The 58369-nt window shown below is 33.1% G+C and overlaps 2 protein-coding genes across 2 annotated transcripts; one reads left to right on the top strand and one right to left on the bottom strand.

Annotated features, from left to right (window-relative positions):
• Positions 1–10012: 10012 nt before the first annotated feature.
• LOC129232490 (tigger transposable element-derived protein 6-like) lies at positions 10013–10631 on the bottom strand (the record flags this gene model as incomplete). Its single annotated transcript, XM_054866638.1, has 1 exon — positions 10013–10631. A coding segment is annotated over exon 1 (619 nt), but the record flags the coding sequence as incomplete, so codon positions are not given.
• A 4901-nt stretch (positions 10632–15532) lies between these two features.
• Positions 15533–56749, top strand: LOC129232491 (keratin, type I cytoskeletal 9-like; the record flags this gene model as incomplete). Its single annotated transcript, XM_054866639.1, has 8 exons — positions 15533–15674; positions 18076–18106; positions 18201–18279; positions 41838–41979; positions 47014–47421; positions 48271–48322; positions 50987–51021; positions 56696–56749. Coding segments are annotated over exons 1-8 (814 nt in total), but the record flags the coding sequence as incomplete, so codon positions are not given.
• Between the last annotated feature and the right edge of the window lie 1620 nt (positions 56750–58369).

The raw sequence follows: 58369 nt of genomic DNA, 5'->3' as shown, positions 1-58369 counted from the left end.
AGCAAACATTGAAATAAAAATATGTGCAATAATGTTTCTTGTAGTCTAACATTGTTGTAAATATCTGCTTTAAATAAATTGATGTCACGTGTAGTAAAGAATTATACAGTTAGCAACATTTTCACTGTAGTCGCTGTACAGGATTTCAGGTCCAACTTTGACCCCAAGTCGGCACGGGTTCCCTTTATTTTATTGCAATAAAACTTTTTTCTCATGTTTCTGAGGTGAAAAGGAAAAAATTTGGAGGGTATGCGTATTCGATTTCACAAATTTTTTTTTCGCCATTATATCTTGGGACACCCTAATGTACATGTTTGAATGTTAATAAATAATATTTTAAGATTGTTAAGATTGCATTTTCTTCCGAAATTTTACAGCTAAAAAAAAACAAAAAACATTCATTTGCCCCCCCCCCCCTCCCCTTCTTTTTCTTTTCTTTTTTGAAACTTTTCGCAAAAATTTTTTCATCCCAGCAACTTACTTAGAACTCTTATTTTTCGATATTTAACGGAAGATATATATAGATTTATATAAATGGGGAAAGATTAAAATAATGCTATGAAAATATTAGTTAAAATAATCATACCTTTTCAGCTGCATTTCAATAAGCTTTTTTTTTTTCTCTCCCAAATTCAAGTAAAATGCTTTTTCAGATTTTTCCTTACTTGCCACAATGAGAATTATTGTTCATTTACATGCGAATGAAGTTCAAAACTTTAACTAGTCTTTTTTTTTTCTTTTGAAATTCATAATGAATAAAATAACTATGCAGGATAGTCACTCAAATCTTCTGCCAAACTCGGGAGCCGGACAAACTCAACGCACTTGTATCTCTTCAATGCTCCAACGCCAATTAACTTTCTTTTTCCTTCTTCAAGCAGAAAGTTCACACAGCAGGGGCCGGACTATTGAGCTGTATAGTAACCCTGGAGAGCGGATGGGGTCGAATCAGTGAGCTCTATAAAATGGAGAAAACCTACAATAGTGGAAACTTAAATGAAGTATTGTTGTGTTTTGTACCGTATCCTGTTGTAAAACCATATAAAGGGTGGACTTGACACTTATATTTTACGTGACATTATTATTACAGTAGTTAGTAGTACAAGAACTTATATTAAATTAAAAAATTAAAATAATCACGACCTCGATTGCCTTAGCTCATTTTCAGATGAATCTCGCGGGAAAAAGCGCGCATTAAATTCAAATTTTTTTTATAAGAAATGAAAAAACAAGCAAAAACGAAAGATAATCACAACTACTGAGTTTTGCTAGTCGTAAAAGCAGAATCATGAGAGAAAATTGAAAATCCCTTACTAAAACCAATTACAAGTGTTTTGTTTGTTAACTCAAAAGAATTGACAGTAGATAAGAATTTTAAATGATTAAGCTTTCTACTATTGTGTGCCAATAATGAAATCGTTACCAATTGCGTAAATAAAGGTTTAGAATTGTTCTTGAAACTTACTTGAGAAAGGTTATTTATAACTTCAGTTCAATATGAATCTAAAGTCCCAAACGAATGCTTTCATAAGCAGGAAAAATGTGTTCTTTAGATTGCTATCAACGGGTCAGTCCAAACACATAAAATAAAATACTTTTTTTTTTTTTTTTTTGAGCAATCACGAATTGCGTACTATTTTCACTTTCCCAAGTTTGATGTTGCTTTGATTTTTCAGATTTCCATGACAATGGTTGTTTTTAGTACTTATTTAGGAGGGAAATTTTCGCCTTCATAGTTACAAACCATGTGCGGTTTGATTTTATTTATATTTTTTTCAGGGCTGTTTTTTTTCAGCAATAACGAATTATATACTATCCTCGCTTCACCAAAAAGGATGTTACTCTCCTTTAACAGACTACCATGACGATGGTTGTTTTTAGTATTTATTTAGAGAGCAAAATTTTCGTCATCATAGTTACAAATCGTCGGCGGATTGGTTTTATTATTATAATTATTATTATTTTTTTTTCAGGGCCTAACTCAAGCAGACTTAACATTTAAAAAAGAAGGTTTTTTTGGGTAAAAATTGCGTTTTTTCAGGCGAAAACACCTGTATGGATGAATTTAAACAATAAAACTATCTAAATTCAAAATTTCCCGATTACTCATTCCCATCAGTTAACACTGATAAGAAATAAAAATACATAACGTAATACGCTATAAATAATCTTTATGATAAATGTACTGGTGAATATCGGCCATAAAATCACAATCTTAATTACTGCATCCATATCACTATTTAATTTTTCATGGATATGCCTCGTATTATCTATTCTGGAAAATCATGAGTCATAATAGGATGGGTGCAGATTTCTTTACCATTTCCATTCCATCTGTAGAAATATGAACTTCAACGAGTAGGGTCCTATCGCAATTCGTGTTTGCGGAAACGTCAAGATATCAAAATTTAAATGATTTTTTTTCTCTCTAAGTAACAGAGGACAGCACGGAAAAGAAAACGTAACTAAACTTTCACGTGTTGCTACCCCCAAAAGTAGGATCAAGGGAAAATTTTAAATCTTTTTCAAAGCTTTTCTTGCTGAAATAAGAAGTATTTTGTTTATTTAACAGAAACTGGCAACCGATAATTTTTTTTAAATCAGTGATCTTTCCCTCGTCACTAATCGCGTGCATGAATAAAAGCTTAGGATTAAAATGGATGATAATGCTTATGGATGAAAAGATACCCGACAAAAGCTTTTGTCGGATGTCTTTTCATCCACAAGCTCATTTCTTTTGCATTGATGAAGGCTTTCTTTGTAACGCTGAAACACATGCCTGCAATAATCTGCAATTTGTGCTTTCTGACGTTGTTACTTCTTACTTTACCTTTCAGCACAAAGACATTCATTTATCTTATGTCATGGTTTTGAAAAACTGTTAGATTTATCAATGTGGTATATTTTCGTGCTATAATAAGTCACCTTTTACTATGTTTTAAAAAAATGGTTTCAAAGGCACTTTTAGATAATGTGTTGACTCACATAAATGATATTGGCATGTTTTCTTTCTAAAAAAGAATGTGTAAGAAAATTTTGAAACAACGATTATCAGGCCCGTCATTTCAAATTTTTCCAGTTGGAGGGGACAAACGATTGATTGCGTATGAAATGTTCAATTTTGCACTCCAAAGATGTAACAGGAATTTTATTAAAGTGCACATTTGAAAAGAAAGAAAAAAAAATTGTACACCCCTGTTTTGGAGCTACAAGACTCGCGGTGATCAATGCATAAAGATGTGAGGTTATGTAGCAATTTAATACAAGATAGATGTATACACATACATACATGGGCGTATCTATAGAGTAGGCAAGGGAGAGCAGCTGCACCCTTAAAAATAGAAAATATTTAAAATTTAAAAAATTAAAGGCTGAAACTTAAAAAAAAATGGAATTAACTTATCAATGATTTCGGCTCTAGTAACAGTGTCATTGATTTTGAAAATGTATATTTTTTCTTTGGAACAGTAAACTACTCCAATAAACATTGCAAAACATTATTGGTGACAGTATAAATAATTATAAAATCAGGAATACAAAATAAATATAAAACCATGAATTCCAGCAAGCTGTAAATAACTATTGAAAAAAATAGTTAATTTAATCCACTAGTGTCAACAATACATATATTCAGCGGTCAAAAAATACTAGTTGCCAGATCGTTTTAAATTTTAGAATTGGTTTAATCTAAACAGTAAAGTTATTTAAAATGTAATGTAATAAAATAACCTTGACAATGAGCGCATAAACATCCTATTTTTGGGTCATTCTCACAGAAATGCCCTCGTTATGTTTACGAATGTTTTATGATTTACACATATTTTTAGAAGTTTAAATGCTTTTCGGGCTACAGTTTAACAAGATAATAAAAGTAAAAATAATTTCACACAAATATATTTTGCTTACTATAATAAGCTTGCGTATCCAGCGAGCTGCTTCAATCCATCACAATAGTAAATTAGCCCTCAGAATAGCATTAAAATAATAAAATGTTGAGGTGGTGAATTCAAGCGGTAACGGAAGAACGGTTTTTGGGAAAAAAATCGATGTATTTTTGTCTGTGAGCTTATCAAACTACATATTTTTTTCAAAAACTGATGCGTAGACATTTATATACATCATACTAAGTTGCTTAAAAAGCCAAAGCCAAGAATTTTTCGTTTGTTGCTTTTTTTTTTTAATCAAATTTAAAAAACGGCAACAGGAGGACATTTTTGCGACATGATTTTCACTCTATCATGTTCTCCCCAAAAGTTCAGCTAAATTATAAAATGGAAAATTCTATAAAAATTAGAGAACATACGGGAGTGTTCAATCATTCAATTTCTCAAAGCTAGTTTTAAAAAATAATTATTTTAAGAATATAAACTATGCGTTTGTTAAGGGAAACGGAAGAACAGTAACGGAAGAACAAGGAGTCCAAAGCAATTAAACTTGGTCAATTTCAGCTTAAAAACATTTATTCAGCTGATACAGCAGTCTGAAACAATGATATCTAATGCCTAAGCCTGAGCCATCTGTCACAATTCTGAATTCTTTAAATACTCAATAATTTTATCAGAATCCATAGAACATTTATATTCTTTCTCAGGAAACACAAAGATCATTCCCATACTATTATGCATTCTCAAACAAGCTATTTGTATTACTTTATCTTCTATATGAAGTACCTGTCCAAAATATTGCTCTTTGTTAATTTCTTTCCTTTCCATCCAGCTAACAAAACTTGTCCAAACGTTAATGAATCATTTGGCATATTCTTTTATGATTTGGTGTTTTTGATTCAGCTGTATCTTCATCAGAGCCCGATCATTCTAATATTGGACATGGGGAACATTTCTGTTTCAGCCCCCCCCCCTTCCCCCGCGGAGGGGCCCAAAATATTTGAAGACACTGGCACACAAAATAATCCTGTGCCCCCCCCAATATATTCCCCCTTATGCTATTAAAGAAGCAATAAAATATTTCGATACTTGCGTATTAACACAGTTGTGCTAAATTTGGAGGTACCTCATATCACAATATAGTATAAAGGTACATTTAAAAAGTAGAAGAGATAATACGTTATAATTATATAAGATGTGGTTAAAATTTGCCCTTAACCGTAAACCGTAAACATAAAAATTATCTATGATATAACTTTTAATAGTAAATACAGAATAAACTGGGAGTGGGTTTTAGGATTTGCAAAAGATATCAAATTTTTAAGAGGATATTTTATTAACAAATAAGAGGTTTTTTTTCCTTGTCTTGGCATTTGCAAAAATATCAATGATATCATTGTGCTCTAGATTCTGAGTGAAATTATCATTTATTTTTAATTACTTTGATAAATTAGGAGGATTTTGGGCCCCCTGAAAACAAAGAGGGGGGTGTCTGTGCCGCACGTGCCCCTGCGGTAATCAGGATCTGATCTTCATTTTTAACATCATTTAAACTATCCTCAATCTGTTGACTTTGAAGTGAAATCTCCTTCGATTTCTTGAAGTACTTACTATATTCAATAACATAACTTGTTACAGGTTTCAAATAGTGCGTATTTTGTGATGAGAATGGATATTTCTCCATCTTTTTGAAAGTTGATCTTTGAATTTACTGATCCCTTCATAGTACGTTTAACAGTTAAATCAATGCTGTCAACAGTCCTTTCTTGTGACTTGTGGCAACAAATCTGAAAGCAATTTCAATATTGTATCGTTAAAATATAAATTTCAAGTTTGCAAGCAAATGTTTCTGCTGGAATTGGCTCGTCATATTACAAACATGTCATACCAAAATGATTTTCACATGCTTAGGATTTTTTAACTGTAGTTTTCATGATTTTCATTTCATGCAATAGAAGAAATAAAATCACGAAACATTAAAAAATTTTAATAAAAGTTTATTCCTTAAATAAAAGCACTTAAAATTTTTGCACAAATATCACTTATATAGGTTTTACTTTAAAAAATAGTTTGTTTTCTACTAACATTCTTAAACATTACCCTGCATCAGCTTATAGATAAATGCCCTTCCGTTACCGTATTTTTTTGTCCTTCCGTTACCATTAAAAACCATATAAATTGAATATTTATTAAAATTTTAACTATGCCTCAAGGGTCAAAATTCTGCTTTGACAAGGGTCAAAATTCTGCTTTGCATAAAAAAACATTAGCTTCTATATCCCATAGGCTCTTCGTGAACTAACTGAGATGTAGTATTTCGGTAAAGGAAGGACATCAAATTGTCACTTAAGTTATGGACCTATATCATGGTTGAAATAAAGAAATTTGAATAAACTTACCAAAAAGTTTAACTAGACTTCAAAGGATAAAAGTTACCCTAAATATTATATGCTGATAATAAGTTTATTTAAATTACAGTATGTAACAAAGCAGAGATTTTTTGCTGCGTAAAAACCTAAACAGAAAACTTGATTTTGTACTTGATTTTCTGAAAGTCATCAAACTATTTGGGAAAAACAGGTTAAGATTCAAGAATTTCAATTATTTCTGAAGAGAATGGTATATGGCAAGTGGCAGATTATTAATTTTTAAAACTCAAGTGTCATGTTTCCTTTTTCTTGGATTTCACCTTTAGTATAGTTAACAGCTGAAAAAAGTAGAGATCCGAGTTCACCAAATCAGGTAACGTTTTTTTAACATTTGTCATTCCCCCACGCTGTTTTCATAAGAAAAGTATAATAAAACAATGCATGAAAAGTGAATAATCATCGTTACTTCCTTGTTTAAGATTATTTGTGTGCTTAAAGTCAGAAATTTATTACGCCTGGGTCCTGGCTATTGAAATCAAATTGCAGCAAGTCCCTCATTGTCATCCCTTCACTAATGTATACAATGGGGGAATGATTCTGAAACATTAATTCTGAAACATCACTCTGAATTTCAAATACATTTCTTTTATCACGTATTTTCTAATTCTAAGCGAATTCTTTTTATGTTTTGTTTCGTTTTCATAATTATTTTACGATTGCCACAACTTGCTGATTTGCAGTAACTATTTTTTTGTGGAAAAATGAGCCCCTGAATCTAAATATGACCACTGTCCCCCTCCCCTCACTTAAAACTTTTTCGAAGTCGCATCCCCCATAATTAGTTTCCAGTATTTAGACAGTTAAATATTCATTATTTTATTTGGAGGGGAAGAGAACATTCATCTGAGGTGCAGGAGAGGTAAAACGTTCAAAAGCATGAACATTTGTGGCAAGGACCCCTCTTTATCCCTCCCCCCATGGGGGAGTACCCCCCTTCCCCCATTCCGTACTCACTCATGGGGAATACTACAGCAAAATTTGATAAACTATGAGGGCGATGCATTACCCCAGAAATATAACAATACATTAATTATAATACAGGAAGGTTCCTTACTGAGGATCTCGCTACTGATATTTATTTTTTACTTCTTAGTTCATACAGCTACAAAAGTGCATTTTTTATTTCATTTTGTATTTTTCATTTTACGTTTGCGCACACATTTTCATTAACTTATTCCTTCAACTTTATATAATAAAATAAAGGATTGGGATATAGGCTCAAAAATGTGCCTTTAATTTTAACCATTTTCGTACTTTTCCCACGGAAATGGGCGGAAAACAATTCGTCAACGCAAGGAGGAAGAGGACAGTTTTGTTACGGTTTTAGGGGAAAAGAGAACCTTTTAAGTGTTGTCTTCTTTGTACTACTATCTTCAAGCGGGGGAGGGGGGTTTCATTCGAAGAACACACACCCTCAGCAAAGTGATGCTTTCGATAAAAAGCAGAAGAAAAACAAGCATTGGTCATCGCAGAAAAACACTTTCTCACGATTGATTCAAAGCGTTCACTTTCTCACAACATATCCATATCCAGTCTATTCCTACGATCCATTCTCTTCTGACGTTAAACTCATGCTTAGTTTCATTCAGAATCAGTCTCCTTCAGCTCGTTTTATTGCTGTTATTTTTTGTATGTCGCTAGTAATTTTTTCTTAAGATTTCAGTAAGGAAAAAAAAAGTATGTATGCATAACTTGTACTTTAATGTCCGTATAATACACACACCGACTTTGCATCAGGTTTGAAAGCAACCTTTTATTTAAATATTGTTCACAGACAGTAGCGTAACTAGGGGTTGGCAGGAGTGGCTCTCGCCAGGGGCGCAGCAGACAGAGGGGCGGCATGTCGGCTGATTAAACAAAAAAAAATTTTAAGGGTTTTTTTTTTAATCATATAAATTGAAAAATGCTTTAAAAAATTGCAAAAAAATTCTCAACAAAAAGAGCTAGAGGGGGTTCATATATATTTACACACATACATAACATCTACTGAGTTGGAACATTGAGCATCGTTGAAAACAATTCTAAAAAAGAAAATAAGAAAAAAAAAAACTTTTTTTTTTTTGAGGACACAATGAGTTGCAATGTGGACGACTGGGGTTTGGGGGGGGGGCGTAATTTCTTTAGTTCGCCAGAGGAGCTAGACCCCATAGTTACGCTACTGTTCACAGAATGTCGAATTGATTTTTCAAAACTTTTACCAGGCTGGAATTAGCCTAAACATAAAAGAAATTTTTGCTGTCTCACTCTTCTTCCTGTCTCACTTTGCCTAATTCTCTTTCATACTTTCTACGCCTCATGTTCTTTTTTTCCCCCCTTTTTGCGGGGCAAATATATAGCTGCTTTTTTTTTTTTCCTTCCCTTCACTCCTAAATTTAGCATTTCTCACTCCAAAATAATTTTTTGTTACTCCAATGCGGAAATTTTACTACTCAAACATTATTTTCTGCCCTACAAAATACATTTCTTCGCTTTAAAATCATATCTTCTTTGATTCATTTTCCGCAGTTTTTAAAAATTCAAAAATTTATCTTTCTACATATTTTGCTCATGCAATCAAAGTCAACAAGAAGTGTATATTTGACTTACTATAGAAAACTTGTATCATTTCATTATTATCATTTGTATTGTTTTGTATATACAAGAAATGGTTTCATGAATTTTATATTTCGATTTTTGAATTCGTTGATTTATTACACTTGTTTTATTTATAGTACGAACAGGAACTGAAACACATAATTTTTTTACTAATGTATTGAGTTGAAATTTTATTCTTTCTTTCATCTTCATTTTTAGGAACAATTGGAAGTAATTGTACTTTTATACACAGCATACAAGAACATGGACTTGATTGAAATAATGAGTTTCAATTCAGTCACAAACCTATTTTAGAAATATAAAAAAATATTTCACAAACAAAAATCCCCCATACATGCAAGGGCGGACACAGAAATAATTTTTGGGAGGGGCACCGAAAGGTAACCTCCCCCCCCCCGATACAATTAAAAAATAAAATAAACATTATCATGGGTTTTTTAATAATGTTTTCAAAAAGCCCTTAAGCCAATAAATCTTCTTTAAAGAGCAGAAATATTGTACAGTAAATTATTTCTAACCTGGACACTTATGGAATGGAACAAAAATATTCTGATTGGGGGGGGGGGGTGCACCATAAAGGGGGATTGGATAAAACATTGTCGCCGCAAAAGCAACAGCAGGATATCTTACTACAGTAGAACCTCCCAATAAGGGACACGAAGGGGACCAGAAATTTTGTCCCTTAAATAGAGGTGTCCCTTATTCGGAGGTACAAAAATCAAGATTTCCAAACATTAAATAGAGCATTAACGTTATACAATAATAATTAATAAGAATTCAATAATAATTTTTAAAATACCCTTTTAATTTTCTAGTACATTCTAAGTCGTCCGGGTAACGCTAGTATTAAATAAAGTTTGAAAATATTTTGAATTTAAAGTTATTTATTTAGAAAAAATTAATTTTAGCAAAAATTTAGTGATGAAAAGTACTTACAGATATTTATTTAAAGTAATCTGTTACAAGGGTTTTTTTTTGCAGCACGTAATTTAGACGCATTTTTCTGTACATGTATACTAAAGTCGCTAATGAGTCCGAGTCCTTCACTGTCACCATTTATCAACATAAACTTTTGCAACTGTGTGATATGTCTTAAAGCATCACTATAATTTTTGATTTTGCAATCTTCTTCTGGCTCTTCTTCTTCCTCACTACTTTCAAGATCCTCTGGAAGACTTCCTCCTGCATCTTCAATTTTCTCAGAGATGAAAGCAGTGATATCCTCATTGGTGTCATCAGTGCATAAATTTTCATCTATCGCCATATAATCGTTAATCGGAATATCACAGCCAGTGACTCGAGCAAGTTCGGACAGTTCATTTTCTTCGTTGTTACTTTCATTGACTATTACACCTTGGATCTTAAAGCCTGTTTTTGTAAAACAGTTCTGAACGCAACTTTTGGATATTGAGGAAACCGCTTTAGTGATCCACTGGATTGCATTCAATACATTCACGGACTTTGGAAGCTGAGCACTGTTTTCACTGGAAGCTTGCGAAATAACATGCCTTAAAAACAATTTCCTATATCCAACTTTAAAGTTTTGAATAATGCCTTGGTCTAAAGGCTGCAACACAGATGTAGCATTTGGTGGAAAAAATACCAATTTCACAGCCTTCAATTTTAAATTTTGTGGATGTGCTCTACAATTGTCAAGAAATAACAAAATCTTCCTATTTGTTTTGCACATTTTGTCATCAAGAGCAGTTAGCCATTCTATCATTATATTTTGAGTCATCCATGCCTTTCTGTTGAAATACCACTGAACTGATAAGGTTTTTGGGTTAATGTTTTTGAAACATCTAGGTTTTTTTGCCTTACCAATTACAAGTGGTACTTCAAATTCTCCTTCCGAGTTACAGCAGAGTAACACAGTTAACCGTTCCTTAGAACTTTTTCCGCCAGAACACTTTTCTCCTTTAAAACATAAGGTTTTATTTGGCAAAACTCTGAAAAACAGCCCAGTTTCATCAGCATTGTATATGTCCTTAGCTTCATAACCTTCACAAATTTCTGTCAATATTTCCAGCCATTCTGTAACACACTGCAAATCTACAGATTTTTCTTCCCCACAAACAGTTTTAAAAGTAACATTATGACGTAGTTTAAACTTCTCCAGCCATCCATTAGAGGCCTTAAAGTTCTGCAATCCTAAACTTTCGGCAACTTCTTTCGCCTTTTCTTGCAACAGTACTCCACTAACTGGAATGTTCTTTCCTCTAATAGCCGAAAACCATTTAAAAACTATTTGATCAATATCTTCTTCTTCAGTTTTCCTAAACTTAACAGTTTTAGAATTTTCATTTGAATTTGTAATCCACAATCTTTTTATTTCTTCTTTTTCCTTTAGCACATTACTTACTTGGTTTTTACTTATTTTAAATTTCTCACCTAAATCCCTTAAGCTTAGTTTTTCATTTTCTGCCACATTTATTACTTCAATCTTTTCTTTCAAAGTTAATCTTTTTCTTTTAGAAGCCATGGCTAGAATTAAAGCTTGAAAACTAAACAAATTCCTCTCAGCAACAGAGCTCTATATGACCTACCTGACTGGTGACAGGACATTAAAAGCAAAAAATCTCCTTTTTCCTACCGAATCGAAATTTAGCCTTTTAGAATAGTGACTGGGCCAATCAGTCAAGATAATCCCTGCCTTCTCCATTCTTGATTGTTAGTAAGCAACATTCTATGCATACAGCCTTTTCCTTCTCATAAGAAACCTTATCAAACTCTTCTGAACAACATCCCTCCCCCCTGACTTGCTAGTGAAATCTGCTTAGAGTTGAATACACCAGTGTACATTCTGAGACACCTGTGGAGCTTTTTCAAAGGCATTCTCAAAACTTGAGATAAGAATTTAAAAGATGAGTATGAGTGAGGGTGAGAACAAAAGCAAAATCAACCAGAAGTAATCCAGATCCACACTTTGTAAGAAGCACCTTGCAGATAATTTCACCCCTTGCCCCTTCTAGAGCAATAGTATGCACTTTCCTGTTATGAATAGAAAATGTCAAGGGCGGTGCTCAAGTTGTCAGTGCTGAACCCATATGAATGGGGAAAGCATTTGGGAGTAGTTTTCAGCTAACATTTTAGTGTGATAATAGTACTTTTTCTTTGTTCATGTTTTGAAACCTATACCATTATTCCCCAGTTAGTTTGTTCAGAAAAAGTGGAACGAATTCTAGAAAATTCAATATTTTTTATCCATTTATGCATTAATTTTTGTTTTTTCGTTTCTTTGAGTGTCCCTTAATGAGAGGTAAATACATTGGAGTCTCTATTCAAAGGGACTGGGACCAGCAAAAGTGTCCCTTAAATAGAGGTGTCCCTTATTCGGAGGTGTCCCTTACAGGAGGTACTACTGTATATGGATTCACCATCAAAATGTGTTCAGAATATCGGGGGTGTTCACATTACGGAGTGTTCAAAGAGAAAGTCAATATTAATTTCTTCCAATGTGGTCGCAAAATCGTTTATTTTTTTTTTTTGAAATTTTATACCTATAAACTATTTAACCTTACATAATTTCACCATAATTGTATAAAAATACACGGTATTACTTAGAAACATTTTCATAATGATTAAACCAAGAGGATATTGATACATAATTTGTACTTTTTTCTATCAACGAAGAATGAATGAATAAACGATTTAAAATAATTAATAATAAAGTTGGGAATTTAGACATATTTTTTTTTCCAACTATTTCTTTACATTGCAAAAGAAATAGTTCTCAAAAAGATGAAAATATAATGCGATACGTCACAAATCTGTAAAAAAAACTGGGAATTGTGTAAAAGGAGAATTGATAAGTTCTTTTCTTCAATAAATTATTTTCTAACGATCAAAAAAAAATAAAAAAATCTGTGATTTAAAAATTAGTATGTACCTCATAATTATAGCTAAAAGCCAAATTAAGAGTTTTTTTTAAATGTTTTTGAAAAAAAATTTTTTTTAAATAAATATTATGAAGACAACACAATACTTACAAAATATCTGCTGAATATTTGAGAAAGAAAACCTAAAACTTCCCTGCAGAAAAGAGATAAACATACAAAAACAATATTGTGAATGTGAAAACCCTTGTTTTCGTTTTACTTTAATTTTCGCTAGCTCATCATTATCATGAAAATTTAAGCCACGCGAAATATTTAAACTTTCTGTTCTATTCACATACAATTCACTAATTTTTTTATCTCGCAAAGTCACCGATACGTTCATTTTCGCAAAAATTACGACGCGTGTAACTGTTTTTACAGAAGGTAAATGGTTAATAAATTGAAGTAAATCTGCTTTGTTTAAAAAGTACTGTGTTAAATAATCCTACATTCTCGATGAAAAATACTAAAATTTTTAATTATACAATTAAAATTTGAATTAACAAATTATCTGTTAATTCTTACTCTTATTAAGCGAAACAAACAAAAAACCAAGGAAAAGAAAAACATATCTCTAATAAGTACCCTCCCTCTCATTCTACGTCATCTCACGTCACCTCGAGTCTTGGCAATAATGGTTGCCAAATTTTTATTCTTTTACTAAATAAAAGTAAGGAATTGTTACACTCTACCCCAATCCGATTCGACCCTGGTCAATATGCCATACATACACACCTCTCTCTCTCTCACACACACACACATACCCACACACTCATGCCTGTAGTACACAGACACAAACGTACACACTCGTGATTGTGAAAAACATAACTTGGATTCCAAATGTCAAAATTCAAACTAATTTTTTTTTTCGTTTATCCTGTCATATCGTTCATGGACCTATTCTGATTTGGTTCGAATTCATTTGTAAGGTTCTCAAAATTATTATTCACCAAATATCCTAAATAAACAAACAAACCACTGACGTAGACCGGAAGTAGCGAGTCTTATTTCCGGTTAAGCGCCAATCTCCATTGCTAGAGATAGGCGTTCATAGCGAAAGCGATTTTGTTGTGCTTCTTTAAAAAGCAGAATAATGTCTTCTGCGTATTTCAATGCATTAAATAAGAAAGACAAACTTAGTTATTGTTAAAAATTATTTTTCAATGGCTGTGACCTTACCGATCCTTTAGTAGATGGATGGCGAATCTATTGCTAACGATTGATGTTTACAGTGTTCAGGCAATTTTGTTTTCTTTCAGTTCTAGGTAGAATCATGTCTTTTGGGTATTTTAATGCATGAAATGAGTATAATAGGCTTTGCTATTCTCAAAAAATGTCGATCAACGGATCTGATTTTCCTGATCCTTTAAATACAGAAAAAAAAAAAAAAAGAGTCTTCGTTTGTCGATCATTACCGCGATTTCAATGATATAAGCATTTATGAATACCTCCTAAACAGAAATAAAGTTGATACAATGTCTGCTTTCAAGAATCACAAATCTACTGGATTGCAAGTACGTTGTGAATTGTAATTCCTATTCTTAAGTTGAAGCTATTTTTTCAAAGATGGAAGCTTTTCTGCACTGTGTTCACACAGAATGGCTATGACAGGGAGTTTTGGTGTCATATTCAATCAATTCTCCTGTTGTAGCTTTTCAGTTCACACACACTTATTACAGTTGCTACCTAATTTTCAGGTTTGATATTTAATATATTTTATTACATATTTGTTCAACACTTTTTTTTGTTTTTGTTTAATCAACTTGCTTCTGTAGCAAGATTGATAAGCATAAAAAAAATTGAAAGATAACAAAATTTAAATTTAATCTCCGAGTGCTTTCTCCTGCGTTAAAATTGCTTTGAATGTAATACCAATAGCTGTACTATGATACTATACTATAACTTTAATTAATGTGTTTGTTTACCGATTGTCGAATATCTAAATTTGTTTACAATTAGAGCGCCTAATAACTCGTCAATAACTCGAAGTCCCAAGAGACGGGCTAAATGGTTCGAGTTATTGATAGTTCGAGCTATGGGAAGTTTTTTTCTCATGATGTAATGAATAGTGGTTCTTTATTTTAATCACACAAATCAAACTGTTTGAAACCCGTCAAAACACTGGAAACTTTCAGCTTTGCAGGAAGCAAATAAAAAATTGTTCAGGTTGAGTTTTTCTAATAATCAATTTAATATAGATCAATATAGATCTTCACACATTACAGTAAAAATACAAAGCTGATGAAATTAAGGTGAATGTTTCCAGCTCATAAATACCTCGCACAAAGTGTGTTTACTACATAATATTCATTAAGATTCAATCCTTTCGCTTTAAAGCAATGGCTTTGATTCGACGATCAGGACCTTTAGAAATTTGAACATCTTTATTTCTGACATCTTATTTGCTCCTGTCCTCATGCTGTACCCGAAAGCAGAACAACATCCCCTCTTTTTACGAAAATTTTGCGCCTTTGAAATTCATGATTAATTTAAAAAATTCAATCAAATTACAGATACGTAAACAGAGCAATTCGTCGTAAGAAGCAATACAAATAAGACTTCCGCCGGAAGTTTTGACTGACCCCGTGCAGCCCTGCCACCTAGTGTTCAAAAGAGTAAGCGTGGCTTGGAATTTGGTGAATTCCTCTTTAATTATACTAATCATGCATAGTGGAGAGTAGGGACTCTGTGTCAACACCGCAACACATCACCGCGCATAAACGCCAGAAGAAGAAGAAGAAAAAGACTGTAACTTTAACGATTGCTGCCATTTGCACTTTCTCGATTCCGGCCGGCTGAAAGATTTTGAGAATCGTGTCATTCCTGTGTAGTTGCCGGTAATTATTTGTCGATTAATATATTGAATCAGTTCTTCATGGCTGATCAACGTAAGTTTATATTTACATTCTTCTCTTATATTTTTATTTTCATACCATATCTTGTTTCAACCTGAAACTGCTTTCACTGTACGCCATTTTGCTACGTGTTCTTAGTAGCCATTTTACTTCGTATTGAAATTAATAATAAAAGTTTTAACCCTTTTTTTTAGATTACATTATTAAAAGCTTTTTATTCAGGACTGAAAGAAAAAAAAAATTAATGAACACATGTTTTTTTGTTTGGAAAGTTATAAATGATTCATGTTATTTGTGTTTATAACTACCTGATGATTTCGTGTTCGTATAAGTTATACATCTGTATATAAGTTGTGTAAAATTAATCTTGCTGTACAGTTTTATGAAACGAAAGGTATTGTTTATAAAATAACCCCTGCAAATTATCAGTTATGTTTGCCGACAGTTTCAGTTGGGGTTAGCGTTAGCTAGCATTAGAGCTTATTAAAATGTTGAGCTTAATCAATACATTGAAAACCAAACTAGTGGTATAGTCCTGGAAGAAGTAGACACTATGATGTGTGATAATTTAGTTCAATAATAAAAAGAATAAAATCTGAGGGTAAGTTACAAATGAAAGTGGCTTTCATTACTATTTGCAATATCAGCCATTAAATCATGTTTTGTGTTACCTGAAATAAACACTCATTTCAAACAATGCAAATTTTAACCATGCCTACTTAATTTTTCGAAGGGGGGGGGATTGTTGGTGCGCAGGTTGACCTCCTCTAAACGATGGCCTTAGGTGTATATTGTATGGGTAAATATCAAAAGTTACACCCGTATTTCTCGAAGTACATTGGTTTTACAAAGATGGGACATTGATGAATTATGTTTCATTAAATGCAATTTGGATTCCCCACTAACAATAGTGAAACAGTGGAATTTGACTTTTTTTGATTCGGCAAAAACCGAAAAAGCAAGCTTGTACAATAAAGCTTGTACTACAGATGTTAAAAAAGAAAAAAAAAATGCAGATGCTGCTCTTTATCTTCTCACGGCAATAAAATGCTTATCGTACTTTTTGAAAGAATACAGTACAACCTTGATATCTCAAATCTCTTGGGACGGGAAAAATTTTTGAGATATCAGAGTTTTCGAATTAACAAGGTTTTTAAAAAATTACACTACTAACTCTCACATTTACACACACGTATGCTATATGCATTTATATATGTACTACTGGACCACATCGAATTACGATCAACAAAGTAGTCTTCAATATTTCACTAGATTTGAAATTTTCTAATTGTCAAAAGTGCACAGGATGAGATTCTGAAATGTACAAAAATTTCAACTTGGTTTTTTTCACCTAAAAGTTTAAAAATTCTAATTTTATCTTCAACCAGTAATGTCACATTCAAAAAGTTCTCAGCAGCCATTTTATAGGAGTTAAAAAAGCTGAATGAAGAAAAGGAGGAACGCATTTTCCGTTTTTGCTTGAGAACTGACAGACGAAGAATCGAACCCCTTTCCTCAAAATGGACAACATGTTCGAGAGAAATGCACTGAGATTCTAAATTCTGGGGAAAATACTGCATCCCCTTCATACCAACACTCCCCTATTATCTTGTCCCAATCCCCTATTCACAAAATTTCCAAGAAAAGGGTTGAAAAACATTAAGTAATTGTCCTTGGAACTGGTTTTACTACAAAAATTGCTGAAGCAAAACGACAATTGAAACTTGCTTCTGTGCAAAAAATTTCGACATATCAAGGGTTTTGAAAAATAAATTTCGAGATAACTATGGAAAATACATAGGGGTTTTTATAGAAAATGCTGGGGAAAATTTTTGTTTCGAGATATCAAGGTTTGACTGTATCTTGAGATTTTTCTCAATGGCTTGTAGCATTATAGATAAAGAGCTTATTGATCAAACTGACGGTGACCTGCCTTTCTGCTGTCCAAAAAACTCTTGCTGTGTATAATATTTCTCCTTTGTTGAGAGGGCTAGTAAAGTGTATAAATTTTTTTGATAAACTGTATCATCATGCGTTAGAGCCTGGTCATCAGCGAAACTGTAAAGTAATTGATATTTACAGTGAATTCAAATTTTCCTTTCTCATTTTCATCAAAAGGAAAGAGCAAACTTTCATTTGTATAATATGGGCCACGAAAGCATTCCTAAAGTTCTTGAGAAATTCAGACTCTATCATTTAATTTTAAAAATTATCGTGATTTTATGAACAACAGGCATATGAGTGACACATCAAATTAAACTGCATACAATTATCCTAAAAATAGTTATTGTACAGCTCTAGCTCCTATAGTTATCTTTAGCATTTTAAAGAACTGTTGCAAGTTAATGCTTTTTGACTAATTTCAAAACTTGAATTTATCAATTGTGAATGACTTGGTCAAAAGTTAATGTTGAATTGTTATCCCTTTTTGCAGAATATTCTCAGTATCCAGCTGGTCAGACTGGGTAAGTTACAGTCTTTGATGTGAATACTAAATAACACTTGCTTTCTGTTCTGTATCAGACCACTAACTTTCCTATTTTAATATCAATCTTGCAGGTATTCTTATGGTAGTTATGGAGGTGATTCTTCATACTCCCAAAGTGGATACGGAGGAGCAAGTGCTGGAGCATATACGGTAAGATTTTATAAGAAAAAATAGCTTATGTTTGAACATGCCAGACATCAGTTCTGGTTAACTTTGGATTTGCATACAACACAATTTTAATGCATAATTTTTGTTAAACTGAAAAAAGTCTGCTTAGATTATTTATTTCTGATTTAATTTTAAATAGCTAGTATTAACAGGGTTCGTATGCTCCGGGAAAATCTGGAATCGTCGGGGAAAATAAAAGGTGGAAAACTCTGGGAATTTTCTAAATTTGCTCCCTCCCCCTCCAAATTTTTTTTTCCAGGGAATTTTTGTCTCATGAGATCTAATTGTCATTTTATTGATGTTTCCTAAAAAAAATTGTAAAAATTTTGAAGCAAAATGACGCTAGCAATATAAAAAGTGGCTACCCAAAAGAGCTTCTGCAGCCGTCATTTTTGACCCTCAATAGTTCCCTCGAAAACAATTCCTCGGGTGAACAGGAATTATGCACTAGCTCAATAGGGAACAAGACAATTTATTGCTTCGGAAGTACAAGACTGAAGATCATAGCGTCTATCGTGGAAAATAGTTTTTTTATAATCAGAAAGTCTACGTGTGAAACGTAGTCGTCATCTTTGGTCACTCACAAGATGGAAGTAGACAATCCTTAAATGCCCAAGTTTCCAAAATCAAAAAATAATTGGATGTTTTCTTTAATTGCTAACTAATGAAAATAACAAAATGTGCTGATTTTTTTTTCTTTTTAAATTTTATTATTAACTGACTTCAAAAAAGGAGGTTATGATTTCGTCTTGCGGCTTTTTGTGTGTTTTCGGATTATTCCAAGACTACTGGAACGATTTAAAAAAATCCTTTTTTTGTTTGGAAGGATATACTTCCCAGCTGGTCCCATGGTAATTTGATCTAGATCTGATAAGGGATCCCGAAGAAATCCAAACTTTAATTTTACACATTGTGGCTACGTAATCCAGCTTACGCCACAGGCGACTATGTCGCAGGTTCTGTGGTTTTGATGTGACTGGTGTATTTTTCACAGGTAAGGTTTTGCCTTCCTCTTGAACGATATTTAATTCGCGCGGTATGTGGATGCTAAATTATTGCGACTCCGACTGCTAATTTTTAATCATACGTGTTGCTACGTAGCAAAGAAATAAATATATTTTGCTAATAGTTGAATCTATTACGTATTTTTTTACTAATATATGTGAGCAACTTTTTGGTTAGTTACAATGAGATTAACTCAAAATTTACTTTAAAAATTGATTTTACCATAAAATAAAAAGCAAGTGCCTCGGATTTATCAAGCAAAAAGCACTCCCTTAACTTTTGTTTTCCTTGAAATTTTTCTTTGTGGAAAAAGCAAACAGCCTCCTTTCCCCCATTCTGCCGTCATAATCATAGTTGCCGTAACTCCACTTTAGGTAAATGTTCAGGAAGGGCGATTTAGTTTCTTTCGCTTGGGCCACCAATTTAAATTGCGACAACTCTTTTGGTGATTATGTTACTAGGAGGTATTTTGGATGCTCTTTGACATAAGATCGTTAAATTGGACGATTTTCCAAAATTTGGGGCTAAAATGGCGGTTACGGCTTTTATGCATAGTATAAGACTTCATTCTGGAGCAGCAGAAATGCTGCAACTCCCTTCTATAGCGTGATTTCGGCTACAAAGTTACGATTTGAAACACAGGGTTCGTACGCTCCGGGAATTCCGGGAAAACCGGGAATTGTCAGGGAAAATGACACTGTCAAAAATGTCAGGGAAAAGTCAGGGAGTTTTAAAATTTTGTCCTCCAAAAATTTTTTTTCCATTTCTTTTACCAAGGAATTAACTACCATGAGATCTAGTCTTCGTTTTTATTGTGATTTCACGAAAAAAATTGTAAATTTTTATCTAAACCGACGCTGGCACTTAAAAACTGCGATCGAGAAATGAACGTTTTTTTTTTTTCACAACGAAAAATGCGCCAAAAGATCGAAGATTTTCTTACATGGAGTCAGTGAGGGGAACGCATTTCTTTCTACTGCCTAAAGTTTTAGATGGGTTGCCACAACATTCTATTCGGTTCAGGGTTCGTACGCTCCGGGAAAACTTGGAATTATCATGGAAAATTACATAGTCAAAAATGTCAGGGAATTTTCCAAATGTGTCCCCAAAATTTTTCTTTTCCCAATTTTTTCCCAGGGAATTTGGTTTTATGAGATCTAATCTTCATTTTTATCGATGTATTTAAAAAGAATTGTAACAATTTTAAAGCAATGAAAAAAGTGGCGACCCAAAAAATCTTCAGCAGCCGCCATTTTTGGCTCTGAGTAGTTCCCAAGGGAAAAAAAATCAGGTGAACAGCAATTATGTACAAACTCAAAAGGAGAGAAGACAATTTACTGCTTCGGAAGCACAACCTGTAGATGGGAAGATCGATCGGGGAAAATAGTTTTTTTTTTTTTTTTTGATCGGAAAATCATTTCAGCTACGTGTGAAACGCAGTCGCCATCTTTGGTCATTCACAAGATGGATGTAGATACGATCCTAAAATGCCTAAGTTTCTAAAAACAAAGCAGAATTGGATGTTTTCTTTAGTTGAAAACTGATGAAAATAACAAAAAATGGTCTACAAATTGTTTTTCTATTGTTATTTAAAATAATTTTCTTGAGAAATAAAAAATTTTGTTCTTAAAACTTAATCTTATCCTCACTGCCTCGGACGCAAATGTGATAAAAACTTTTCAATGAATTGTAGTTTCATGAAGATTAATTATTTTTTAATTGTCTTCATGCGACAAATTAAAAAAGTTATTTCTTATTTTTGGGCATAGCCGCCATATTTGGTCATTCCCAAGATGGAAGTACACAAGACTTTTTAAGTGCCTAAGTTCCCGAAAACGGCGTTGGATGTTAATTGCAATGCAAACTATTGAAAGCAACACAAATTGTGCCTTTTTTTCCCGGATAATTTGTAATTATTTTCTGGAAAAATGCAAAATTTAATCTTTATAACATTTTTTTTGTTTTAATTGATTTAGACTCTTATGTGCTAAATACTGACTATTTTGCTTTTATTGTATCCTTTTAAGGATTATTAATTATTTATTACTACTTTTATACTGCAAATCCAAAAATCTACATATTATTTTAAATTTTTCACTTTGTCGCCATATTTGATCGTTTGCACAATGGAAATAGACTTAAACTTCCAGAAACAGAATTGGATGTTTATATCAATGAGTAACATTGAAAATAACATTAAAATGTGCAAAAAGTTGTGAATTTTTGAAAATTAACTAATACTTTCTGGAAAAGAAAATTTGAAATTTTAATGTAAGCGTCCTTTAATATGTGAAGAAAAAAAAAGATTATTGGCATTGGCCTATGATCGGCGGATGTTGATTTTTGTTACTATGCATTACATGGTATGCCAATTGATGCAACAAGTTAATCATATTTATACTAAAATTTAGCTTTGCATTTTGCTCAATATGTTTTGTGTAACCTACTTAAAAGAAAATAAAAAGTATTGTAAACCAAAAGCGGATGCTAAAAGGTTGCTTCAAGACTACAGCAAAACGCTATAATATTACGCGTGACATCAAAAAAAACCTAAAATAAGTTGAAAGTACTCTGTTTTCAACAAATAGTAAACAAATTAAAACAATTTTGAACAAAATGTTTAAAAAAAACTTAAAATTTTGACAGAGAAAACAAAGGAAAAAAATCTAAGTTTTTTTTTTTTTTAAATCTAAGGGGAGAAGTTTCAGTTCTTCTGCATTGCTACTTTAAACAATTTTAATTATTTTGAAAATATTACTATTTAAACTTAAATTTTTAATGAAGCGAGTAACCTGGAATTTTCTAAAAAACAACCTGGAAAACCTGGAAAAGTCAGGGAACTTTTTTTAACCAAAAGTGTATGAACCCTGAAACACCATTCAGTGAAATTGTACTTTATATTTGTTATTTAACTTTTGCTTTGTAAATAAAAAGGATGAATTAAATTAAAAATGAACCTTTAACACCAGCCAAATAAGTTTTATTACATCAAAAACAAAACAAAAAGTCTTACTTGTTATTCACAAGTTGATACCAGGTCAGTAACGTGTCTGGTTGTAAAAATTTGCATGTTAAATACCATTTTTCAAATGACATATTTATCCAAAAATTTACAAAAGTATAGTGCTTTCAGTATTACAATTTAAATACCATTCAAAGGAGATATTTATACAAAAATTGACAAAACTATAGAGCTGTCAGGATTACAACTTAAATAACATTGATTAAATGACATTTTTCTAGCCATCGTCGACATTGCTGCGGAGATCTGCAGCCTTGTTATTCACTGGAAGATTTTCCCAAAATAGCCGTCTGTTTTCTGGCATGAGGGGGAGCAAGGTTTTTAAAATTCCTTCTTTTCTTTCAGCTGAAATGCCCTGTGCTTCGGAAATCGATTGCGGCATGCCCTTGTATTTTTGTGCCTTTACTGAAAGGAAATTGAGTGGAATGTACTCCTTTTCTGAAAAGTCAGTTTTATATTTACCGTTTTGCTAACCCCTCTCCGCAACAATTTCGACGATATCTTTTAAGTAGGGCCTTGGCTTGGCCCGACTTATTTTGTATTGTGATGACTCATCTTTCCATTCCAAAAAATCGCTTTGACCCATCTCTTTCACCTTAACTTTACCAGAATTGGCTTCACCGACAGCTTTAACGAAATCCGAAAAGTCGTAGGTTTTTTTTTGACGTTTCAGTGATAGTTCGACCTGGTGGTGAAAACTATCAGCCGCCATGAAAGTATGGCCAGGCTCAAAATAACGTAAGGTAATAGAGTTTGCAGCTATTTCGTTGGAGTTAACTATTTTTATGATGTACGAAATGAGTCCAATTTTTATTTTGACCGGCGCAATTATCCAGCCAGATAACTAAATAAAGTATGTCCCTGTGACAAACAAAAAACGAATGGAAAGCACTTACAAGATCTTCTTTTTTGCGCCCAGAAGTGCATTCATGCCATAGGCAGGCAAAAGGGGGTACTGTTGGGCAATTCGAACTGATAGCTCAATCAAAACCCGAAGTTCAAAGAACTAAAAGCAGGTTTTAAGCTAACAAACCCAACTAAAAATTTGTGGAATGATCTGCTCGGGAAGAAAGGACATACAGACACATATTTAACAATTAAATAAACATTTTATTAAACAATAAATATGTCAACAGGGTTCGTACGCCCTTGAAAAACCTTGAAAAGTGCTTGAAAAAAAAAAGTTCATTTTCAAGTGCTTGAAAACCTTGAAAAAGTTTCTTAGTGCTTAAATTCTCTCAAAAATCAACGAATTGTGCTTAGAAGTTTTAAAAAAGTATTTCACCAATGCAATTTTCTGAACATGTGTTCAGTATGCAACATCGCGAAAAATTGCTTCCGTTGTTTGGGATTTCAATCCTTTTGCATCTTGTAAACATTTTGATGATTTTTACAACCGAAAGATATTTTGACATATGGTACCTTAGATTAGTTTATTTTTTGTTTGATTTCATTAATTAACAAAGAAATTAATTTGGAAACCATGACAAAATTGAACTTACTCGGGTTTCGCGGAAAATTGCTCTTGTTGTTTGAAATTTCAATCTTTTTGCATCCTGCAAATATTTAAATATTTTGGCTAATCAAATGTTAGTTTCGCATATGCTACCTTAAATTAGTATATTTTTTGTTTAATTTTAATAAAAAACAAATAAATTTATTTCATGGGAAACATGCCACGTCGAACGAACTCAGACTTTGCGAAAAATTGCTTCTCGTGTTTGAAATTTCAATCTTTTTGCATCTTGCAAATATTTAAATATATTCAATAATCGGATGTTATTTTCATATTTGCTACCGTAGATTAGTATATTTTATGTTTAATTTCAGTAAAATATAAGTTTATTTTATGGGAAACATGACAACATTAAACTTAATTCGCGAAAATTTGCTTCCCTTGTTTGAGATTTCAATCCGTTTGCATTTTGTAAATATTTTTATATTTTTGGCAATTAGTAGTTATTTTGACACTGCTACATCAGATTAGCTTATTTTATTTTTTATTTTAATAACTAAAGAGTTAAAGAATTTATTACCTTGGCCTTGTTTAATTATTTGCTTATTTATTTTTGCAATTTTGAATGATTATCTTTACCTAATTTTTGGTCATAACAGATTTTTTTTAAAAAAATTTAAATTTCAGCAGTTGAGTACCTAACAAATTAACCTAAAGTTTGTATTTTAAACATAAAGTTGATTTATATAATTTTGTTTATAAGTACATCATTTTTTTATGTCTGCTAAAATAAATAAGGTGTATAACAGGGGTGGTTGTGTTATGATTATTCACTTGAAATCCAGTAGTATTCGTTTTTATGCTTTTACCTCCCTATATCTCCAATTTTCCCCTTTTCCTCAAATGTTCAAAATTACTACTTTATTAAGGTTGTGGGTACTTGGCGCTTACTGAAAGAGGCTTTTATCAGCAAAGGGGTAGATAGCTTAAGGAGGGTCATTCATCTTCATTTGGATCTAATAAATTGACCAGTACCAGCCTAGCTAGGCCCAGTGCCTGTTGCTGGTTATCAACAGGCACTGGGCATGGTATTTCTATGCAGAATATTTTGACTTAATAAACTATTTTATGAATTGTACGCATAGCAAAAGCTATTGCTGTACATATGTATATTCAAGTAATAGGGGTCTTAGTTTTAAAAATTATTCCCCCCCCCCCTTTGCCCCATTTTGCTCTTTGAAACTTTCAGGTAATTTTTTATGAACTCACAAATCACAATTACACCTGAATATTATTGCCTTTCTAAATTTAAATTCTAATTTCAACAATAACCCATTTTTTCCCAAAATAAAACTACTTTTGTCGTAATATATGTCAACTTCTTGTGAATCTTTTCAATTTCGAAATATGGCTCTATAAATCTGAACTTGCACATTTATTGTCTATTGCAAGTTAATCAATGAAAGCTGAATAGGCTCAAGTTTGCATTCAGAGTATTTATCACTGCTTAAGCTGCTTTTGTATATTTTGAGGTGTAGAGACTGTACTGTGGGCTTTTATAAACTTTTCTTACTTCCTATTTTTTAAATTTACTCGAGGACAGTTGAAATGCCTTATTGGCTGAACAACTAATAATACGTACGAATAATTGATTTGCATACTTATAAATGATTTGCAAACCTAATATTTTTAGAACTTAATAGTGCAAACTGAAATAACTTTCTGGGTAGTGTTTTTGTCCTAACCGCCCTTATATTGTAATAAACCACTGTATAGATATTGGAAATAAATGTTGAAACCGTGGGGGGGAGGGTTGAGGGGGGGGGGGAGTGACTTCAAAAACTCCTCTCTGGCAATGCCATTGAACTTGGGTATTTTAGTTTCTTCCCATAAAAATTAAAAGCACTTATGAAAGGTTTTTTTTTTTAAAGTATTAATTTGTTGATTCTAGAAAATATACAAACCTCTGACTGCTGCAACCTTTGAAAAACCTCAAAATAAAACCTCTTGGTATCTGCTTCTCTTTATGACCAAACTTTTCAAACATTTTCAGAAAAACTTTCAACGCAGTAGATTTTTCACCAAAGTGTCTCTCGTTGTAGAAAAAGCAATTTTGTTTTCCTATACTTTTTTGTATTATTGCCTTATTTCTATGTGTTTGTAGTAAATGAAATCTGCATACAATATTTTTAGTACAAATTTATGATATTGCCTTGAAAACAAAATTTTTTACCTTGAAAAGTACTTGAAAAGTGCTTGAATTTTTTTCTGCCTAAAGGGTATGAACCCTGGTCAAAACATGGAAATAATAACAAGTGTAAATAAAATTCGCATTCCCCAACAATTGAATAAAAAATCCCCCCAAAAATATCAGTAGGAAACATTTCTTAAAAATAGTATCGTTTAAAGTTCCAGTAAAATTTATATGACTTGATTAATATAAGTACAACCTTGAGTCCAATGCCATAAACAGAATAGTTCATACGAACGAGTTAAAAGTTCATACCAAACAAGCTATTCCTTCCTTAAAAGTTGGCACAACACGTGAGGGCGCGATCCACCAATTTGGATCCCCTATCAAAATTGTCCGTGACCATTCCATGCCACCATGCTGAATTCAGAAAATAAACCTGTCCTCCTGGACAACAGGAACCATCCATCCATCTAACGGACATCCAATCCAGCTCTCGAGCGTGGACCTTCAATGGTCCTGTTTGTTAGGCCTTTTCACAGCAAAAAAAACAACTTGATTTAAACTCTCAATTTTAGAGAGAAAATCCCTCACTTAAAAACTCATCTCAAGGCAACAACTGGAACATGCCCGCATTTCTAGCTGGGCTCAACGACAAAACATCCTACATCTCTTAAAAAGAATCCACTATACTACGTGGAACTCCGGAGCACACAGCTCCCAGGTACAATCTCAGCACCTCAGAAAAACATTGAACTGCAGTCACAACATATTAAAACAAGAGGTGAAACAATAAGAGAATGATTGATTGAGAGTTCACACTTAAATAGTATTCCCTATCTCCCTACGCGATGGCGTGACGTATATCAAAAGCATGCATAAATTACATTGAGGAAACAACTCAACACAGTTTACAGTTTAAAACTAAATTCTTTAAAATTGTTTCCCACATGCATACAGCAAGAATCTACTCAACATCTTTCCTATGACGTCACATCATCGTGGCGGGTCAACAAACGCATGCTACGCATGCAGGGAATGTTGGCTCTGGGGAACAATTCGAGCGCCGGTAAAATAACGGGATGACTTTCAAAGTTCGAAAAAAGAAGGAAGTAAGTTCTGGAAACTTTTCTAATCCTTCTAAAAACTTTAGGAATTTCTCCAAGAAAAAAATAATGGCTCTAGGCCAACAGGTACCTGCGGCTTATCGCCTAACGGAGCGAAAGTCTCATTAAATACAACGATTCTTGGACAAAATAATACCTTTTTAAACATGTCAATTCGCAGTAACATAATTACTTTTTCTAGATCAGCAGAAACGTACAAGGTCTCGGCGGAAGTAGTTTGGCTGTCGGCGCGATATTTTTCTCGCGCTGCTGTTGCTTTCTCAATATGTTTTTTCCATTCAATACAAGAAGTACAGTCACTTGACAAAGAATCCTCTGTATGCAGAGGGTCATGTAGCTTAAAAATTTCGCAATGATCGCACTCTTCATGACCAAGTTTGGTAAACGAAATATTCAAAGCTTTGACACATTTTCGGTACAAATCATACGAACACGTAATATTTGGATACTTTTCAACAAAATCCGCATGCATATCAGTGACCGTTACGTCGTTTGGCAAATATCTTTTGTTCGGAGCGTGCTCCCTACGGTAATGAGACACGCTAGGCGAAAAAGATTCTATGTGTTTATTTATAAGATCTCTGGTTGTTTTGTCTCTTTCATACCGACCTCTTTTATCAGCAGTCACATAGTTACCAAAAACTTTATCGCCGTTCAGGACCTTAACAATGATTCTATCGTTTTTAGCACTATAACCAAGAGTTGTAAGGAAGAATGTTTTACACACATGGCAAGCTTTTCCGTTTTCATCTTTTAACTCGTACGTAACAGATCTCTTGCGTTTATCAGCATTCTCGCCGCGCCTTCTTTTAACTACCGATTGTGTTACACACGACGAAACAAAAAGCTGCTGTTCATTCGGTTTCATAGCCCAATATTCAGAATTTAAGACGTATCTTCGATCATTGGAAATTTTTGAACCGCAAGCTTTAAAGGTGCAAGCGCAACTAGCTTTGAGTTGATGTTGTTTAACTTTCTTTGACCGTTGATCCTCTTTCCTGTCATTTACAGATTGGCTGTACATTTTTCTCTTTCTAGTGGCACCCCTCTTCGTCAAACTTTCGGCTACATCAGATTCCTTAACGCTCGGAGTACCGGTATTTGAAGTGGACTGTCCCAGTTCAGTGCTGCTGCTGCCGTTTGCCCTATTTTTCTTTGCTTCCGTTAATCGTATATAGTAATCAAACGGATCACAATCACTGGAATCCGAAGAATCAGTGCAAACAAAATTTGGATTTAGCATGGAGTGGTTTGAACTCGTATTAATGTGGGACGGGCCCGCTTTTGGTGAAGATGCACTGTTGTTGTCATCTTGATCCAATTTAACTGCCTCCCGCTCCTCTGGATCGGTTTCCATTGTGGCGGTCAATTTGTTATACCCTAACAGCCAAACAGACAGAAAACTCATTAAAAAGGTGACTCTTGTTAAAAGCCGTTGTCCCACCTAATTAGTCTACGTAATTAAAACTAGTAACTGCAATATTGCACTAATAAATACACAAACTTTAGTGTAAGTTTTTAGTGAATTACAGAATAAAAATAAACTCACCTGACTTTTGAAGTCTCCAAGAGCACTTTTTTTTAGGTATGCACTATTGCTGCTGAACAATAATTCACTCGGGCACACTAGATAGGTCAAGATCACACGTCCACGTACTAAAATAAAATGAAGGTGTGCCACAGTCTACCTTGCAAAATAAACATCACCAGCTGAAACTTCCGCGCTGGCCCTTTCGCGCATCGTGTCTCTGGTCCGTTCCTAAGCGTAAACACAGTAACTCCACCACGCGTGCGGAGTTGCGGCATTTATGCCTATGATTGGATTTGCGGCATTTATGCCGAGTACCGACTGCATTTTGGAGGAGTTGCGGCAAAACTGGCTATCGATTTAGGTGGGAAGGACGTTTCAACCGAATATATCCTTTCGTACACACGCGTAATGGCCTATAGTACCCAAAAATCGCAATAACTCAAAATCGACAAAAAGTGGAGTTACGGCAACTATGCGTATGACGGCAGCATTATCATTGGCAATTATATAATAATTTAAAAAGAAAAAATGCAAGCAAATGAATCCAACGCAAAAATTGCAATGGCAAAAACAAAGCATTTTCTGATATGGGTGAAAATTGCTCATTTGCAATCTTAATTCAGTATATTTGACTCTTTTCAAAAGGTCTGTTTTGACATTTGTGCTATTTTTAAAATGGCGCAATCGATTAATACCCGGCGTTTGCAAGTGAAATAAGAATAGCCCATCAGAAAGAGATGAATTACTAGAAAAAGAAAAGGTTAAAGTGCTTTTGTATAAAATTCAAGTATTCATAAGCAATTTAACAAGAAATGTGAAGTTCAGAACTTTGTTTAGTACCATCAGGAAAATGCTCGCCATTTTTTTCTCCCCTCCTTTTATTGGGAATGAAAAATAACGATTTTCAAAAGCAATTCTGGTTACATGAATGCAAAATAGCTATATATTTTTACTGTACAGTAGGGTGGAGCTTATTTGCACTGAAAAAATAAAGTTTTAATTTTTGTAGGTCTTACCCTCTTCATTTGTTCCTTTTGATGAAAAACCACTAAATATGAAGTTTGAATGAAAAATTTTGATATTTAGAGGTAGCTCAATGAACTTGAAGTTTGTTATATAGAGAAAATTTCGACAAAAAGTGATAGTTACACATTTATTTATATAGCACTTGTAAATCAATTGAGACATGAAAGAAGGTGGTTTCAGGTGGTCCAGATAAAGTCACTTTCCTGCTGTCAGGGTATATTCTGCGGTGTTTCTCGATGACTTGCAGCAGAAACAGCAACTGCATTTCATCATATGTTATCAGTCCACTGAACTCCTGAATGAGTGCAACTCCACATTCAGCATGATCATTCATTACATTTAAAGCTTGAATAATTTTTTTGGCTTCTTTGTAGTTATCTCTTGTTTCCCATGATGCTGGATCAACAGAAAAATAATCTACGGGCAGGTTTAATGCCTGGAACAGTGACATAGACTTTGCTGTTACAAAATCATCCAAATTTTTGTTCTCAAATGTTTGAAGATCAATCTTCCTCTTTTTAGAATTTTCTTTAGCTGGTTTTACCATAGCACTGACCATTTTTATCTTGGTAGATGCACTGACATGACTATCAAGAAAAGCCAACGAAACTAGCAGGGTTCGTACGCTCCGGGAATTCCGGGAAAACCGGGAATTGTCAGGGAAAATGACACTGTCAAAAATGTCAGGGAAAAGTCAGGGAGTTTTCAAATTTTGTCCTCCAAAAATTTTTTTTCCATTTTTTCCCCAAGGAATTAAGTACCATGAGATCTAGTCTTCGTTTTTATTGTGATTTCACGAAAAAAATTGTACATTTGTATCTAAACCGACGCTGGCACTTAAAAACTGCAATCGAAAAATGAACGTTTTTTTTTTTCACAACGAAAAATGCGCCAAAAGAGCAAAAATTTTCTTACATGGAGTCAGTGAGGGGAACGCATTTCTTTCTACTGCCTAAAGTTTTAGATGAGTTGCCACAACATCCTGTTCGTTTCAGGGTTCGTACGCTCCGGGAAAACCTGAAATTATGAGGGAAAATGACATAGTCAAAAATGTCAGGGAATTTTCCAAATGTGTCCCCAAAATTTTTCTTTTCCCAATTTTTTCCCAGGGAATTTTGTTTTATGAGATCTAATCTTCATTTTTATCGATGTATTTAAAAAAAATTGTAAAAATTTTAAAGCAATGAAAAAAGTGACGACCCAAAAAATCTTCAGCAGCCGCCATTTTTGGCTCTCAGTAGTTCCCAAGGAAAAAAAAATCAGGTGAACAGGAATTATGCACAAACTCAACAGGAGAGAAGACAATTTACTGCTTCGGAAGCACAACCTGTAGATGGGAGGGTTAATCGGGGAAAATCGGTATTTTTTTGATCGGAAAATCATTTCAGCTACGTGTGAAACGTAGTCGCCATCTTTGGTCATTCACAAGATGGAAGTAGATACGATCCTAAAATGCCTAAGTTTCTAAAACCAAAGCAGAATTGGATGGTTTCTTTAATTGAAAACTGATGAAAATAACAAACTAGTATGTTGTGGCCATCACGAAACTTTCTTCTATATTTTTCCTTTTTCTGATCCCTCCCCATGCTTGACGAGGAAGCAATATTCCTAACAAAAACAAAATTACACATGCAAACACTTGACGACCATCCCAATGTCTGAATTATTGCAAAAGCAAAGCAAAGAGCGAAAATTGAAAGTTATTTTAAAAGCCTTGCTTGAATGAATTACAAATATTTTATTTGTTAACAAACATAAGATGGCAACAGTTAAAAATTTTAAATCATTGAGATAATATTTCGGATCATTTCCATACAATTAAAATCACGGGAAATTCGCAGACGACAATCTATTACGATTTATCTTTCTTATTGTTGCATTAATAAAACTATTTTTATTCGCAAAAAAAAAAAAAAAAAATCAACACCTCTTGGAGCGATCGGCGTCAAAATTGAACCAGAGCCTGTTTACATATGGATTCACATATATTCCAAATTTCAACCAGAACTTAGCATTACTTCTTGAGATAGGGCACTCAAAATGGAAAAAAAAATGGGTGATTGCGCTACCCCCTTTTTAGCTGTTGACACAAAAATAAAATCAGTTCTTATACCCACTAAGGGCTACTTGCTGATAAATTTTTCTTTCATTCCGTTCATTATTTCTTGAGATACAGCAATCACAATTGACGACAAAAAACGTTCTATAGCTCAACCCCCGTTTGAGTTATTGACACCAAAATTGAATCAGCACCTGTTCCTGTTGATACCAACATATGGACCAAATTTTGTTTGATTCCGCCAGTTACTTCCTGAGGAATAGCAAGCACGCGTAACTCGAAAAACGTCCCATTGCTCCACCCCCCTTGGAGGAATTCGCGCCAAAAACTAATGGGCACAAGTTCACATAGGGGCACATATGTGTACAAAATTTCGTTCGATTTCATGCGGTAGTTTTTGTTGTAGAGCGGCCACACACACATACACACATACACACACAGACAGACAGACATTTTCCAAAAATGGTCGAAATGGACTCAGCACACCTCAAAACGTACGAATCCGTCAAAATTCGAAATTCGAAAATTTGCACGAATCCAATACTTTCTTCTATATATTAGACTAGCAAAAATACCCGGCGTTGCCTGGGTCAGTAATAATTATGAGAAACAATCGTTACTTGCTCTTGTTTTCTGTTTTAAGAGAAAGAATTTAAAGCAAACCTTTTTGACGTGATTAAAAATCAAGCTTCTTCCTTACTCATTAAACTAAAATAGCAATAAGTATAAAGAACAAAATAGTATTCAATTAGAAACGAAAGCACGACATTTAAGCATATACAAATTTGAAGAATTTCCGAAATATGAAATTAAACTTTACATGTTTAAAAAGATTTGTCTGTTAGTACTTTTTTTTAAATCTAAAACCTTCTCTGTACGGCTATTGATGTACGAACTAATTTAAAAAATGTAGCCCCCCGTGTTCCCCTTACACTTGCTTTCGTTATTTTGGGAAATTTCAATTTTTGTGGGCACTTGGTGCGGTTTAAAATCTTACCAAATTTGCGAGAATCATTTTGGGACACTTTCGATAATACTCCCCCTCCTTACTAATTTTTATTATAGAAATCTTGTTCCTATATGCTGAGACACTTTTGGTCAAAATAAAATGGCGCTAAACGGTTTCATCCGAAATGTTTCCAAAATAAGTAGTAAAATTTGGCGATTGTTTGAAATCGTGCAAAAAGAAAAATTAATGGAAGTTTTTGTGCGGTTTATGGATTTGCCTAATTTAGTTGTTGACTTATTTTACACAGCATTTTTTTTTTTTTTTTTTTTTTTAAGTATCTTTGATTGGCGATATTTTGTTTATATGGTGAAAGCTGAGAAACATTATTACGTAGTCTTTGGGCTCAAAAACAGCGACAGTGGAAAAAAACTGCCAAATGCATCAGCTACTGAAATCTTTCTGAAAAAATTCTGGCGATATTTCTGCTGGTTGGTTGGATATAGTGAGCAAGTGTCCAATCAGCATAAATAATAATAATAAACCGTTAATTACATAAGTTCTGTTTAAAAGTAAAATGATCAGCCAAATCCATTTATTTTTAGCCAATCTTGTGGAAAAACGTTACTTTAAAATTTGACTTGAGAAAAGCCTCAAAAAGTCAGACGAAACGCAAAAATATTCAACAATACAACAATTCTTGGGAGTTGAGATGACACACTAAATAATGACTTGGGTTGATGAAAGCCTTCGAACAGGGAACAAAAAAAGCTCATAACTCGTTTTTTATACAACTTAGAAACTTCGAACAGATGCTATCTTCAGCAGAAAAATTGGCGCTTTCGATGGACATATAATGTTAATATGTGCACGTTTTTTTTCACCCCCATATTGGGACATTTATGCGAAAATTGGGACTAAAATTGGAATAAAAAGGGAACTATCAATCGGATTTTTTTCGAACTGGTCTATAAACCTTCCCAGTACCAAACTGAACAAACGGTGAAAATTTCAGCCAAATCTGCTGGGTAGTTTCAGAGATCTTAGGGAACAAATTTACCAAACTCCATTTTTATATATATAGATAGATATAGAAGAAAGTAAAAATGGTCTGAAAATTGTTTTTCTTTTATTATTATTATTTAAAATAATTTTCTTGAGAAATGAAAAATTTTGTTCTTAAAACAGAAGGATAAGATTATATCCTCACTGCCTTGGACGCAAATGTGATAAAAACTTTTCAATGAATTGTAGTTTCATGAAGATTTATTATTTTTTAATTGTCTTCATGCGACAAATTAAAAAAGTTACTTATTATTTTTGGGCATAGCCGCCATATTTGGTCATTCCCAAGATGGAAGTACACAAGACTTTTTAAGTGCCTAAGTTCCCGAAAACGGCATTGGATGTTAATTGCAGTGCAAACTATTGAAAACAACACAAATTGTGCCTTTTTTTCCCCGGATAATTTGTAATTATTTTCTGGAAAAATGCAAAATTTAATCTTAACATTTTTTTGTTTTAATTGATTTAGACTCATGTGCTAAATTCTGACTATTTTGCTTTTATTGTAGTTTTTTAAGGATTATTAATTATTTATTACTACTTTTATACTACAAATCCAAAAATCTACTTATTATTTTTAATTTTTCACTTTGTCGCCATATTTGATAGTTTGCACAATGGAAGTAGACTTAAACTTCCAGAAACAGAATTGGATGTTTATATCAATGTGAACTATTGAAAATAACATTAAAATGTGCAAAAAGTTATGAATTTTTGAAAATTAACTATTACTTTCTGGAAAAGAAAATTTGAAATTTTAATGTAAGCGTCCTTTAATATGTGGAAAAAAAAAAAAAAAAAAAAGATTATTGGCATTGGCCTATGATCGGCGGATGTTGATTTTTGTTACTATGCATTACATGGTATGCCGATCGATGCAACAAGTTAATCATATTTATACTGAAATTTAGCTTTGCATTTTGCTCAATATGTTTTGTGTAACCTACTAATAAGAAAATAAAAAGAAGTATTGTAAACCAAAAGCGGATGCTAAAAGGTTGCTGCAGGACTACAGCAAAACGCTGTAATATTACGCGTGACATCAAAGAAACGCTAAAATAAGTTGAAAGTACTCTGTTTTCAACAAATAGTAAACAAATTAAAATAATTTTGAACAAAATGTTAAAAAAAACTTAAAATTTGACAGAGAAAACAAAGGGAAAAAAATTCCAAGGTTTTTTTTTTTATTTAAATCTAAGGGAAGAAGGTTTAGTTCGTCTGCATTGCTACTTTAAACAATTTTAATTATTTTGAAAATATTACTATTTAAATTTAAATTTTGAATAAAGCGAGTAACCTGGAATTTTCTAAAAAAACAACCTGGAAAACCTGGAAAAGTCAGGGAACTTTTTTTAACCAAAAGTGTATGAACCCTGAACTAGTTCCTCTGTTAAATACCATAAATGGTTGGAAAACTTATTTGCAGCTGCTTTCGAGATATTTGTATGAATAGCCAAATATTCAATCAAAGACTTCATTAGTAACAGGCCATTATATGGAGCACTTGCAGCTTCTGGTGCTGATATCCATGCTTTCATGTATACACATGCAATGAAAATGCATACAGCTGTTAATCCCTTCTCTTCTTTAGACGTAAGCTTGAATTGTGATCTAAACATCCAGATTTTGAGACTTTATAAATACATTTCGACATCCAACGGTCGTGATGCATGGCTCCAGGCGCCATAAATTTAACACCTCTAACAGGGGCAGTTCCAAGGAAAATAAGCACAAGTTCAACTAATTCTTTATAATCACCTCTTAGTTGGTTATAAGACTCCTCCATGTATTTTTTTGCATAAGCAATTGTATCCTTTATATCCTTTATCAGTTCATCAACTACGTCAATTGAAATTCCAGTTTCGTACTGGTCGGTGTCAATGAAGCTCCAAAATTCCTTGAAACGTTTGAATAATGGAATTTCAGGAGAAGATGTGGCTCCCTTGCACACTTGAAACACTGAACCTATAATCAGTCCCAACACATGATGCCTGCACGCAAAAGGAACACATGCACCCGAGTTACTGCCAGTGTTTGAACTGGTTGTGTCAAAACACATAGCATGTATGTTTGATATTCCCCAGCTTTCAATACTGCTGTAGCCTTTGCCTCACCTTTCCCAGATGGAAGCTTGGGAACTGCAAGTAGCTGGTGAATTCTTTTCCCAGTTATTAGTACAGGAAGGCGATCCACTTCATCTTTGAATCAGGAATTAATTTGCTGTCCCAATGGATAACTAGAGGGGCGTTAGGTTGAAACTTAGCCTTTATGCCTGCATATTTCTGAGCTTTTTCCTTCCTTCTTTGACAGCGAATTGAGTATTTATTTAAAGAAAATTCATTGATATTGAATCCTAAGTTTTTTGCAGTTTCTGCTATGATATAGAAAGCCTTTCGGTCTGACACTTTTGTTCTGTCCAAAGCTGCAGCAAATTGGAGAGTAACTAGTTTTTCTCCCTCGCTTCCTTTTCTGTCTTTTTGATGCTTGTTCTGTGATATCCATTTTCTTACCTTCTTCCGTTGAGCTTAATTTGCTATCAGTTTCAGTATCAGTAGATGATTCAAGTTCCACTATAGAATCTTTTAATTCTTTAATTTTCTGTTGCTGTATTCGGACATTTGCTTTTGTTTCTCGTTCAAGAGCTTTTTTCTCTTTTATATCAAGCTTTTTATCAACTCTTAACATTGATCCACACCTACCTTTTTTCCTTTGTGCTATTAAAAAGTCTTTGTCTTCTTATAAGACTGCTTTACCGTAAAGCATCAGCATGAGCAACATCAAAAAGATCTTCTAGTTTAGAGAGAAGTTGATTCCTTAGCTTGCTGTGTTGATGAACATCAAGCTTTATTTTTCCTCAAAAGAAGCCATTCTTTATACAGCTTTTCAAGCTTCATTTGACAATTTTGGTTGTCTCACATAGGAATTCTAGCTTTTTGCAAAAACTTGGCAATTTCTGTGATGGTCAGAGTTGAAGCTTGTCTTACGGTTTTTTCAATTCAAGATGATGATGCAAAAAATGTCCCAGAGCCATACGCAAGGATGGCAATTTTCCATCTTTTAATTCTTGAACTGACCCACCAAGAAGATACAAGTCATTTTGAGATCCTGCGGCTTTCATTTTGCTTTCAAAACTGAAGCAAAAATAAAATACTGAAAACAAATACACATAAAAGTAAGCAATCTTTGCTTTTCGAAAAAAAAAAAAACAATCCCACAATGTTAAAATTTTCACAGTTGTTGAGCTACCTCTAAATAATCTTTAAATGTGCTAATATATGGCCTGAATTTTTTTTCATACAAAGGAACAAAATGAGAGGGTAAGAGGTTAATATTTTCATAGTTGAAAAATAAGCTCCACCCTACTGTACAGTTGTCTTGTATAAATCCTGAAGATTGCATTGCAGGGGTGATTGTGTTCCGATATTTACATCTTGATTTCCGGTATCCTCATTTTCGAAAATACCGGAACCATCCTATATTTTCAGAAAAACCCACTTTTGTAAAATTTAGGTCGATGTTTAATGAAACGCCAAAAGTCCAAATTGAAGACGTTTCGTTTGGTATAAAGCGTAAGCTACCGTCATGTTTTGCAATCTCTATGGTAATTATTGAAGAACAGCTGGGGTGAGAGATGGAATAAAGGCTAGATAAGAAGAGAAAAGAGCGTTACTTGATATTATTCCCCTTAATATTTTCTTTACAAAATGTCTAATATCGTTTCTCTGTTGCATAACTTAATATGCAGATGTAACTAGGGTTGCCCATTCCCCCCGACTGCGATGGCACCCCTCAATTTTACCAAGCCCTCTTTTCCCTCAAGAATTGCCACCCACTAATAAAAAGACTTAAATTCTTCTAAATTAATTTCTCAAAATGTTTCTGTGGTATAATCTGCTTCATGACCCCCTCCCCTCCCGACACAAACACATGAAAATCCTTGCTATAACTATATTATTAGATTAAATTGCTAAAATATTTATTCACCAAGATGGCCTATGGCTTTTCTCTGTTGTAGATGCTTATGTAATAGGTTTTACGTTCCCCCCCCCCCCATTAAATGTTGAATTTAACGACTTATATATATCGAGAATATCGATATTTGAGAGCGATATATCGTTGCATTAAAATTCGGATATCGCCTAGCCCTATTGCGCAGTGATCATAATACATTCTGCCCCTTTTGCCCCAAACTTATTTAATTCTAAAATATTTATGCACTTTTAGAAAATGAATGCAATGGTTAAGAATTCAGATTCAATGGAAGAAAATAAAACATTCTTTGAAAAATTTTTAGAAATGAGAAAAATTAAAAGAATTTAATGCTCTCCATGTACATGGACATTAAGTCCAATTAAAACTTCGAGTTTTAGCCCCAACAAATATTTATGTATATAAATAATGTGTGCATACAAGTAATGTGTATATGTATGCCCATCAAAACACTTTTTCTTCTTGGAAAAAAGTTCAGGTATTTTTTCATGGAGTCACAATCACCCCTGTGGCATTAAAACCACTCTTACTTTAAGCCTTTATTGCTGTTTTCAGGACTTTTCTCAAGATTATAGTTGAGGGAGAGCTTATTCCTGGAAGACAGTACAATGGGCTATTTATGAACTTGCAATATTTTGCTCCCTGAGCTCTACCCAGAAGGTCACTTTAAGCCAGGGTTGGCAAAACCCCGGGTTTTTTTTAAAAAAGCCCATGGACCCAGGGTTTTTTGGGTTTTTTAAAAGAAATGTGGGTTTTTTTGTCTTTTTTTAGGGAAAATGTGGGGTACTTGTATCATATTGTAGCGTAAGTATATGGACAAAGTGCAAAAATTATCTTCGGGTAAAAAGCTGGAAAACTAGTTAAAATTCAGAGTTTTCTGAAAAGTATAAAAGACGAAAAAACACAAGAATGTTAAAGTTTCGGATTTTTTAATTTTCATTATTACCAACAGTTAAGGCAAAGTTACTTCTCGAGTGATAAAATCTATTGTTCGTTTTCAATTACTACATTTTTTTTTGCATTTTACTTTATAGTATTTCATTTTGTTATGCAAAACTACTGTAGAACCTCAATTAGTTTAAATCCCTTTTTACTGAATTCCAGCTTAATCAAGACATTTCTTTGAATTTTATGTTGCCTGTTTTTCTATTTCTGTGTACCGGGTAAGAAATATTAAACTTTTTTGTAAAATAATGAAAATACTGTACCTGTTCTGTTTTCTGTCGACCGTTTGAAAAATCTGTTTAGTATTTCTAAAAAATTTACCTTGTGTTTATTCAAGATTTGTGACGTGTTGGTTAGAAGAAAATAATTTACATGAAAGCCTTTTAACTAGATTAGTTTCCTCTGTACAATCTACAAATATTGAGAAAATCAGACGTGACAGGACTTGGTCAAGATAATTTGAGTTATTTATTGACCAGTTAAAGAAAAAAGTTAAATACATTTATTTAAAATCTTTCAAGTATATTTTTAATGCCGTTAAGAGTTAAGAAATACTATTAAAGCTCAAAATTCATTTTTTATGTTCATTGTCTGTGGTGAAGAACAAATAAAAAAGAAGTTTAAATTGTGAAAGTATTTAAATTAATTAACTTTTTTAAAAACTTCTCACAAAATTTTTAAAAACCCAAAAGTGGGCTAAATAATAGGTTTTTTTAAATGGGTTTTTTCAAAAAAACCCATTGGGTCCAATTCGGCCAACCCTGCTTTAAGCTGCAGTCTTAACATTAAAATTCTATTGACTGGCCAACAGTAGGGGTGTGTTTGAATAGCAGATAAAGAAATAGGGTCATTTTAATTCCTTTCTGTTGATTATCTTGGTCATTGAAGCTTAAAAGCATTTACTAAATAGATCTTTGGCATTTTCTCCAATTTTTTTTTCTGGTTGTTTTGGGTTTTCTGGGAACCAATTTTTCTTGAAAGTTGCGTCCCTTTCCTGAGAATTTGCGTAAAAAACCTGCTGTATCACGTAAACGCGAACCCTGCATAAATATCTATTAAAAGCACCATTAGTAACATAAAAAAAGCTAAAAGCTGAATTACATCTATTCGGAAGCAATCAATAACTCATCCAAATGTTAATACCCAGCATCAGCGATCTGCTAATTAAATTAGGCATTTTTCCAAATCTCCAAGAAACTATGCGGAATTGATGCAATTATTCCATTTTGTCATTTGAATTGTTGACATGATTACACATTACAGGTAAGTTCACTTTAAAAGGTTCCAAGCTAATGTTGAGATTTCTGCTGTTTATTCAACTATTTTCATTTAATTTTTTTGTGATTAAAATAAATATTTTCTATCTTTGACAAACATTTACCAAATGGACTTTTGTTCCGGCAGCAAAATAACAATAGAAGCCATTGTTAAATATGTTTACATCTGACAACAGGGTTGGCTTTTTCCCGGCAGAAACTGGTTTTTGCCCTGCCAGTGGCAGAAACTGGTTATAACCGGTAAAAACCGGCAGAAACTGGTAGAAACTGGCAAAAACTAGAAAACATTTTTAATAGCTCTAGTAATTACTTAATGACAGGCAATTAAGTAAAATGAAAAATATAACGCCATTTCGTCATTGCAAAAACTTAATATAATAGGTATTTAATAATTAGTGTAAAAATATGTTAAATAACAAGACTGACATTTAAAAAAAATGAAAATTATCGTAGTTGAAATTGCTATGCGTTAGAAATTTTAGCCTTGTAATGTTGTAAGTAAATAATTTTTTTGTTTGTTGTTGAGCAATCACGATTGCTTATTGTTCTCATTTGACCGTTTTTGGTGTCCGTGCCTTTTTCAACTTGAACCAGAAGCCTCTGCAGCACCACCGCCCACCGTCCTCTGCTGGCGGTGCGGCGCGGCTGCTCCGGTTCTCCTGGTCGGAGGCGTCCATGTCCAACACACAGGCACGTTCACACACATACACACGACTTCACACACATACACTCACACACGCTTACGTGCATACACACAGGTCTACGCACACACACAACTATGCACATGTAACCGCCCAGGAGGAGAGGCAGGCTTGGGGGGGGGGGGGGGACAGGAGCCGTTTCAAGGAACAATAACTCCAATGAGTAGGGTCCTGTCTCAGTTCGTGATTGCAAAAAATATAATTTGAATTAAAAATTTCAGAATTCAATTAATTTTCTTTTTTATAATCATTTTGTTTGCATTTAATATAAAGTGTAATATATATATCAAATATTTAAATAAATACAGATTTATTTTATTTCATTAAACTATAAAATACAAGAACTTGTCATTTTACACTTAATGTAACTGAACAAAGCTATTCTCAAAGAGCTTAATCAAGCAGTTACTGATAATCATTTACTCGCCTATATGCTCCATCCAAAGTATTTGGGAGTAAATTTATCATGTAATCAAGAAGAAAGTGCCCGCACTTTACTCACAAATATTAACCCTAATTATGTACCTTATACCATTGCTTTACAAAACAAATCGACCCCTTTTCCCAAAACCTATTTTTCCAATCACGTTGTAACAACTACTCCAAATACCGCATGGTGGTCCAGTTTGAAAAAATGTGCTATAGATGAAAGTTTTGTGAATCTTGCTTGTTCTTTGAGGATAATGCCAGCTAGTCTGCTGGGGTTGAAAGAATCTTCTCAAATTTCTGCGTTGTGCACAACAAATTGGGAAATTGGTTAGGTTTAGAAACAGCAAAACTTTTATTTTGTTACAGGCTGCTGCAGTGTGAAAACAATGTAAAATTTGATTTTGAATGGTGATAGTGTTGTAAATAAATTGTATTTGGGTTAATATTTAATTATTTTTCTTATGCATTTTCTATTGTATGTCAGGAATTGCATTTATGTCACTTTTTGAGTTTCTGCCAGTTTCTGCCATAAATGTGGCAGAAAGGGGGTTTTGCCATGCCGGTTTTAACCGGTTTCTACCAGTGGTTTTTACCGCCTCGGCAGAAACCTGCCAACCCTGTCTGACAAGGAACTGCTATTAGTTGGATAACGTGAAACTCATTCAGTATTTTTAAGCTGTCAGTTATGCCACTTTTCCGCTCTTCGTAATTGCCATTTCTGTTAAAATTTGTTTTTTAATACTTATAACATTGATGTAAACATTGCTTAGGGATCAACAACAGCAAATTGGGGTGGTTCATCTGCACCAGCAACTGGCACTGCTTATAGTGGTTATGGAGCTGATCAATATGGATCAAGTCAACAGCAATACAGTTATGGCCAGCAGCCTGCTGCTTCGTACACTGCCGGAAGTAAGTTTGAAATTGCACTATGCATCTTTTATTTGGCGGTATCAGCGTTATCTGAACATCTTTAAACTTAATTTGGCAAATTCCTTATTCACTTTTTTGTACCTGGAGTGGATGGATCCAGGTTTTCCTTTTTGAGTCCTCTTTTTGTGAAAAAAAAAGACAAAACTAAAGTACAACCTCGACAACATATTCCAGAGAAATGCACAAAGATTCTAAACTCTGGGAAACACAACGCCCCTTTCATACCAACACTTCCCTATTATCTTGCTTCAATCCCCTAATCAAAGTTTCCTAGAAGAGAGATGATAACTGGTCTCTGAAACTGGTTTTACTACAAAAATTGCCAAAGAAAAACAACTAAAATTTGCTTCTGTGCAGAAATTGCAATATATCAAGGTTTTCAAAAAATAAATTTCAAGATAACTATGGAAAATACGTATAGGGTTTTATAGAAAATGCAGGGGAAAAATGTTTTTTCGAGACACCAAGGGTTTCGAGATAGAGGTTCGAGATACAGTCAAACCTTGATATCTCGAACCTCCTTATCTCGAAACCCTTGATGTCTGGAAACAAAAATTTTTCTCAGCATTTTCTATAGAAACCCCTATGTATTTTCCATAGTTATCTCGAAATTTATTTTTCGAAACCCTTGATATGTCAATGTTTGCACAGAAGCAAGTTTCAATTGTCGTTTTTTGCTTTGGCAGTTTCTGTAGTAAAACCAGTTCCAGGGACAATTTCTTAACGTTTTTCGTCCCTTTTCTTGGAAATTTTGTGAATAGGGGATTGGGGCTTGGGGCAAGATAATAGGGGAGTGTTGGTATGAAGGAGGTGCTGTGTTTTCCCCAGAGTTTAGAATCTTTGTGCATTTCTCTCGAACATGTTGTCCATTTTGAGGAAAGGGGTTCGATTTTTTGTCCGTCAGTTTTCAAGCAAAAACGGAAAATGCGTTCCTCATTTTCATCATTCAGTTTTTTTTAACTCCTACAAAATGGCTGCTGAGAACTTTTTGAATGTGAGGTTACTAGTTAAAGATAAAATTAGAATTTTTAAATTTTTTTTTGAAAAACCAAGTTGAAATTGTTGTTTATTTCAAAATCTCATCCTGTGCACTTTCGATATTAGAAAATTTCAAATCTAGTGAAATATTGAAGACTACTTTATTGATCGTAATTCGAAGTGGTCCGATAGTACATATATAAATGAATGTAGCGTACGTTTGTGTAAATGTGACAGTTACTAGTGTAATTTTTTTTAAACCTTGATAACTTGAAAACTAATTTGAAAAATTTTCCCATCCCAAGAGATTCGAGATATCAAGGTTGTACTGTATCAAGGTTCAACTGTATTGAATTTACTTTTGTTTTTGTAAAAGGAAAAAGTAACTTCCCGTTTTTTCCCTGGAAAATAATTTTCAGCAAAAGTTCAAATGTGTAAATCTACAGTCAACCCTCGTTTATCGCGGTTAATTCGTTCCAGACTTGGCCGCGATAACTGAATTTCCGCGAAGTAGGATTCTGTATTTATAAACCATATTTTCCTAATTGGAGCGCCTAAAACTTAAGATAATTTAAATGGGTTTTTAACATAGGTAGAGCCCCCTAGACATGAAACGAGCCTCCATTACATTTGCATTACTTTTAAAAATTACAAAAAATATGAGAAAATGAGATGTTAGACGTAATAAGTATCACATTGTTAATTACTGGGAAATAAACTACACCCACCAGGGTTCGTACACTCCGGGAAAACCTGGAATTGTCAGGGAAAATGAAACAGTTAAAAATGTCGGGGAATTTTTTGACCCTCAATAGTTCTCAAGAAAATAATTCCTCGGGTGAATAGGAATTATGCACAAACTCAGCAGGGAAGAGGACAATTTACTGCTTCGGAAGCACAAGCCTGAAAATGGGGGTGGGGGGGATGTGGGAAAATCGTTTTTTTTTTTAAATCAGAAAGTCTTTTAAGCTATGTGTGAAACGTAGTCGCCATTTTTGGTCACTCACAAGATAAAAGTAGAAACGATCCTTAAATGTCAAAGTTTCCAAAAGCAAAGCATAATTGGATGTTTCCTTTAACTGCAAATTAATGAAAGTATCACAAAATGTGCTGAAAATTGTTTTATTATTATTATTTTAAATAATTTTCTTGAGAAATGAAAAATTTTGTTCTTAAAACATTTTATCTTCATTTCATTGGATGCAATTTGTGCTAAAAACTTTTCAACTGAATTGTAGTTTCATGAAGGTTTATTGTTTTCATGCTATGAATTCAAAAAATTACTTCTTATTTTTGGGCGCAGCCGCCATATTTGGTCATTCCCAAGATGAAAGTACATAAGACTTTTTAAGTGCTGAAGTTCCCGAAAAAGGCATTGGATGTTTATTGCTATGCAAACTATTGGAAACAAAGTAAAATGTGCCTTTTTTTCGGATATTTCATAATTATTTTCTTGAAAAATGAGAAAATTAATCTTCAGAACAATTTTTTAAATTCTAATTGCTTTAGACCCTATGGGCTAAAAACTGACTATTTTGACTTAACTGTAGTTTTTTAAGGATTATTAATTATTTATAACTACTTTTATGCTACAAATTCAAAAATCTACTTAATTATCTTAAGTTTTTCACTTAGTCGCCATATTTGGTCGTTTGCATGATGGAAGTAGACGTAAACTTCCAAAAGCAGAATTCGATATTTATCTCTATGTAAACTATTGACAGTAACATAAAATGTGCAGCAAATTATGAATTTTTAAAAATGAATTATTTTCTAGAAAAGAAAAATTTTAATGGAAGCATTCTTTAATAAGCAAAAGAGAAAAAAAAGATTATTGGCATTGGCCTATAATCGGCGGATGTTGACTTTTGTTATTATGCATTTTCTGGTATGGCCATCGATGCAACAAGTCGATCATATTTATACTGAAAAATAGCTTTGTATTTTGCTCAATATGTTTTGTGTTACATACAAATAAGAAAATAAAAAGGAGTATTGTGAACCAAAGGACCAAAAGCGAATGCTAAAAGATTGCTGCTCCACTACAGCAAAAGGCTAATATTATTCATGACACATAACATCGAGGAAAACGCTAAAATAAGTTGGAAGCACTTTGTTTTCAACAATTAGTAAATCAATTAAAACAATTTTGAACAAAGTGTTTAAAAAAACTTAAAATTTGGAAAAGAAAAAGAAAAGTTTTTTTTTTTTAAATCTAAGGAGAAAAGTTTCAGTTCTTCCACATTGCTACTTTAAACAATTTTAATTATTTGGAAAATATTGCTATTTAAACTTAATTTTGAATGGAGCGAGTAACCTGGAATTTTTTAAAAAACTACCTGGAAAAGTCGGAATTTTTTTTTAACCACAAGTGTATAAACCCTGACCCACACATGCAGTTCGTACACACTACTACTAATCTATGAACATAGCTCAACTTGTTCAATAATGAATTAATTGCCAGTTAGTGACCGCATGTGTCCCCATTCTTCCTCTACATTTATTCTCATTTAAGGTATTACGTATACAACTTAAAAATCTAGTACATTGTTGAACACCATTTACAATTACAGATGTAATAATGCAGTGATTTACTCTTCAGTTAGTGTTTAACAAATAAAATGAGATTGCGATTCCCAACTTTTTCTACGACGATTTCATACCTCCACTTCCTCAACTAGTACAACTACAGCCCACAGAAGAGCTTACCTTACTTAAAAGACATACTTTCTTATTTTTATGTGGGAAACAGTTTACACGAGCGCATAAAAAAGCTAGTGCTATATTTGGGGGGGAAAACCGCGATCTAGTGAAGCCGCAAAAGTCGAAGCGTGAAGTAGCGAGGGACGACTGTAAATGTAAACTTTTTTCATCCAAACTTCCTGAATTAAAACACTGGTAAAACTTATAATTTTTAACAAGTGATATTTGCTCGATAGATGTGGATGCAAGTGGATTGAAATTTTCAAATTAGTGTAGCAAAATGACGTGTTTGTAGAAAGGAGTTATTGTCCAAGCCATAGAATCACATAGTAAACTAAAACCTATGAATTTAAAAGAAATGGATGGAGTCGGTTTTGGATATGCGTTAAAAATTGGGTCAATATAAAAAAGCATGAAAAATGTCTACAATATATAAATTTTAAGCATATCCGTAAAATGTTGTTAAGCATGTATGTTTTAGAACTCGAAATCTATGACCAATTGTCAAATCCATGACTTTCCAGAATACCTAATTAAAAAATTATAATGCATGCCCAGCCCGGCATGTAAGGATTCATGCCCGATCGGAATTTCTACATGCCTCGGGCCATATAATTTTCAATCCCTGGTAGCGCCCGCTATCTGGATTCCTGTTTACTTAACTATATTTGTCATCCTCCCTCTTAGAGAATTTCTGTTTTTGAGAATTTTCATCCCAGGTTCCCGAGTAAAAATTGATCTTTTTAAAAAGGGAAATCTTGTTTCAAGTTGAAGTCAACATGGATGAATCCTTGTCAGTTTCTGAATATGATTCCCTTTCTATCATTCTCCCCAATCTGAAAAAAATCATTATTGGGCAATCACGATTGCTTATTGCTTTCATTTGACTGTTTTTGGCGTGCTATCATTTTTCCCACCGGCGCGGCGTCACCCTCTGCCAGCACCACCCGTCACGCCTCACGAAGCTGCTCCTCGAGCGAAATCCGTCTCCATGTTGCGTCCATATCCTACACACACGCATATATACACATGCACACACTAACGCACAAACACAACCATACACAAACACATACACACGCATGCATACAGACACCTACACATACACACAACTGCCCACACATTCATGCCTGCACACAGACACAAACACATATGCATACACATACCCCGTCCCCATGCACACACACACTCATGACTGCACACGGATACAAACACACATGCCTACACACATACCCCCACACACACACAATCACACACTCGTGATTGCGAAAAACATAATTTGAATTCAAGATGACAAAATTCAAATTATTTTTTTTTCATCTACTTTCTTTGCAGGTTATTCAGCTTCAGCGCCACAAAGCAGTTCAGGTTACTCAAGCTCTCCTAGTTATGGATCATACGGCGGCTCTGCTCCTACCGGCTACGGAAGTCAACCTCCTAGTAGTGTAGGCTCCGCTGCTCCAGCTCCTGCATATGGAGCTGGTGCTCCTCCTGCAACTGGAGCATCTGCTATACCCCCAGTCGGCCCACCAGCTGGAGGGCCTCCTGGTCATGGTATGCCTCCTCCTTCTGGAGGTTATGGAGGACCACCACCTGGTGGTGATTACAATAGACCTCCCGGTGGCTATGGTGGACCTATGCCTCCTGGAGGTCCAGGACCAGTTCCAGGTGGACCTGCTAATGATGGATATGGAGGACCTATGGGCTATGGTGGACCGGGCGGTGGAAGAGGTGGATTTCAAGGTAATCTTACATTCAGTCTGAATTTCTATTCTGTTTAAGCTATAATTACTGTTCGTTTGTGTTTATTTTTAAAATGTTAACTAACTTATTGAGGTACTGTGTTGTACTTATTGTCATTAATGTCATTTGGTAAAAATTGAATTATCAGCAATTATGTTATACAGAAGGGTTATTTCCTAATCCTACAGTATAACAAATCTGTTTTATATTTTGTATGAGTTATTTTGTTTATTGTGCTTATTAATCAAGAATTAGCTCTTAATTTTGATTGTTTTTTTATTTTCAATTCTTTGTATTTTTCAATTTTATAACTTAATCAGTTTATTAGTGTTGTATTTTAAGTTCTAAATTTTAAAAGCTCTTCAATCTGTAGTGCTCTTATTTTCTTCTAATGCATTTCTTAGTAGGATTTTCTTTTTGAAATTAGTAATGTACACTTTTTTTTTGAGCAATTACGATTGCTTTTTGTTCTCATTTGACTGTTTTTGGCGTTACGCTGATTTTATTTTCCCGCCAGCACCACCATCGCGTCAATCGACCTCACGATGCTGCTCTTGCGAAAACTGTCTAGGTTTGCGTCCATATCCTACATGCATACATACACACACTCATGACTGTACACAAACACACATGCCTCCTTCGCAGACACACACACGAACGCCTACACGTACGCATACACGCACCCACACACATGTGCCTACACAAACACACACACTCTTGATTGCGAAAAACATAATTTGAATTCAAGATGCCAAAAATTCAAATTAATATAATTTTTTTTCTTTATTCTTTTTTTTTTTTTTGTCAATATAATACAGTTAAATATAATTTTGGTTTATCTTTGTTAAGGAGGTCCTGGTGGTTATGACAGAGGTAGCAGAGGAGGTGGCGGCGGCTATGGGTAAGTTTAAGTTTTGATATATTTAAAATCTTTGACTTTATAAATCAAAGCTTTCTTATTTAAAAATTAAAATGCTGTAAATATATAAGATTTATTGTGTAAAATATAATAATTAAAAAACTAATCTGGTACTAGCTTGTTGTAGCATTTTATAATTTTAAATAAGTAAGGTTTGATAAATAGTCAAGTTGATTTTAATAGTAATGTAAAACGCTTTTAACTCCTATAACTAAAACATATCAAAACCCAAGAAACCTTGCATATTTAAATATCTATATAGATATTAGCATTTAATACAACTACAGAATTTGCTTATGAATATTTGTTAGATTTTTAAATGTGTTCATAAAAAGCCGCCGATTTTTTTTAAGCAAATGAAGTTTATGTGTTAAACTGTATCCATTTTAACTTACTTCCTTATTTGGTGTTTAAAACACTTGATTTTCAAGTCTCTTCTTGTTTTAGATGAAATGTTGCACAAAGATTGGTCAGAAACTTTAAAAAAAAAAGAAATCGTAAAATTGGTTGAACAATAAGAAACTGATTGTGATGTTAACGTGTTATGAGTACAAAAGTTTAAGGTGTTAAATCAGTAAAAAAATAAGAAATAAAACCTGGAAGGAAAAAAACCCTCTGAAAATAAGCAATTGCCTACTAAAACTTCAGGAATGTACATGCTTGTCATGTTTACTGTGTCTTTAACAAATGCAATGAGTGGTTTTGGTCCACAGTTGGTTTGCATGTTGGTACTGTGTGGTGAAAAATTATGCAGAATGTAGCATATGATTTTACAGGAGACTGATTTGGAAAACTCAAATGGCTTTACATTTCAAACTTATTGTACCTGGTATTCATTTATTGACAAATATGATGTGGATATGATGCGCACAACCTACAGGCTTATGGAAACTCTTTTAATTTATCTTGGTGGTATTTATCTGTAAAATATTGTTTTCACTTTCACTTGATGCATTATTAGCGTCTAGTAGTAAATTTTTAGTTAATTTTTGGACATCGTAGGCATTTTAAAAATTTTTCTAAATTGTACAGCTTCTCTGCTTTTGCAAAATGGATTGTGCACGTTTTAGTGATTAATGTGTTAGCTAAACAAAGCAAATTGTTGCTTAAAATTGTTATTGAAATGAACTATTCAGGCTTCTTTAAAAAGAAAAAAAAAAAAGTCTATGCAACAGCTAACGACTGTTTAAAAGGACTATTGCGTTCGTAAAAAAAAAAGCTTCATTTCCATTAGTGCACACACATGTTTCTTTCCACAGTGAAATAACCACCAGTGCATTTTTCTGTGTGTTACTATATGTAACAAGGTCTTTTTAGTTTTTTGGAAATGAATTATGATTTTGCTATTATTTAACTTAGGTTATTTAAGTTTTTCGAAAAGCAAGTGTTAAATGAGTTATTATGACAGTATAATTTCTAATAAATGTGTGACTAGAGAGTAGAAGAATCTAGTAACTCAAGGAATTCAAATTTTAGCTGTGTGATTTTTTTTTAAAAAGAGGTGGAATAAAGAAAAAAAATAACTAAGTATTAAGTTGAACTAGTGCATTAAATTATATTAAAGTTGAATTGATTACTTACAATGCTTCAAAAGTAAGCTAACTGATCTCTGTTCATTCTATGCCAGCAATGTATGGAAAGGTGTGACTGATCTGGTAGTTTCCCTCAGTACTGCCTGTGTGTTGGTTTCCTTTAGAACATGTAAAAAGCCTAATCTTTTGGTCTTGTATTTGAAGCAAGATAAGATATAATGGTATTTGTACTTGGCTGGTTTTTTATGAAATGTAGTATTTTATACTACAATAATGTAAATGATACTCGGATTCTTGATCAACATTCCTACAAAAAAGTTCCTACAAAGATGTTTTTGATATAGCAGGGTTAAAGGTTATTCATTCTTTAAAATTGTTTCCAATTATTAAAAAGGTTGGTATATTTTAAAATTTTATTGATATTAAGGCATTCCATTACTCAGTTTTATTTGAACTAAATAAAACCTCATTATTGCATTTAATTTTAAATTATTCAGTTCATCCGTTAACAAGTATAGTTTAGGCTTTAAAATCAATGATCATTTGCAATTCATTTTCTAAGATTTTATATAATTCATTTCTATTAATTTTGATGATTACTAGTGTAAATCAATAGCTTTTAAAGTTTTAAAAATTCTATTAGAATATAAAAATTAGTAGTAGGACTTAGCAATGGTTTTTTTTAATTAAATGTTTTGGTAAGACAACCTTTGATAAACCAAAGATACTTTCACAACAGCATTTTAAAACAATTAATATTGTATGATTTTTGAAGGAAATATGTATTTTCATATTGGTATTGATTTAAGCTTTTTACACTGAATTTAATTTAGCTATGAATGCTTTCATTTAAGTTTTAAGTTTTATTTAGTAAGTTGCTCAATTATTTTAATTTCTTTTATTCAATCAAGATGTTTTAAAGTCATTTGCTATTTTCATGTCATTTTTTACTCATAAGTTCCATGTGAGATTTATGCACATTTAACCCGCCCAGTGGTTTTTTATTAGTGTTTATTCAGTAAGGTGTTTTTAAAACATGCATCATTAAAGTGTACAAGTTAAATGAAGAAGTTCCAGTTGTGAAGTTATGCTTACTGATCTGCTTCGTTTTTAGTAACCAAGGTCCTGGCCGGGGCGGTTTCAATAAAGGTAACGGTGCCACAGAGTGGTCCGATAAAAGTTCATTTCCTCTTATTCGTCACTATCTTTGATTCCTTAATGGCTAGATAATTTTATAAAGTGTTTTAATTTCTCATCAGCTTCCTTTGATTCATAATTTATAAAAATATATAAATATGAAAACTGATAAACAGAAAAAGTTAAATTTAATGATGGAGCAAATTATAAAATTATCTATCATTGTTTTGAGATATCAATTTACTAATTAGAGTTGTCATGTAATGCATTTTTACAAAATGTTAGCAGTGTTTTCCCATCAGAAAGTTATGCTATAATATTTTGAAATCAAGGTTCTCAGTGTGGTTTGTGTTGAAACTTCTTTTTTAAGTTTTAATTGCATGTTTTTTTTTTCTGCAAGTATTCTTTTTAATCTTTAGTTCTGTTGATTGTTCTTATATGTAAAATTTTCTTTTGTAAAATTCTGGTTTTGATTATATCGTCTCAATATTTAATTTCAACTTTCACAGCTTGTAATTCTGTTCTTTACCTCTCTTTGAAGGAAAATATTTAAGCAACCTATGCATGAACAATTGATTTTAGAAAAAAGGAGCAATGTGGAATGAAATGATCGTTCATAGAAATTGTTTTTTAAATATAGACAAAATTTCTGCAAGTTGCCATCTTCAAATAATTTTTCTTTCAAAATTAGTTTTGAAAGTGGTATTAATATTATGTTGCAAGGGAATTCAAAAGGAAAAGCTTTTAAACAAGTAAAATGCTGACTTCTCGACTATGATTTTAATTGTCTTTTCGTGCTTTCAAATGGTTCTAAAATAGTTCATTAATAATAAAAGAAAATAAATTGTAGTTTGATTCACCTTAAGTTGGCATCAAGCGCGATGTTCATTGAACCTAGATTGTGTTATCTCAGTGTAAGCTTTTGGTAAAACAAATTACAAACACATTTAGCAAAAATTCCTCATGTGAAAGTAAAAATCATTCTGTTTTAAGTATGCCAAATAATAATGTAATTTTTATTCATTAAATTTGTCATGCAATTAAAACTTAGATTTCTCCACCATATTCGACTTATCGCACTATCCTCCCTTTTTTTTGGGGGGGGGGACTATTTTAATTTTTATTCTTATAAGTATATACAATGAATAGAATGAAAATTAGTAGTAGACTTGTTAAGATGTTGAATGGAAGAATATTTCATATGAAATAGGTGATGTTAACTTATGTTCGGTGTAAAATAAGGCTTGTTAAAAAAAGTGTAAAAAATGGCCCTTTGATTTTTTTTAAACAGCTTTATTGCTAAGTGATAGTTTTCATAATGGTTTGAAAACTTGTTACTCAGTAGTATTTTTTTAAATATTAAATATTTAATTATATTAAATATATTAATAGTTCTTTATTTAAGTACTTATAAGTGCTCATTGGAGCACAACTTTTTGTGATGACTGGTTTTCCTATAATTTTAAATTGTAAAGTCAAAGGAGAAAATACTTATGTGATGTAGATAATACAAAATTTATATCTTTGAAAGATGGGTATTTAATGTACCACCCTTGTTGTGTCGTATTTACTTTGTAAGTAATTAACTAGATAACCTTGGTTTTGATTTGCTAATCTCGTTCAGTTCCATTCAAATATGGTTTCTTTATTTAATACATTGAGTGGAATTGATTACTGCTAGAATGTCGGGAGTGTGTCCAATATCTTAAGAAATGCTTTCTGATGTAGAGTATACTGCTTTAATAAGAATTTTTAAATTGAGTGGTGTTTCAAAGGAGATATCAAGAATTCTCTCATGCACATCATAAGATGATGCAAAGCTTCACCAAAGCCGTTGGATTTGGTCGATCCGAATTTAGACTGGTCCATGTTATTCATATACCTGTAACACTAAGCCTAAAATATTATTCGCATAAAGCTTTTTCTAAGTTGACAGGTGTGTTGTCTTTTACCTAACATTTATCAATGGGCTTACCCTTTTGGTAATTGATCTCTTTGTTTGTCCTTTATTAGCAAAATCAGTTGGTTAAAAAGCATGTCTAAATGCTGTATCTATATACTAAAGGTTCGTTTTTTGTTTTGGAGTAGTTTTTAATAAATGCTCGCCCACCAAGCAATTCTGTACGAGCAGCTGGCAGTTGTCTTAATTTGAAAGATACACCTTTGACTGTTTTTCGAGCTGTGTTTCACTTTTTACTTAAATGGTTTTTAGCAAGCATATGTTTAAAATATGTCAAGGACAATGGATAAATTAGATTTTGAGGATGTTGGTTTTTTATTATGCAATCGTTAAACAATTCTTCCCATAAAGTCTGTTGTTTTGTTTGACTTTTAAAAAATCCAGTGATCATTAACTTTTAAATGCAATTAGCTAGTGTTTCTTAAATATAAAAATGTAACTTCTTGGCATCTTAAAGAAATTTCTTTAAAGTCTTAATTTAATTGGACAAGCGTTGGCAGTATAATACGTTTACCATATTTATGCTTAATACTTAGCACTACTTTTACAAAGAAATTTTCATGGGTTCCAATGCTGCATATACAGGAGTAAAAGGAGAAAAAACTTCAATAAAAATTACCTGTTTTCATCTCAATATTTACAGCATGTAGAAAGACTAGATTTTGGCAACCTCTCCTACTTTTTAAAGAGGGAAAGTATTACCACTAGAGCGATGGTGTTAAGTATTTCAATTGAAACTTTACGAAGGAAGGTATCAACAGGTTAAACATTTCTTAGTTTGTTCAATTGGCTGTCTCGCCTGAACATAGTTCAGTTATTTTAATTTTTCCACCTTTGTGCAAGGGTGATTTAATTCTAGTTCTGTACTAGTACTCTGATATTTTGGTGCTTTCATATGTTGTGTGCTATATTTTGGCGTTTTGAGTAGCCACATTATCTGTTAACACAAAGTAAAATTGTATTCCCCATAAAAATGGCCCAACTATGTTTATTCCTATACGTTATGTAGAGCTGCTAACTGACACAACTTTTGCAGGCAAGGTATGAGTATTGATTAGATAGCGTGGAGAATTGCTGCTTTTGTACGAATTTTGAACTATTATTTCATGATAAAAGTTTGTCAAATGTTGAAAGCTGATTTTGCTAAATTTTATGTTATTTTTAACAATTTTGACACCTAAACAGCAACTGCCACTAACACATCCATTACTACCAACTTTTTTCAGCTTTTATGCTGATTCATTCAGATTTATCTGCGCTTTGCTGATGCCTTTTAAAAAAAGTCCGGCTATGAAAATCTATATTAAAAAAATAGTCATTTTTACAAATTGGTACTCATTACTTTGCTTGGAGCAAAGTTAGCTCGTTTTGTCCCGCTTGAATTCTAAGCATTGTCAAGTTTATTAAGCTACGATGCAAGGTTTTTTTTTTTTTTTTTTTGCACTCCTTGTTATAACTTTTTTAATCCTATAATGGCCAGAGATGTTCAAATACCTTGTCTTGTAATAGCCAAATGCAGTGGATATCTCCCAGCTCCTGGAGAACTGACAAGTATGAACTAAGAGTGTTTATAGAGATTAGAAAACAGCAAATAATATAAGGAACAATTAAAAAGGATTAAGTTTTACTTTCAATAATCTTTACCGTTTGAGAAGGGTAGAACAGTTGTCATTCATGGCTTGATAAGAAAAGGATGAGAACTGTTTTGGAATGAAATCTCCACACATTTAAAAGAACTTCTGTTGCCTAATGTCTTTTCAAAAGCAGACGTAAATAATATTTTTTATAACTAAGGAAACATTGTGAATACTATTGAAGTATTCCATGATCAGTACTAAAATCTATAATGAGAGGTTGGAATTTCTGTATACAGTAAACTCTCAATTATCCGCGAGCGGATTATCCATGGGGCGGATTATCCGCGAGTGAATCAACAATCAGGAACATGTATTTTCGCAGAAAAAGCAAATTCCAGATGTTTTTTTTTTTCTTTGTCAACGACTTGAAAATTTAAACTTTATTTTTTTTTGTTTTGTTTTATTTATTCATTTTTTGTACTTTTGTCATATGTACACTTGTTTTATATTGCTATGTTCTGTTGTGCAAAAATACAAGACATTTTTACTGTACTGTATTTTTTTTTGTTTGCCGAAAGTATTATGCATCTATACAGCTAAGTTTTTGAGGAAGAACAATTTTTACCTTATTCATACTTGCCAACTCTACTATTTTTAACGGGAGACTCCCGTTTTTTGCTTTGATTTCCCGTTTTTTACGATTTTCTCCCATTTTTTCAATTTTCTCAATAGATGGTGCCCCTTTCTAGTCTGCCAATGTTATGGAATAAGAAAGTTTTTAATTAATAACACCGTTAGCAAAAATTAATTTTTTGGAAGCTTTCCACTGTGCATGTTCAACGAAGCACTTGCTCTGCCGAAAATTGCAGCAGATTTCAATCTTTTTGCATCTTGAAAATATTTTAATTATTTTGAAAGTTTGAAGTTATTTTAACATGTGCTACCCTATACCTGCTTATTATATATATTTTCATCAAATATTGATTTTTGGTAGCTACTTTTCTGGGAGAGACTGGGGAATGTACAGAACTTGAAGCAAGTTCACTACATATTAGGGTTTTCCTTTGCAGTATGTTTTGCTGCTGCCAATTAGCTTACATCTGTGAAAAATCCCCACTTTACTTTAAATTTAGTATTCATGTTATTTAAAAGCACAATTAATAATTATGTTGTGAAGATATGCCGCTGGTGATACCTCTAGTGGAATCTCCTGTTTTTCCTTCGAAGGTTGGCAAGTATGCTTATTTGTCGCTTATTTTAGTCTTTTTGCGGCTTACCCGCGTTTTTTATTATCCTCGGCACCCGTGCCACCCAATTCAGCAGATAATCGGGAGTTTACTGTGCAAGGGTGGTTCAAAAAGATTGGAGTTTCATACGGCTATGAAATTGGGAATATTCAACCTACCGCTCGCTGGTAAAGCTTGAATGAAAGAGTGATAAGTCAAGTTTCAATTGACTGCCGCTGGAAGTCGCTTTCCCACCCCAATTGCTGGACCTAACTATTATTTTAAGGGATACTGTATTTGTAACCCCTTACTGGTTAACCTTGACGAAATTAAAAATAAGATCACTGTAGCAATTGTTTCTGTGGCTGTGGAGATACCACAGTATGTTTTGCAGGAGTTAGAATGCAGGTGTGGTGAGGGCTATGGAGTCGGAGGAAAGGTGCGGCTCTGTGAATTTTGGAACATTTAACTTGAACTCGATCTCCTTTGCCCCTAAGTCCATCACTCTGTATCCACAGCCCTGGTTGTGATCTCGTTCTGGTGTCAAGATGGTTAATCAAGCTTAGAATGATTTAAGTACATAAAGATTTTTCTGTACCACTGATACTCGTAGCAATAGTCATTTGAAACCCCACCATTCCTTTGAATCACCCTGCATTGTATTATTAGACAGTTTTATAATGTAAACTATATGCAGTTTTGTGGAAAAAATAACATAAGGATAGCCTATCTAGAATATGGAACCCTTAGTAACTGATTTTAATATTTCTCTGTTAAGACAGATTTTACTCAATATTCTACATAACGACAACTGATAAGCTATACTTCGACCCTTTAATAGCATACATGAAATATTTTTGTTAAACTGTATTTTTTTCCAAATTTTAAATTTGAATGTAGAATTTTTAATATAATAATTTTAGGTGGACGAGGTGGCTACCAGTATAATGGAGGTGGTGGTGGCGGAAGTTATGGAGGTAAAATTATTTATTTTTATTTTCTTCATACTGTTAAGCCACGCACACGTCTTTTTACATTGAGGTTTGTAATAGATTGCTGTATTGCAATATTTAGAAGTTAATAGTTCCTAGTATGTATCAACTAACAAAAGACATCTTGGAAAGGTTCAGAAAGTTATGAAAGATCCTAAGTGCTTTAATGACTAGTGATTTCTTTTGAATAACTAAATCAAATGAAAGATATTAGTTCTAGGTGGTGGTCGTAGGGAAAAAGTTTTACTATTAGCTGTACTCAAGCATAGCCAGAAGAGGGACTTACCGACACTCATCGGTAATTTTTAGGCGGAGAGGACTAATTCTAGTGGGGAGCCATATAACTGCATTCTTTGAATCTGTCCCTAAATCAGGGATGAGATTTTTCCGACTTTTTCTGTTGGCTTTTAAAACCTTCCCTCCTCCTTTTTGCCTCTTTCGAGATTTTGATCTTTTTGCATTCCTGCAAGTATTTCTATTATTTTTAATGTTTGGTGGTTTTTACTATGTGTTACCTTACTTCTGCTTATTTTATTCATCATTTCAATAATATTTTTATTTCCTTAATTTATTTTAGAAAAAATGCAAAAGTAAATCAAGAAATGTTACACAACACAGTCTCTAATTTTATTGAAACTTGGCATGGTTCCTTTTTTTGTGTATTTAAAAAAGTGTAAAAAATATTTACATGATGAATCTCAAATGGTTTAGGCTTTACAGCTTGTTAATTCAATTCTTAATATAAAAAGTATGTTCTACCACAAAAGGAAATTTTAGATTTTTCTCTCTGTTGTAAATTTTTACTTTACAAACACCTAGTTTTAAAATTTATGTTCTCATTCGTCAAACTCAAATGTTTTTAATGAAAAAAATGTATTTTTCTCTAAAAAATATCAAAAGTTGACACTGTTGTGTGATGCAGCCAAGATTTACCTCTGGACACAACCTTTTGTTCAAGGACTCAGATTAGAAATTGTTACCCCTTTTTCAAAATTTAGATTTATTTACGAATAAACACTTGCAAGAAATGGTACAATGCAGCAAATTGCACAAAATTATTGCTTGTACTTAATTAAATTCGTATCACTTTTAAAACTGGTAAATTAGCCAGTTTTTGTTGAATTTTTAAATATGGCTTCCAGGTTCTATTTTGATGTGGTTTTGGATATCATCCATTTCATAAATATTTTTTGGATTTCCTCCTATTTGCTCTTTGACCACTCTCATCCCTGCTAAATGGCGTAATTTTTTTTTTTGGGGGGGGGGGGGGGGGGGGGGGGGGGCTTGAATTTAAAGCCTTTTCCAAAATTTGGCATAGGGGGAGGATACTAAAAAACCACTATCTTGAGATGCTTGCTCCACCTTGACAGGAGTCTTGACTATCCCTATGGCTCTGTACACTATAAAACTAAAACAGCATAATTTGACAGATTGATTTCTGTCTTAATGAATTTGTTAAGATGGAGTATTAAAAAAAAATGATTCATTAGGTTTTCACTTCGAAATACCACACTGCCAGGGATGGAAATTTTCAGCTTTCTGACAGTTTTCAAAAAAAAAAGAGAGACAGAACAAAATAAGAATATAAAAGAAATAATCCGTGAG

Source organism: Uloborus diversus, unplaced genomic scaffold (genome assembly GCF_026930045.1).
Source record: "Uloborus diversus isolate 005 unplaced genomic scaffold, Udiv.v.3.1 scaffold_1201, whole genome shotgun sequence".
NCBI lineage: Eukaryota > Metazoa > Arthropoda > Arachnida > Araneae > Uloboridae > Uloborus > Uloborus diversus.
Note: the sequence above shows the minus strand (reverse complement) of the source record. Positions and strands in the feature narration are given on the sequence as shown.